Raw genomic sequence first — 72,089 nt, forward strand, 5'->3', positions numbered from 1 at the left:
TGATTGTTACAAAGCCCTCTCTGTCTGCTACAACCTTGTTACTTTGTTGTCTTTATGTTCACGAATAACTGTAACAGGTCGCATTCGCATGTATGAATGATCGACCATCTGGCCCTGGCGTGTGCCCTAATTAACCTTGTTCACCTCTACAATACCGAATAAACTATCGAACGACCGACCACCCTACTTGTGGAGTGTGCCCCTGATTAACCACCCAGGAGCTGCGGTTTTGTGGTTAACAGCAGCCTAAGTGACTGTCGTCAGGGTGGTCGTCGTTCGTATCAGAGTGTCGAACTAAAGACCGAATAAAACACTGAATAAACTACCGAACGAGCAACCACCCTACCTGATGAGAGTGCCCCTGATTAACCACCCAGGAGCTGCAGTTTTGTGGTTAACCGCAGCCTAATTGACTGTTGACAGGGTGGTCGTCATTCGTATGCACGAACACGTGGTGGCGGCCATCTTTTACTACCGAATGCTCAGCGGGACTTGGTCGTCAAACGCCTGGTACTCTTTTTGGATAATATTTCATATGAACCCCGCTGGGATTTATCATGCCCCGTCCGTTCGTGTATAAAACACCGAAGTTCGTATCGTTCGGCACTTTTATACTACATAGAGCACACCGACCCCTGGCAGAACACTATGGCCGAGGATCCCTGAGCTGGTAACTGCCAAACAGCCCTCAAGACCATCTTTATCCCCATGGTGTTCCCATACCGTTCGTGAGATCTTAGCGCTTTTCGTATATCTTGTGCGCTCAGATCCAAGCTGTCTGGGGATGGGTTGAATGTGACAATTAAAGACTATGGTGTATAAGTTATATATTTTTATTCAGTTTTCATGTATCCATAAAAGTTGTATTATTGCATGTGCCTGGAGATAATTAAGTTACTGTAACCATTGGAACTAATTATCTAAAGGCTAGAAGGGAGGGTTTGAAAAGATGCACTTTGTCCCCATTGGTTGTTGCTCTTTGTCATCCTGTGTACCATCAGGTCCAGAGGGGTGTTCCTCTGGCCTGAAAATATGTATTTAAGCAGTGCATTGCCAATCAATAAATCAGTCTTCTTACCCTCAACTCGCAGCCTCGACTCGTGTTGTAGGGAAATGCATTGTACTAGCTCTACCTATAGCTAGCTGGATGTCTACACTTACAGGATTATTGCTGGATGCTGTTTGGGATTTCGCTACCACTATCCAGCATCAGGAATCAGGACATCTAAGCGGTCCAACCCTCAGCCAGCCTGAGGTCAACCGTAACAAATGCTTTTTCTTAAAGGACCACTAATGTCACCCAGACCATTTAATCTCAATGAAGTAGTCTCAGTGCAGTGGTGCCGTAGTGTTAACCCTTCCACATAAAACATTGCTGATTTGTAGAAAATGCAATGTTTACATGGAAGACTTAAATGCACATTTAGTGATGTGTTTTATATTGTCTTGCCATTCTATTACAGCTTTACAACATGCATTTTGCACAGTAGCCATTTTCCGTATTGGTGTGAACAATTCCTTGTTCTTCCGACAGAAATCTCAAGTTTGCAGTAATGTTACTATTGCAAGGGATTCTGGGTGGGTATATGCACATGAGTTCAACAAAGAATCACCTTTTTTGCCTCATTGTTCTATTTTAAACATGAATTCCTTGGAGTCTGTGTTTGCTGTATACAACAGATTTGAAGCACAACTCAGGAAAAGGTGCAAAGCCAGCGAATCACTCATGGACAGATGTTTTGTTATTACTGCAACTCATCAGCATGAGGTTGGTTACTGGCTTGCTATTGATGTTTGGTGTTACTTGCAGAGCACAAACCAAGAGAGTTATGGTGGGGAAAAAAGTGATAGCAACCTCATGCTGATGAGTTGCATTAACAACTAAACAGCTGTCCATGAGTGGTTCACTGGCTTTGCACTTCTTCCTGAGTTGTGTTTTCAAACTGTTATAAACAGCAGACATAAATGTCAAGAAATTCATGTATAAAATTGAATAATAGATGATTCTTTGTTAAACTCATTTACATATGCCCATCCAAAATCCCTTGCAGTAGTAACATCACTGCAAATTTGAGACTTCTGTGTTAAAAGAAAGTTTATGGCTTGATTAGTGTGCAGATCGAAGTTTAACAATGTATTGACAATCCACTGACTTTCCTGGGACAGGGATGTGTGGGTGGGCGGGGACATATGGGGTGGGGGGTAGACATATAGGGGGGGCCCAGTGCAATTTTTGCACCGGGGCCCCGTGGTTTATAGTTACGCCTCTGGTGTCCATGCACCTGAACGGGATTAATGAGATAGCAAGTCCACTTGCTGAGCCAAGTATGGCGTACCAAAAGTATCTGTTAGTTATATCCATACAGTTCCTTGAAACAGAGAGGTTAGCTGTAGTAAAAATTAGAAGTCAGCAATCCAGGAGATCAGCCAATAGGAAGAGAAGGAAAGGTTAGCTACAAAGTGAAATATACACAATAGCAAACCAAGGTTAGTGACGTTCAATAATCAAACAACGAAGGACAGATCATTTGATGGCAAACAGGAAAGACAAATGAACTCAAACATGACCAACTAATTCACGAGAGAATACCTAACTTGAGAAAATAGAGAATATTATGGCAGATGGAAAAAAGCAGCTAGTTAAATTAATGAACTATGTCAGTGTTTTCCTACTAATTTGATGAGGGTGGCTGGACCATTTTTTGGGGGGGCAGAGTATAAAAAGACTAATGGTACCCCAACAGTTATGAGATCACTTATTAATGGAACTTCAGTCATTCTCTTCTCTGAAATTAGAGACATTATAGGAGATTGATGCAAAGAGAAAACCTCAAAGGTGAGTATCATTTTCTTATTTACTACTTTATAGATTATTAAGTCATGTTGTCTATTGTCGCTTCCCTAGCTACTCAACTATAGAGAAACTTTACAGTGAGTGACAATATGTCACACCATAAACAAACATACCACTACATACGGAATGTCATTTTTTAGCAATAAAAATAAACAAGCTTTTAGAAAAGAGCAGTTAATTTGTACCCAGCAATGTAAAATGTTTTTTTCAAATTAGAAGGATTTAACTGTAGATTCATAATTTTAAGCTAAGTGACGTGTATTTAAGTGCATTTTATGAATTTGATTACGGCTGAAATGTGTATTATGCAGAAAATGTATTATGTTAAAGCCCACAATGTCCCATTACGTCTTTTCAAATCAATGGAAGAAAAACTGTTTGCCCTTGCAAAGTCTTTATTGTATGAGTCAGTAATTGAAGATAATTGTTAACGTAATATAGGCTTATTCAAATGTGAAAATAACAATACGTTTTAAGATGAAAGCTAAGAACATATTGTAATAAACTGCACCCAAAATTAATAATTTGCAGAGTTTTGTTACAATGTGCATCAGTTATTTTTCTTTACTTCAGCTTTGTATGTAATGCATGTTTTATCATTTGATGATTTATATAGTTTTTGAATCTGTGCAAGTTCTACATAATAAGTTGTCTAACTAGTACTCAATAAGAAGTAATTTATAGCATAAAAAATGAACAAACAAACAAACAAACAAACAAACATGAAAGTAGAATGCAATATGATAGAATGTAATAGTTTCAAACCCAAATCAGGTATAATACTGAATTTCCAACTACTGTTAAAACAATTACTGCTAAATTCTGGGTTAGAAAATTATGCTTAGGAATAGGGTAGTGCTGTTCCTTTGTACAAAAAAAAAATATTATTCCTCCAAACATTACAGTCTTAACAATGCCCTGTGCTGTCCAGAAAATATAATATGCAAGATTAAAAGGGTTATTCACTAAAGTTGGATCTGGCAGGAATTTCAAGTGAATTCAAAGTGAATTTCAAATTTAAGGCCAAAATAGTGCTTCCTGGAATACTTGTATTCAAAAATGTCTAAAACATTGCCTAGCCATACCAGATTGCAAATTGTGAGCTGTCAATTTATAATTTTATATTATTCTACCTGTATTATATATCTTAGCAGAGGTAGACACACCATGAAACTCATCCAGGCAAGGCAAAACAAATACCATTAAAGGCATTTCTAAAACACCAGTGACACATTTTAGAATAGTTTTAGAAATGTAAAAAAAAAAAAAAAAAAAAAAATTAAGGTAATTTGTGTCTGCAATGGTAGCAGGCAGGTTGAAGTCACTAAGGAGAAAGGGATTTTTAAAAAGGGTTAGCAGTAGCAGCGGGTCTAATTTTATTGGATTTTTTTCTCTTATTCAGTGACAGGTTTCAGAAATCCTTTAGAAATGTAGGAAAAATAAATAAATTTGAAGGCAATTTGAATCTGTGGAGGTGCAATTGTGGCAATACTGCAAGACTCAGTCTGGTATGATGAAACCACTATAATGAAAGGCATTTGTAAGCATTACAACCGCCACCTCAGTTTAGAATAATTTTAGAAATGTAGAAAATATATTTGAATTTGGACCCAATTTACACATACATAGGTAGCAGGCGTGGTAACACACTTTTTTCTGTTACATGTGTTATCGGGACCAAAGTGTCCAGAATCCATATATATTTGTTTGGTGGGGATCATACCACCAGACGCCTGATATGTTGTTACGGGCCCTCTCATTATGAGTGTATTTTTGTATTTATTATATTTCCGTATAACTCATAGTATTAACCTATTGTCTGCTATTTTTCCTTTGTGGGCCTGTGCACTATCCACTATTGGCTTACCAGTTGTCAATTGCAAGAAAAACCTACCTAATACTGGATATATATATCACTGCATGCTATCAAAACTAGAGCTGATCATAAGCTCTAATAAATGTGAGCAAGCATTCACGAAGTGCACGTTATTTGTCATCCACTTATTAATAGCAATCTACACTATTGGTTTTTATCTTCTCTTTTTTTGCATGTACCTGTGGACTTTGCCCCATCCTGCTAGAAACAAGATTGTTTGTGTGTGTTTTCTTTGTTCAGTTTTGTCAATCCCTATTATTCACTTACTTAATGAAAAAAAAAAACTGTCAAATTATTCCTGTTGCTGCCACTTTTAAATTTTTTTGAATACAAATGCGTTTCACTTGAGTGGTTTTACACTGCCTAATGGTTGTTTTGAAAAATTGGTTGCTGGTTGGTGGATTTACAATACTGTAATATTATTGTGTTTGACTTCAAGATTAAACACTACACTACATGGAGCACACAGTGCCCTGCATAGTACTGCATGGAGCACAGAGTTAAAGAATAAATGGCTTTTATAACTGATTATTTGATGATGCTCTACCCTGCCTGCAACACCACTATTGCTGCTGTAGTGCACTGGAATAAACACTTCGAAAAAATTTTTTTCAGTAAACTGTCCCATTCTGTATTGCAATTAGCAAAGCACAAGAAGCGGCACTAAAGCACATTACAAATTAAATAATCTGTCTCTCAGAATAAATAAACAAAATAAATAAATCAGAAATCAGTAAAACAATTCTAAATCAGTAAAACAAAGTTGGTATGATTGACACTTGCAGTAGCTAGGCAAAGCAGTAACATAACCACCTCACCAGCCTTCACTAGGATCGATGACACCTAACAGACACAACAATGGTAAAACACATAATCATTGATTGTATTTTTCCCATAGTAAGAGAAGTCAAAGTGTCTGGAACAATCATTTTTAAAAATATATGCATTTTTACTTCATAATTTTTCCCATCTGTTGGTCACTTCTAACTTGACCTGTAAGTAAAATAAACATAAAATTATCGTTTTTTCACCTCTTGATTGGACAGGAGATAAAGCCTGCATCATTGGACAGATCTCTTGTTCATGTTGGTGTTCCAATATTGGATTCCAATATTGTTGAATGGGTTTGGCAGTGGATGAGTGACAAGCAACAGAGGGTTGTAGCCAATTTAGTATATTTGAAGCAAGGTCTTGTTGTCCAGTGGGGTACCTCAGGGATCTCTACTTGGACCCATTCTCTTCAATATTTTTATTAGTTATATTGCAGAAGGCCTTTATGGTAAGGTATGTCTTTTTGATGATGATACAAAACTTTGCAGCAGGGTTGATGTTCCAGGAGGGATAAACCAAATGGCAAATGGCAGAATAAAAAGACTTTTGGAGCACTTAAATATTCCAGGTGTGAAAAATAGGGTCAAAACATACTATTATGATTTGCTATGCAATATCTTTGGATCAATGCTGCAACACTTCAGTACTTTACCTCCAATTAAAACCAATCACCAGAGTAGAAAAAATAATAAAGAGAAGTGGATCAATATTTAGGTGACAATCTCTCACCAGACAAAAGTAAAACGTAAAAATACCTAAATAACCAGAAGATGGTGTGAGGCAGTCAACAGATCATATATGTATGTAAAGAAATTAATATATACAAATAATAGAGCAGATTGTTAAAACAAATCATATACAAATAATAATGCAAATGTCCTTAGCAATATTGCTGCAGTAGGATAAAAAAATCCTTATGAAAATGGTATATAAATAAGAGCTTGGGTAATAAAGTTAACTGTATTGTATACAATTAAAACAAATAATTCAGCTGCTGCTTACAAGATCAAGTGGTGAGTGAATGCGGACAGAACCACTAAGTGGGCGGAGCTTCTGGAAGCCAGGAATTACAATTGGCACTGAAGATAGGATTTGCATTGAGATAGTGGAGAGCCCTAAACTTTTGTACTTTGTGTCCTTCAAAGATGTAACACTGGGTGTGCACATTAGAAATTGATAGCACTGCCCTCATTTTTTTCTTTTTACTTTTGTTGGCACTGTAGAAACCTTGGTTTTACATCTAGGTCTAATATTATAGTTTTATTTTAGTTCTCTCCTAGTTCATCATGAGGCCATGAAATTACTTTCATTTATGCCAGGATGCCCATCTCAGTGTGATGTGATTTTCAGTAAACTTTATTGAAAATCTCATCAAGTACGAGACCAACTGTACATGTATGATTAGAGTATGACAGAGTGTTGGGGATGGTGGTCAGGGGTGTATATCTGGCACCCAGACTTTTATGCAGCCACTATGCTGACATGTGGGTAAGCACATGCAGCCCCAGGGAAAGTTGAAATGTAGGTTTTTTTCTATGTTGTTATTTGGGTCCCTGGGGTGGAGTATTAGGAAGAGCAGGGTGGGCTGATTCTCCACCTCTGTCAGCCCATGTATTCTGAGGAGTTCTGGCTCACGGCCTAACGAGGTCATTAGCCTCACCTGTAGGGGCTGTGAGCAGCTATACAGGGAGTGCAGAATTATTAGGCAAATGAGTATTTTGACCACATCATCCTCTTTATGCATGTTGTCTTACTCCAAGCTGTATTGGCTCGAAAGCCTACTACCAATTAAGCATATTAGGTGATGTGCATCTCTGTAATGAGAAGGGGTGTGGTCTAATGACATCAACACCCTATATCAGGTGTGCATAATTATTAGGCAACTTCCTTTCCTTTGGCAAAATGGATCAAAAGAAGGACTTGACAGGCTCAGAAAAGTCAAAAATAGTGAGATATCTTGCAGAGGGATGCAGCACTCTTAAAATTGCAAAGCTTCTGAAGCGTGATCATCGAACAATCAAGCGTTTCATTCAAAATAGTCAACAGGGTCGCAAGAAGCGTGTGGAAAAACCAAGGCGCAAAATAACTGCCCATGAACTGAGAAAAGTCAAGCGTGCAGCTGCCAAGATGCCACTTGCCACCAGTTTGGCCATATTTCAGAGCTGCAACATCACTGGAGTGCCCAAAAGCACAAGGTGTGCAATACTCAGAGACATGGCCAAGGTAAGAAAGGCTGAAAGACGACCACCACTGAACAAGACACACAAGCTGAAACGTCAAGACTGGGCCAAGAAATATCTCAAGACTGATTTTTCTAAGGTTTTATGGACTGATGAAATGAGAGTGAGTCTTGATGGGCCAGATGGATGGGCCCGTGGCTGGATTGGTAAAGGGCAGAGAGCTCCAGTCCGACTCAGACGCCAGCAAGGTGGAGGTGGAGTACTGGTTTGGGCTGGTATCATCAAAGATGAGCTTGTGGGGCCTTTTCGGGTTGAGGATGGAGTCAAGCTCAACTCCCAGTCCTACTGCCAGTTTCTGGAAGACACCTTCTTCAAGCAGTGGTACGGAAGAAGTCTGCATCCTTCAAGAAAAACATGATTTTCATGCAGGACAATGCCTCATCACACGCGTCCAAGTACTCCACAGCGTGGCTGGCAAGAAAGGGTATAAAAGAAGAAAATCTAATGACATGGCCTCCTTGTTCACCTGATCTGAACCCCATTGAGAACCTGTGGTCCATCATCAAATGTGAGATTTACAAGGAGGGAAAACAGTACACCTCTCTGAACAGTGTCTGGGAGGCTGTGGTTGCTTCTGCACGCAATGTTGATGGTGAACAGATCAAAACACTGACAGAATCCATGGATGGCAGGCTTTTGAGTGTCCTTGCAAAGAAAGGTGGCTATATTGGTCACTGATTTGTTTTTGTTTTGTTTTTGAATGTCAGAAATGTATATTTGTGAATGTTGAGATGTTATATTGGTTTCACTGGTAAAAATAAATAATTGAAATGGGTATATATTTGTTTTTTGTTAAGTTGCCTAATAATTATGCACAGTAATAGTCACCTGCACACACAGATATCCCCCTAAAATAGCTAAAACTAAAAACAAACTAAAAACTACTTCCAAAAATATTCAGCTTTGATATTAATGAGTTTTGGGGTTCATTGAGAACATGGTTGTTGTTCAATAATAAAATTAATCCTCAAAAATACAACTTGCCTAATAATTCTGCACTCCCTGTATAACTGCAGTCAAAGCAGGGTGGGGTGAGGGAAGTGTTTTGAGGAGAAAGAAGGTTTGCTGCCTGTCGTATCCTGTCGTATCCTGTCGTATCCTGCAACTTCTTATTTTTTTTTGCAAATCTTTTTTTTATTGAAGAAAAGGCAATAAAAAATAAGAAAATGAGACTCACAGGCCTCCATGGAAAACATTATGACAGGTTATAGCACAAGGCATTTGTCAAGCTATGTTAGTATACAGCTTATCAGACTTTGAAACAGTGCTTAGTTACAGTGGTATTATGCATGAATGGTGTAGTTGCAGTGTATACAGGTATGACATGAGAGCATTTGTACAGTAGTTATGTTCCATGCTTGGTGCGTGTCCTCCCGTGTGTGTATATACCGCTTCTTTTCACCAAGTATGGGGCTAATTTTCCCAAGTCATGGATGAATTTAACGGAGAGGGGTAAAAGTTGTTGTAAAAAGAAAGAAGGAGAAAGGGTTATTAGGTATAGGAGAGTCCTCCCCTGGTCTCCACGCCTTCAGGTCTGAGCGAAGTGAGCGATGTGCTGGTACGTAGTGTTTGGGTATTATTAGGTTCTGTTGAAGTGTCGTGTGGCGTGTGTTCTAGGGAGTGCAAGCTAGTCCGTGTTCGTGTAACCATCAGCCGCTGTGACAATGTTGGGGATCTGACATAGTATGCTGTATCGGGCCTTCCCCTCAATAGACTGGTCAGTAGTGGTGGCTGAGTAGTCCTCTGGTCACCCGCCTGCGCGGTGTATCCCGAAGTCTGTGTTGGGGGCTGTGGTGTTTGGTAACCGGTCATGCGGATAGTGTGTGGGGTTACGAGTCATCGTGCTGTCGGTCGTCAAGTGTTTGCGTGTGTGCGCGCGGCAGAATACATGGTCAGTCAAAAGGTTGTGCGTTTCTATGAGCGATTTCTCCTTCAGAGGAGAGGCGTCCTAAAGGTAGTTTATGTTCAGTATAGTGCAAGGATGGATCTGGAATCCGACGTCCAGCCCTCCGTTCCCAGGGCGAACTGTATGAGCCCCGTACGAGAACCAGGGCCTGCTACTTCTTAACAACAGGCCTTTGGAACTGGACTTTGTCTTGGCCTGGCTTCCTAGAGGGCTGTGCAGTTGCCAAAAGATCCTGGACAAACACACACAGGGAAGTAAGTTTGTCACAATATATATATATATATATATATATATATATATATATATACTGTCAGACCTTTTTGCCTGGGTGCTTAGCAGACATGTCTCTCATTGTACTGTACATACTTTATAAAATCCACATTATAGTGTGAAAGCAATTTATTATGCAAGTAATGGGACTTGACAGACAACAAGGGAGGTATAAATATTACTCCTGTAATGTTTACAAGTAGATTAAAAATCTGCTTTTCTGAAAATATTAATTTAATTTACTATGCACATAGGTAATTACATGTAATATGTGTTAGAACACTTCTGAAGAGAAGCAGAATACGGTAGATTAAACTAGTCATCTTATTTTGTTTGATCACACCTCTATAGGCTTTGTCAGCCAAAAGGAAAGGCAATACATTAAAGCGGCACTGTCATGCCGAAATTACCTTTCCTTCACCGATTCCTCTTCTCTCCCTCTATCAGGATGTGTTCTTCATTTTTTGCTGTCTGCTCTAGTTTTCTTTAAAACATAAGACAAAGTAGGGACTACTTTTGTCTTATGGAGGTTTCCTACGCCTGACCAGCGGAGGAGCAAAGTGTGCTTTGTTTCTGGTGATCAAAGCAATTTTCCCACAATTCTCACCTTTGATCCGTGATCTCACGATGCTTCCTGTCAGTATTCCCGAACGTCACTTAGACAGAATGCCGGCAAAACTACCGAATTTCATCCTAACAGAATGAGAACAGTTTCTCCATTTGTGTTAGGACGCAATTCGGGACTTTGTTCGGATCAGGATTTCATTAGAATGAATGAAACTCTGATCCGATTCATGCTGCGGCTGTATCTTGCGTGTACTTAGTAGATAGCTCCCTAATTTCCATGGTATCAGGGTGCTATCCACCAAAAGGCTGAAAGACCTAAATTGGTCTTTCAGACAAATTTACTAATACTAAGTGGTATTAGTAAATTCTGCCCCTACTCATTATACTGTGAGTAGGGGCATGTCTATTAAACAGTGAGCAGCTCACAGTGAGCAGTGAGCTGCTCACTGTTAACAAAACCCGCAAACTCTAGTGTTGCCCCTCCCGAGCCCCCACCAATGCCACATGAGTGGGGGCTATTAGAGGACCACTATAGGCACCCAGACCCCTACAGCTCAATGAAGTGGTCTGGGTGCCAGTTCCCCCAGGTTTTAACCCTGCAGCTGAAAACATAGCGTTTCAGAGAAACTGAGGGTTAATCCAGTCTCCCTGTCAGCCACTAGAAGCCGCTTCCGTGATTCTCACTGTGAAAATCACGCGTGAGTGGGGGCTCTACAGGGGGGACCCTTTTTTATTTTTTATTTTAACAGTGAGCAGCCAATTTACTAATACTAAGTAATTTTTACTTAGTATTAGTAAATTTGGCTGAAAGACCAATTTAGGTCGTTCAGCCTTTTGGTAGATAACTACCTAATACCGTGGGAACTAGGGAGTTATCTACCAAGCGGCTGCAAGAGAAGTTCCGAAATACGAAGTCCCGAAGTGCCGAAGTGGCCGAAGTTCCAAAAGTGTCGAAGTGCCGAATTGCCGAGGTCCCAAAGTTCAGAAATTACCGAATTTCTGAAGTGTCGAAGTTCCGAAGTGCCAAATTGCAGAAGTCCCGAATTTCGGAATGCCGAACCGAAATTTTTTCCCATGCACATGCCTAATGATCTATAGACAAAACTGCTTTATTAAGCTAAACTTGTTTTGGTGACTATAGTGTCCTATAAATACCTTAATGGCCAAGATGCAGGAGTGTAAGTGGTATGCATCTATAAGAGTGTTTGCACCCTTGCAAATGGATTTTATGCATCGCAAATATGTTTTTGTGCAAGCTCTTCCATCACGAGAAACAAGAATGCATCCTTTACAAGAAAGCAACTTCTAAGGTAACAGTATATGCATGTGAAAGTAAAACATTTGCTCAATTTTGAAATATATTTGAAAATGACAACCTCTTGAACATCATATGAATTCCTCATCTATTTGAGTTTCCTTGCTTTTGCACTTTATTAAAAAGTGTGTTAAAGTGTGCCCTCGGTAGTTCATGAATCTTCTAAGTTTCTTTCAACTGGAACATGTAACAGCAGCAGTTGGAATGTGTTTATGTCATGGCAACTGACTTTCCATTTTTATGTAGATTGAAAATTCCATTGAAAAATGTGGAGTATGACATTATCTGAGTGTGAAGAAGGTGCCACTGGTCATAATTATTTATATTTCGAATAAGCCAGCCACTTGAAATAACATTTCTTACAAGAGCTTTATTCTTCTGCATATCCTTTCTTTAAAACAGTTTATTGAAGTATTACATGTAAAGCCTGTTATCATCTCGCACAATGTATTTATATATTGTGGCACGAGCACATGCGTAGACACGTAATGGATCAAATTTCTTCTTTGAGGATGACTTTTATGTAGTCACATTTGAATCAAATGTTCACAGTAGTATTCGACAGGTTTAATGGGCTTACCAAGTTAAACATTGATGCGTGCATCTTATCTGAAGGCAAATTTTGTTTTGTGCAGTGGAATGGAATTGAAATGGAATGTGTCTGAAACATATATCAATCAATATATATAGTATTTTTGTAAGACCAGCACCAGACCTAAAGAACCTTTAATTAACCAGGAGTGCAAACCTTTTGGATTATTATATATATCTTGATCTTTAAAAAGACCCCGCAGGGTCGAAACGTCGATCGATTTCTATATGGATTACACGATTTAAATAAACACCATTTGCACGTTTTGGAAGTCCTGTGAGTGCATCCCGTTTTTTCATACTGTATATATATATATATATATATACATACATACATACACACACACGAGCGCGTGCACCTGGAAATATTTGGACACTGACACAATTTTTATAATTTTCTCTCTGTACGCCACCACAATGGATTTGAAATTAAACAACCAAGATGCAATAGAAGTGCAAACTTTTAGCTTTAATTCAATGGGTTGAACAAAAATATTGTATGAAACATTTACGAACTGCAACCATTTTTATACATAGCCTCCTTATTTTAGGGGCTCAAATGTAATTGGTCAAATTACCATAATCATAAATAAAATGTTAAGTTTTAATGCTTCGTCAAGAATCCTTTGCAAGCAACCACTGCTTGAAGTCTGGAACGCATGGGCATCCCCAAATGCTGGGTTTCTGTCACGGTAATATACCCCAACACGCAGGAATAGTTCAGATAGTCAAGAGACAAGAAACCAGGGTTCGTCTTACCGGACCTTAGAATGGCCGGACTTGGACGAGTATAAGAAAGACAGAGTCTAGAACAAGCCGAGGTCAAGGGAACTGAGAGACAGCGTAACGTAGAACAAGCCGAGGACTGGTACACAGAGGACAAAACAGCGGATAAGCAAGCAAGGATAAAGAGAGAGCGGAGTCAGGAACAAAGCCAAGGTCAAGCACCAAAAAACCAACTGAACGATACAAGCACTAAAGGGAACTGGACAGAAACCACGATAGGGCAAGGAGCAAAGGAAACAGGTGAGTATAAATACCCTAATGTTCACTTTGATTGGCCCCTGTCATATCCACGCCCCCAAAACGTGAGTGTATGGGGAACGTGGCATGACAGGGGCCAATGGGAGACTGATTCTAATTTAGTCTCCCACTGTCCCTTTAAGAGCGCGCCCGAGACGCGCGGCGCGCTCTTAGTGTCGGGCGGGACACGTGACCGCTTCTCGCGGTCACTGCCCGCCTGACTGATCTTATCGTTGGCTGAGCCGCGCCGGCCCCTGGAGAGGGTAAGTACCGCTACAGTACCCCCCCCTGAACCCTGAAGACACGCCCACCGGGCGGGGAGGAGCAGGCCTGGCAGGAAAACGAGCGTGGAAAGAACGCACAAGGCGAGGGGCGTGAACAGCGCCAGCGGAAATCCAACTGCGTTCCTCAGACCCATAGCCCTTCCAATGTACCAGATATTGGAGGCGACCCCGAAGAAAACGAGAGTCAATTATAGCCGCCACTTCAAATTCCTCATGGCCCTCCACAGAAACCGGAGGAGGAGGAGGGACATGCCGAGGATAACGGTTGCACAGGAGGGGTTTTAACAAGGAGGTATGAAACACGTTAGGAATGCGTAGATTCCTAGGAAGATCCAATGCATACGAGACAGGATTAACCACATGCAAGATACGAAAAGGACCAATAAAACGAGGGGCCAACTTCATAGAAGGCACACGAAGACGAATATTGCGAGTAGAAAGCCAAACCCAGTCCCCCACAGCATAGGATGGAGCCGCCCTGCGATGCTTGTCTGCCTGAACCTTCTGGCGAGCAGCGGAAGCCACCAAAGAACACTGAACCTGCTCCCAAGTATTACGTAGACTAGCCAAATGTTCATCCAGAGCTGGCATGCCCTGCAAGGAGAACGCAGCTGGAAGAACCACGGGATGCCGGCCATAAACAACGTAAAAAGGGCTGTTACTGGAGGATTCATGAGCAGCATTATTACGAGCAAATTCAGCCCAAGGAAGAAGGTCAGCCCAATTGTTCTGATGGTGGGACACGAAACAACGAAGATACTGCTCTAGAGATTGGTTGGCACGTTCAGCAGCTCCATTAGACTGGGGGTGGTAAGCGGAAGAAAACGAGAGGGAGATACCCATCTCTGTACAAAACGTTTTCCAGAATCTGGAGATAAACTGGCTACCCCTATCGGACACGATCGAAGTGGGAATACCGTGCAACCGAAACACCTCCCTGGCAAAGATAGAGGCAAGTTCCTTGGATGATGGCAATTTGACAAGAGACACAAAATGAGCCATCTTAGAAAAACGATCCACAATCATCAGGATGACAGTTTTACCATTAGAGGGAGGTAATTCAACAATAAAATCCATGGATATATTGGACCACGGCCTCTCGGGTATGGGCAACGGATGCAACAACCCACAAGGAACTCTGTGGGAGGACTTCATACTGGCACAAGTACTACAGGCATTAACGTAATCGGTGACGTCCTTGCGTAAGGAAGCCCACCAGAAATATCTAGAAACTGCTGAGAATGTCTTAGAAATACCAGGGTGTCCAGCAGTTCTAGTGTCATGATATAATGACAAGATGTCTAGTCTCTCCGGTATATCAACGAATAGCTTATCAGCAGGCCTCTCCCCAGGAGCCAAGTTTTGTTTAGCCTGAATAGCTTGTAAGAGGGAAGACGAAATAGAAAGAACAGTAGTAGCTATTATTCTGTCAGGCGGAATGACAGGGGTAACATCGAGCTCGAGTTTGTCAGTAGTCTCGAATTGTCTGGACAGAGCGTCAGCTTTAGTATTACGATCACCTGGTCTGTATGTGATTATGTAATTAAAACGAGACAAAAACAGAGACCACCTGGCCTGCCTAGAAGACAATCTTTTTGCTTCACTGAGATAGGAGAGGTTTTTGTGATCTGTTAAAATGAGGATGGGATCCCTAGTACCCTCTAGCAGATGTCTCCATTCCTTGAGCGCCAAAATGATAGCAAGGAGTTCACGATTGCCTACATCATAATTCTTCTCTGCTTTGGACATCTGTCTGGAAAAGAAGCCACAAGGGTGTAACGGCTTTTCAGGTGAATCTCTTTGAGACAAGATCGCACCTACCCCAATCTCAGAAGCATCAACTTCAAGAATAAAGGGCAGTGAAGGGACAGGATGCTGTAAAATAGGAGCAGAGGCAAATGAAGCCTTCAGGAATTCAAAGGCCTCGAGTGCTTCTGGTTTCCAGACATGAGTATTACCATCCTTCTTGGTCATTCTGGTTATAGGTGCTACAATGGCAGAAAACCCTTTGATAAAACGCCTATAATAATTTGAGAACCCCAGAAAACGCTGAATGGCTTTCAAACCCTGAGGTAGAGGCCATTCCATAATGGCAGAAAGTTTCTTGGGATCCATACGAAAACCCTTGGCAGAGATTATATAACCCAAGAATTGGACTTCAGATTGATCAAATGAACATTTTTCGAGTTTGCAATAGAGACCGTTAACCAGAAGAGTTCTCAACACTAATTTAACATGCATGTGATGAGTCTGTAAATCAGTAGAATAAATTAATATGTCGTCCAAGTATACTATAACGAATGTATGTATATATTGACGTAGGACATCATTAATAAATTCTTGAAAAACTGCTGGGGCGTTACAAAGGCCAAAGGGCATCACAGTATATTCGTAGTGGCCACTCCTGGTATTGAATGCGGTCTTCCATTCGTGATCCTTTTTGATACGTATGAGATTGTAAGCACCCCTAAGGTCCAATTTAGTAAAAACTGTGGCCTGTTTAAGTCTATCAAATAGTTCTGTGATCAAAGGTATGGGGTACGCATTTTTGACGGTGATTTTATTTAGGCCCCTATAGTCAATACAAGGCCTTAATTCGCCATCTTTCTTAGATTCAAAGAAGAAACCAGCCCCTGCCGGGGAAAAGGATCTTCTTATAAATCCCTTCTCTAAAGATTCCTTAATATATTCCTCCATAACCAGATTCTCCTGAGGAGATAAAGGATATATTCTCCCTTTGGGAGGCATCGTACCAGGTAGTAAATTAATAGCACAGTCATAAGGCCTGTGAGGTGGCAATTTTTCAGCCTCCCTTTTATCAAAAACAGATTTAAGAGACAGGTACTGAGGGGGTATGACCGTAGGCACGGGAGGAATATTAGTAGAATTCAAAGGGGTGATTTTAACAATACAAGACTCTTGGCAAGAATCACTCCAAGAAACTATTTGTCCTGACTCCCAATCAATGGTGGGATTATGAGTACGCAACCAAGGATACCCTAACACGAGGTGAGAGGAAGGAGAAGTAATGATCTGAAACCGAATGGTCTCAGAGTGTAACACCCCTGTAGACATATGTAGTGGAACAGTTTCATGTGTGATAACTGGAGAGCATAATGGTCTACCATCTATGGCCTCAACGGCCAAGGGTGTCTCCTTCTCTCTGGTGGGTATGTTATTCTCCTTGACAAAACTGGAATCAATAAAGTTTTCGGCCGCTCCGGAATCAACCAGGGCTAGTATATTCCCTACTATGCAGTTACTACCAAGGTGCAGGGAAACAGGGAGAAGTAATTTATTAAGAGGCAAATGTGAGGACTGTGATGTCACACCCAAGGCCAGTCCTCTATACGGTCTTAGGTGCGATAGTTTCCCGGACGCACGGGACATTCTTGTCTCATATGACCCCTCCTACCACAATAAAGACAAAGTCCCTCCTTTCTCCTATAAAGCTTTTCAGCGTCAGTAAGTTTGGCAACCCCTAACTGCATAGGTTCCTCCTCTGACCCTTTAGATCCCTCGGGAGTCTCAGCTCTAGGTGAGTTAACGGGAACAAAGCGTCTATTTCTGGACCTGGTATATAACCTGTCACGGATCCTGTTATCTATATCGATAAGATAGTCAATCAGGTCCTCCAGGGGTACAGGGAGGTCCTTAGCTGCTACCTCATCCAACATAGTTTCAGATAGGGCTCTATCGGTTCTTCTGGTTCTAGTAGGTCAGGTAAGGGTAGGTTCTCCTGATCTTCTAAGGAGGAGGCACAGATCGCCGTCACATCCTCTATCCTCTCATGGTAGGGTTTGAGCATGTTCACGTGGAGCATGTGTCTCTTCCCTACCCCTGAGCAGGGGCCAATCACATAGGTGGTGTCGCATCGCTGCTCCACTACCTGGTATGGGCCTTGCCAGATGGCCTGCAGCTTATCTGTGCGGACGGGTTTTAAAATCAAAACCTTCTGTCCCACCTGAAAGCTGCGGTCTCTGGCTCCTCTATCGTACCAGCGTCGCTGGCGTTGCTGAGCCGTCTGGAGGTTGGCGTGTACAGCCTGAGTTAGCGCCTCCAGACGGTCTCTGAACTCCAGTACGTATGATACGATAGGGGTTTCGTTAGTAGTACTCTCCCCCTCCCAGTGTTCCCTAATCAAGTTCAAGGGTCCCCGCACCCTCCTTCCAAATAGTAACTCAAACGGGGAGAATCCTGTCGACTCCTGGGGGACCTCTCTATACGCAAAGAGTAGGTGAGGTAGGAACCTCTCCCAGTCTTTGTGGGTCTCCCCGAACGTCCGAAGCATCTGCTTCAGCGTCCCGTTGAATCTCTCACATAGTCCATTGGACTGGGGGTGGTAGGCGGAATTGACTATTGGCTTAATGCCACATACCTTCCACATATGTTGGGTGACTTCGGCCGTAAATTGGGTGCCTCGGTCCGATATTATCTCTTGAGGAAACCCTACCCTAGAAAACACCTTCATTAAAGCTTCAGCTACGGTCTCAGCATGGATATTAGTGAGGGCCACAGCTTCGGGGTACCTGGTGGCGTAGTCCACTACAGTTAAAATGTACTTTTTGCCAGAGGGACTGGGTTTTGGCAGGGGCCCTACTATATCCACCGCTACCCGGCTGAAGGGTTCTGCGATAATGGGTAGGGGACATAGCTTGGCCTTGTGGCGATCTCCTCGTTTACCTACTCGCTGGCAGACGTCGCAGGAGGTGCAATACTGTCGCACATCCTGAGAGATTCCGGGCCAGAAAAAGGCATGCGTTAAGCGGTATCGGGTACGGGTCATCCCTAGGTGTCCTGACAGGGGGATATCATGAGCGATTCTAAGCAGCTCCTGCCTATACTTCTGCGGTACCACTAACTGTTTGTTAGTCAGGGTGACAGACCCCCCCACATCTTTTGCCGTGACACGGTATAATAACTCTTTCTCCCATGTGTACCGCTCCCCCTCTAGCCCTGCTTGGTCCGCTTGTGCCCGGTCCCTATATACTTGGAGGGTGGGGTCTGTCTGGACTTCGGTCGCAAATGTAGTCGGGGTATCCCAGGACATGGAAGTCGGTTGGGGGTCATGGTCTCTTACCTGAGCCTCAGAGTGTATCGGTGTAGCCGTGGTGCGAGCCTGCTGCCGGGTGGTTACGGGGTGGGCCTCCTGGTATGGAGCCTGGGGGATAAAAGCGGAAGTCATCTGGCCCAAGTCATTCCCCAGCACAACATCTGCGGGTAAATTTTGCATAAGCCCCACTTCCACAGTTCCCTCTCCCACACCCCAATCCAAATGTACCTTGGCAGTGGGTAGCCGGTATACTGCTCCCCCGGCCACCCGTACTGCCACTGAGCCGCCAGTGTGTGTTGTGCCTGGTACCAAATGTGGTGCAACCAAAGTTAAAGTGGCTCCCGAATCCCGGAGCCCTTGTACCTCCTTCCCCTCCAGGGTCACTAGCTGCCGGTGATGTTGTCGGTTGTCGGTGGCTCGGACCAACATTACTTCGTGGAGCACCCCTAGAGGCTCCTCAATTTGAGCGCTCAGTATTTCCTGGGTGGCTGGTGCTACCTGGTAGTGATGTGCAGCAGCCCTGGGTGTTAAATTTTGTCGCACCTGGTTCCAAGCTTGTCGGCTCCGGTTTTGGGTGCACTCCCGAGAAATGTGTCCCCACTGCTTGCAGATGTGACACTGAATGTTAGCCCGGCCGTTGTATCGGGAGGGGGGTGGTGGAGTATTCAGTGCTGGCCTGTGCAGGGGTACTGTGGGGCCGGTAGGAGTAAAAAAGGGTTGGGTGTCCCGGTAATCCTAGGGAGAGTCTTATTTTGTATTCCGTGATGCCTCCTGGCATCAAAATGCTGATCCGCCAATCTAGCGGCTTCGGGTAGGGTGAGTGGTTTACGGTCTCTCACCCATTCTTGTGCTTCTGGGGACAAACCATTAAAGAACTGTTCCAGCAGCATTAACTGTCGCAACTCTTCCATATTAGTAGCGTTGCTGGCCTGTATCCAGCCTAGTGATGCTTGATCCAGCTTGTGCGCCCACTCTGCATGAGAATCTTTCTCAGGTTTGCGCAAGCCCCTGAACTTGCGCCGGTATGCCTCTGGGGTAATGGCATACCTCTCCAAGATCGCCCTCTTTACTTTAGGGTAATCTTTGCTGTCCTCTCGGGGCACAGCGCGGTAGGTTCAGCTGCCCTACCCGATAATTTGCCTGCCAGCAGCGGCACCCATACTGCGGGTTCCAAGTCGTGCAAATCGCACAGCCGCTCAAAATCCTGTAAATACCCATCAATCTCGTCCTTTTCTTCACAAAACGCTTTAAATGCGTGATGTGGGACTTTGGGTTTTACCTGTCCGTATGTGGAGGCAGTAACAGACTCTGCCCTAGGCGGTGTCTCCGGTGTGCGGTTTGCCATCAGATAATCATGTACATCTGACATCAGCACGGTCATTACTTCCATAGGCACTGGCTGTGGCAGAAAAGCCATCCTGGTCCTTAGCTCTTTCTGGTATGGGGTCTCTTCCATGGCTGGTGGAGGTGTAGCGCTGCGGGCTCTGTCTCCCTCCATCAGTTCAGCGATCAGCACAGCCTTAGATTTATTGCTGGCTATCTTACCCCTGGCTTCCAGTAGCTCTTTTAAAGTCTGTCGTTTCAGTATGGTATAATCAATCTCCATACGAATTGCCCTTGCTTTCCTTGTTCGGTAGTTCCAGTTTACACAAACGCTGCTTTTCGGCTGTAAGGTTCGGATCCCGTCGCTTGCCACCAATTGTAACGGAATGCAGTATAATAATGCACGATATCCGTTGGTATCCTCAGGAAATCCACAGTCAGAGTAGAAAGCACGGCAATATCCCCAATCCTCCCAATTAACGGACGAAACACAGTTTGGGAGTCAACTAACTCAGTTTATTCGCAAGCTGGCATATTTAAGCAGTTCCCCATGCAAGGGGTTTCCTTACAGATAATCCAGGGGATTTCTCCCAACATGCATTGTTACTTTCCCAACAGGCATTGCTGCACGAGAGGGATACTCCCACCAAAATGGACGATTAAGTGGATTATCCCCTCGTGCAGCAAAACTGACAATTGACTTTAAAATACATATTTTACGCAATATTCGGTACTTTGAGATGAATGAACGTTCGGCAGATAGCTGGGGTCGAAGCGCACACTTCGTGAGAATACCGCTCTGATCCCAGCTGAATTGACCGAACGCCGCACAGAATACATTCAAACATTGAGGTCGGTTTAAAAGTACCGAACAATTATGGGGAACATAATGTACCGAACGCGGAACTCCCGAACGCACTGGAAGTCCAGCGGTGTTCGTATCATTGAGTAGCCGTTTTCAGTTCCAGGCTCTCGACGACCGAACACCGCTGCAGAGACAAAGGATCCAAGATGGCCGACCGCCGCATGGTCGGTAGCCGAACGGCGGCCACCTAGGAGAGCCCTTAATTACCGATTGCAACATTGTTGCAATCGGTTAATTGGTGCCACACGACTTGTGAATGTGTGGTCTACCTGGGGAGCCCACATTCGTATGGCGAACGGCCGGAATAGCCGTGTTTCGTCAAACGAATGCTTGGTATGCTGGCAGCGTACGGCTGCCAGCATGCGAACGGCCATAATACAGCACATATACAGTTAAAGATACACAGTATGCAATCAGCCTACGGACAACCCAAAATAAATATAGTTCAGAAGTGGCTAGGTTTGCCACAGGGCCTTAGAATGGCCGGACTAAATGCCAGACAGAGATAAAGCGTAGTCAGATACGAGCTGAGGACAGGGTAAAAGAATGACAGCGAAAATAAGAACTAACCAGAGTAAGGTACACGGTAATCAGTCAGACAGGCAAACAAGACAGGAAAGGGTTAAGGATAAATGCAGGGTCAGAAACAAAGTCAAGGCAATACTAGAATAAACACAATAGATCAAGGAATGCACTAAAGGGTACTGAAACAGAAACCACAATAGGGCAAAGTGGATAGGGCTATGGAAGTTTAAATAGCCTTACTTTACATTTGATTATTCCACGCCATGCCTACGCCCCCAACACGTGCATGAGTGGGGGCACTGGAATGAAGTAGGCCAATGGGAGCCTGAAGTGACTTGTGGCTCTCACTGCCCATTTACAAGCCGCGCTCCTAAAGTGAGGCAGGCTGGTGACCATTTACTACAGTCAGCACAGACGGTCTGCTCAGAAGAAGAGATCGAGCTGAGTGCGGCTCAGGTGGAGGCGGAGTGCTCAAGCCGGACCCTAGTCGGCCCCCGAATTGGGTGAGTACCGCCACAACCTTTATTGCAGCTATCTTCAGTTGTTGTTTGTTCATGTTCTTTCTGCCTTCATTTTTGTTTTCAGCAAGTGAAATGCATGCTCGATTGGGTTGAGATAAAGTGATTTACTTGGCCGTTGCAGAATATGCTACTTCTTTGATTTAAAAAAAAAAACTGGGTTTCTTTCTCAGTATGTTTTGGGTCATTGTCCATCTGTAGAGTAAAGCATCATCCACTCAGAATTTAGCTGAATCTGAACAGACAAAATATCCCTATACACTTCAGAATTCATCCGTCAGTTTCTATTTTCCATCAATAAATGCTAGTGATCCAGTGCTATTGGAAGCCATGCATGCCTATGCCATTACACTGCTTCCACCATGATTTACAGATGATGTGTAGTGATGTCACGAACATAAAATTTTCGGTTCGCGAACGGCGAACGCGAACTTCCGCAAATGTTCGCGAACGGGCGAACCGGGCGAACCGCCATAGACTTCAATGGGCAGGCGATTTTTAAAACCCACAGGGACTCTTTCTGGCCACAATAGTGATGGAAAAGTTGTTTCAAGGGGACTAACACCTGGACTGTGGTATGCCGGAGGGGGATCCATGGCAAAACTCCCATGGAAAATGACATAGTTGATGCAGAGCCTGGTTTTAATCCATAAAGGGCATAAATCACCTAACATTCCTAAATTGTTTGGAATAACATGCTTTAAAACATCAGGTATGATGTTGTATCGATCAGGTAGTGTAAGGGTTACGCCCGCTTCACAGTGACAGACCAAACTCCCCGTTTAACGCACCGCAAACAACCGCAAACAGTCCATTTGCACAACCGCAAACTCCCCATTTGCACATGTTTTAGTGCAAACTAGTCTAACTACTAATATAGTTGAAACATGCTACTTTTATTCATGCCAGACAACCATGCAGGCCAGACTAACAAACATGCCAGGGCCAATCATAGTTAACCACCTCAGATAGTGACATGGCTCTCTCTATATACAGAGTAAACATGGCTCCCTCTATATACAGAGTAACATGGCTCCCTCTATATACAGTGTAACATGGCTCCCCTCTATATACAGAATAACATGACTCCCTCTATATACAGTGTAACATGGCTCCCTCTATATACAGAGTAACATGGCTCCCTCTATATACAGTGTAAACATGGCTCCTCTCTATATACAGAGTAACATGGCTCCCTCTATATACAGTGTAAACATGGCTCCTCTCTATATACAGAGTAACATGGCTCCCCTCTATATACAGAGTAACATGCTCCCTCTATATACAGTGTAAACATGGCTCCTCTCTATATACAGAGTAACATGGCTCCCTCTATATACAGTGTAAACATGGCTCCTCTCTATATACAGAGTAACATGGCTCCCCTCTATATACAGAGTAACATGGCTCCCTCTATATACAGTGTAAACACGGCTCCCACTGTATACATAGTAACATGGCTCCTGAACTGCGGGTGGGGGCCCTATTAAAGAATAATGGAGGGGGACCTACTGTCCTCCCCCCGCCCCCACCCCTGAGCGGCGGGTGGGGGTCCTAAGTTACAATAAGAGGGGGGACCTACTGTCCTCCCCCCGGCCCCCACCCCTGAGCTGCGGGTGGGGGCCCTAAATGAAAATCCCCCCCCATCAAAGGTGACTAGGGGTCCCCAAGCCCCTAGTCACACACCCAAATAAAAAAGCCCCTACCTACCCCCCTCACCCTAAAAAATAGTGAGGGGGGAAATTACTACCCTGTAAAGTACTGTAAAGTAAAATTCCACTTACTATTCAAGTCTTCTTTTTTCTAAAATCTTAATTTTTCAGCCCCAAAAAAGGCCAAATAAAAAAGCCATCATACCCGTCGAACTTAAAAATAAAATAAAAAACCCGAGCGCAAAAAAAAATTAATCCATCTTCACCCATGGAGGGCTCCGCGCAGACTAGGGTATTAACATATACCCTATTGTTACAATTGTTACTTGAAAAGCATGAGGAATGCCGTTGGGGTACCACATGCTCATTTGTTATACCTCCATGCACTACAAAAAAAAAGAATTAAAAAAAAAAAAATGTATGCAGCTTCCAAATGAATCTAAAATGGATGCTGTCCAGGAGGTGGGAGGGTCTGCTAGGGAGGGTGTGCTGCTGATTGGCTGGAATGTGTCTGCTGACTGTGAGGTACAGGGTCAAAGTTTACTCAATGTTGACGAATAGGGGGCGGATCGAACCGCACATGTGTTCGCCCCCCGTGGCAACGCGAACACGCTATGTTTGCTGGGAACTTTTCGCCAGTGAACCGTTTGGTACATCACTAATGATGTGGTATGCTTCAGTTCATAAGCCATTCCAAGCCTTCCATATACTCCCCTCCCCCTATCATTCTGGCTGATATTTGTTCCATCGGTCCAAAGAATGCTGTTCCAGAACTGGATGTGGGTTCACAGCAACAGCTTCCAAATGTGAATGCCACACCTGGAATCAACCCCTGACCTTTTACTTGTTTAATTGATGAAGAAATAACATAGGAATAGTGCATACCTGTCCATGAAAGAGCTTTTGAGTCATTTGTCCAAGGGGGTTACATAGTAAAGAGCTGTGATTCCTAAATCCTTCATCCAAATTGGATGTGAGTACCCTCAAATTAAAGCTGAGAGACCGCACTTTAAGTCAATATTCATTATTTAACTGTAACTTGAGATTATTTAGAAAAACAACTAAAATAACAAAACTTGTGTCAGTGTCACTATATATATATATATATATATATATATATATGTTTGTGTGTGAGTGAGTGTGTGTGTGGGGGACTCAACTGCCCAAATACTAAATAAATAAGAAATACTGTTTTGTAGATATACCCCAAATTAAAAGATGCATGCATTTAATCATGCATTTTTTATTGGAGTTACGTCTAAAAATTGTTTGCACAAACTACAGATCTCCTGTCTTCTTTCTTTACAAGCCCTCCAATTTTCACCCAACCCTGAATTTATGTGACTGTTCAATCACAGACTTCCCAATGCAGCTCAATGAGAAGTCTTTGCAAGGCAGATGCTGTGTGCAATTGCAGCCTCTTGAGTTCAGTGTATGCAAACCAGGAAGTAACTGGACCTGTTGTCTTCTTGGAAAACCAAGGGGTTATAACCAGTATCATTTATAAAAGTGTTAATTGAAATCTGCACTTTTTCCAAAATTAAAAAAATAGGATGCACTCTTTACACATAAGGCTACTCAGGAAGCTACTTTAGGGTCCTGGAGGGTCCCTTTAAGGAAGCTAGATGTTAACTTAACAGAAAGCCCATTCCTTGGGAATGTAATAATAGTTATGGATAGGAGCTCTGAACACATCTGTTTGATACAGCTGGTAATTGTCAGGTGCTGCTGTGCTTTTAAATCAACTTGACAATAATTTCTAAACAGTTTGCAGGAATTTGTTTATTATGTTCTAAATCCAAGGAAGGAGCTTCTCAAACTACATGAGAATTATGACTCAATTGAACTGTAGCAGTGGTGCTTCCTTATGTCTGAGAAACTCTGAATGCCTTGAAGAATATTTATATAGAGCAATAGAAGCAAGGTTGCTGAATCATTACTGAAACAAAATTACTCTTCATAAATAGTTCGTGCTGGATCCATGTCTGTGATTCCAAATAATCAATCGTAGAAAACTTAGATTTTTTTTAACCTTTTAGTGGTGCTTTTCACACGTTACGTGCCATTCAGGGCCTGCGCTTTCATTAGGCCAATTAGGCAGTGGCCTAGGGCGCCAGTTCACTGGGGGCACCGCAGGAGAAGCTGCCAGAGCACTGGCTGCTGAATGAGCTGCCTCTCTCTTCCCTCAGAAGCCGCTGTCCGAAGCCCCTTAGCCACCCTTGCTGCGAGGGAGAACTGTACTCTCTGTACTTCCAGGACTAGTTCTCGCTCCTCCTACTGTATTAGTGTTTCCGCGGCAATGCTCTGATACACTTCCTGGCGTCGGCCAGAAAGAGCTGAGGGTGCAGACATGCTGCATTTCCCACCGGACCACCAGGGAAGCGGATTCTCCCCCTCCCTGGACCAAGGTAAGCCTCAGGAAGGGGGGAAGAAACATGTAGTTTAATAAAAAAAATAAAAAAAAAAATATATATATATATATATATATTTATCTCCCCCACTACACCCCCTAACTCCCCACTATATCCCTTCACCCATCATTACTGCCCCTAACTCCTCACCATATCCCTTAAACCCTACTACTGCCCCTAACCTCCCACCATTTCCACAAACCCTTCACTACAACCCTTAACCCCCTTCTGCCCATAGCTCGCCACCATATCCCTTAACCCCCACTACTGCCCCTAACTCCCCACCATATTCCTTAACCCCACACTACAGACCCTAACTCACCACCATATCCCTTAACCCTCCACTACAGCCGCTAACTCCCCGCCATATCCCCTAACCTCCCTCTACAGCCCTTAACCCCCACTACTGTCCCTAACTCCCCACCATATCCCCTAACCCCCCACTACAGCCTTTAACCCCCCACTACCACCCCTAACTCCCCACCATATCCCTTAACCTCCCACTACAGCCCCTAACTCTCCACCATATCCCTTAACCCCCTATTACTGCCCTGACCCCCCCATTACTGCCCCTAACTCCTCACCATATCCTTTAAACCCCCACTACTGCCCCTATCACCCCCACTACAGCCCCTAACTCCCCACCAAAACCATTAAGGAATTAACTCCCATCACTGCCCCTATCTCCCTGACTACTGCCCCTATTTCCCCTCTACAGTTGTTAAACCCCACTGCTGCTCTTATACCTCCCACTACAGGTCATAACCCTCCATTCTTGCTCCTATCCCCCCACTGCTTTCCTACCCCTCTCATTACAGGTCCTCACTACTACACCTACCTGCCACTCTAGGTCCTGACCCCCACTATAGGGAATAACCCCCCACTACTGCCCCTAACCTCCCTATACATGTCCTAACTCTCCACTACTGCCTCTATTCCCCCACTTTAGCCTCTAACCTCACACTACAGCTTGTAACCCCTCACTTAAGCCTCTAACCCCCACCACCTACCCCAACCCCTATTACAACACCGTATGCCCACACTACATCTTGTAGCCCCCACGTCTTCAGCTTCTAAACCCTCACAACAACACCTAACTCCCCACTATTGTCTGTTTACTCCACTATAGCCCCAATACCACACTTCAGCCTCTATCCGTCCACTATAGCCTCTATCGCCACTTTTGCTCCTGACATCCATTACTGCCCCTAGCAACCACTACCGCCCTTAAATCTGACAGCTGCCTTTAAACCCTCACTACAGCACCTAAACTTCCCCCCTCCCATCTTCCACTACATCCCACATGTATTTCCCACAAAGCACACATTGCCGCATACAACATTCACAGCGGCCCAAACTTATCAGTCACAGCTACTCACACTGCTACACATACCACTCACAGCTACCCACACGCAGCCTCTCACAGCTATACATCCATTACACACAGTCAGCCTTATACATCACGTACAGAAAGCCTCACACATAGCTACTACAGGTACAGCAACCCTACACAAAACATACACCCACACCACACATCCACTCAACATATTAATAAATATTTCACAAATAAATAATTCACATTACATAACATAGGGGAAGAATTTCCTGATGCACACCCTAATGAAATGGTCTGCGCACGCCTATGCGTAGCAAGTGGCAGCTTTACTGGAGTCTGGGCAAATGAGTTGCCCAGGTAGACTCAGCAAAGAGCCTTAACACTGGACAGATTGCTGTAGAACAAGCATGTCAAACTCAAAGTATAGCATGGGCCAAATAAACAAGGTTTAGTTTATGTGGGCTGCAAAAAAACAACACAATTTTTCATAGAAACGTAGGTTTATTTAGAAAAGTACAGTATAAAAAAAAAACAAGCAGCATCCCCTTCTACTAAACCACAGCACCCCCTCTACTAAATCCCAGTCCCCCCCTCTATTAAATCCTAGTCCCCTCCCTCTGTACTAATTCCCAGTCCCCCCATATACCAAACCCCAGTCCCCCCTCTACTAAATCCCAGCACCCCCTTCTAGCCAACAAACAGACTCCACTCAGATTGCCGCTGCCAGTATGCGACTCCGGAGTCCGGCCTCTGGTATACCCCAAATGGCGCCATCTGCACCCTGTGCCAAAGGGGATACTCTCGCTACTGAGAACATCGGTCACGTTGGAATGTGACGTGGCGATGCATGCCTCCATGCACCTCCAGGTCCTCCATGTCCAGCCGCGGCCATCGCAACACTGGCACACACAGACTCACTGACAGATATACAGACACACACAGACTCACTGACACACACAAACACACTGACAGACAGACATACACACACACACAGTCAGACAGACACAGACACTCACTTACACACACACAGACACACAGACACTCACTGACACACACACACAGACAGACACACACTCACTGACACACACACACTCACTGACAGACACACACACACACACACACACACACAATGAGAGACACACATTTACTGACAGACACACATACACACATTTACACATTCTTGCACACACACACACACATCATTGTATTAATTCCTAGGGTCCAGTGGGGATCTTCTATCTGGAAATCTCCTTCCTGCTGCTCACTGCTCCCTCGCACGCGCAGTTTAGTGATGACGTCATATTCCGGCACCCGGCATCACTACAGACGGGGCGTGAGGGAGCAGTGAGGAACAGTAAGACTGAGCTCCTAATGCAACCCAGGGCCGGCGCGCCCATAAGGCGGCACAGGCGGCCGCCTTAGGGCGCACCGGCTCTGGGGGCGCCAGATTTCAGTGACCGGCAGGAGGGAAGCTCTCCCTCCTGCCAGGTCACCTTCTGGACCCACGGCGGGCGGCAGCGTTCTAACGAGAGGCTGCGAGGGAGCTCTAACCTGTCTGCTCTGCTCCCTCGCGCGCCGTGTGCTGATGCTGCGGGAGCCGGAAGATGACGTCATATTCCGGCTCCCGGCATCAGTAGACAGCCCGCGAGGGAGCAGAGCAGACAGATTAGAGCTCCCTCGCAGCCTCTCGTTAGAACGCTGCCGCCCGCCGCACGGAAGCCCCACTGGACCCCAGGGACACATCCACACCAGCTCTCCAGGTAGGGAGGCTGGGTGGATATTAATATTTAATTGTGTGTGTCTGAAAGTGTATGTGTGTGTGTGTGTGTGTCTGAGTGTGTGTGTCTGAAAGTGTATGTGTGAGTGTGTGTGTGTGTGTGTGTCTGTGAGTGTGTGTGTCTGTGTCTGAAAGTGTATGTGTGAGTGTGTGTTTGTCTAAATGTGTGTGTGTCTGTATGTGTTTGTCTGTGAGTGTGTGTCTGAAAGTGTGTGTGTCTGAAAGTGTATGTGTGAGTTTGTGTGTGTGTCTGTGTGTGTCTGTGATTGTGTGTGTCTGTGTCTGAAAGTGTATGTGTGAGTTTGTCTAAATGTGTGTGTGTCTGTGTATGTGTTTGTCTGTGAGTGTGTGTCTGAAAGTGTATGTGTAAGTGTGTGTGTGTGTGTGTGTGTGTATGTGTCTGTCAGTGTGTGTGTGTATGTGTTTGTCTTTGTGTGTGTATGTTTTTCTGTGAGTGTGTGTATGTATGTGTTTGTCTGTGAGTGTGTGTCTGTGTATGTGTTTGTGAGTGTGTGTCTGTGTATGTGTTTGTCTGTGAGTGTGTGTCTGTGTATGTGTTTGTCTGTGAGTGTGTGTGTCTGTGTATGTGAGTGTGTGTATGTGTCTGTGTGTGTCTGTGAATGATTGTATGAATGTGTGTGTCTGTGTGTGTGTGTGTGTGTGTGTTTGTGAGTGTCTGTCAAATCAGTGAGAGTATGTTTGTGATTGAGTGTGTGTCTGTCAATGAATGAATGAGTGTGTGTCAGATCGGTGAGTCTGTGTCTGTCAGTGACGTCTGTGTGTTTGTCATTGAGTGTGTGTGGCTGTTAGTGTGTATACACCACTAAGTGTAGCGTGGCGGAGCGGAGCACAGTACATGAGCTTCTGTTTCCTGTACCCGGCCAGACTGAGAGGAGGTGCTCACTGAGAGAGCACTTCCTGTCAGTCCAGCCAGGTACAGAAAACTGAAGCTCCTGTAGAGGGTCTGCTCCGCAACGCTACAAGACAGGTAGGAGGCACACCAGGAAGGGGAGTGTGACCGCTAAGAGGGTGGGGGTGCACCAAGGGACAGGGAGGGGAGAGAAACACCAAGGGACAGGGAAAAGAGGGGGGAGGGGAGAGGAACACTAAGGGACGGGGAAGAGGGAGGAGCTGGTTAGGAGGCACATAGGTGAAGATGTTAATTTTAGAGGGGGAGGGGGGGGGGGGGCGGAAAAATTCATCTTCGCCTATGTACCCAAAAATCCTTGCACCGGCCCTGATGCAACCTCTCCTCCCGGCCGGGTAAATTTTAGCAGAGTAGGCACCTGCAATGTGGAGAAAGTAGGTGCCTACTCTGCTTTAACACCAAGCATGTACTCGTGACTCGCTGGGCAGCAAAGATGTCCATTTCCAGTTTGACACGCTTGCTGTAGAAGCAGGCAATTAGGTAGAACATTGTGATGTCACAATATGGGGGGTGGGGAGAGGGGGACGATCCTGGCATACTTACAAATAGTTTTTAAATGACAGATAATGCTTTCTAGATATTCTGTATGTATACATAACGCAGCACGGAGTATGAATAAAATATTTAAAAAAGGGAAAAAATAAAACATTTTTCAGTTTTACTTAGTAACTTTCTAAAGTGTACTGAAAAAACTAAAAAACTAAAAATAGTTTCACTTATTAGTCCCAAATGGTAAAATGCCTCTGTTAATTTTTGTAAGCCATTGGACACATATGGCAAGAAGTGAATTATGGTTTTGTAAGGAATTCCTCTGACAGTGTGTTCCTCTGCACTAAAGACTCCAGACTATTCTTCTACTGAATAATAGAGCAATAAACTCCATAAACTCATGCAAACCATTGATACATTTTAGTTTTCAAATGTCTCATTTTCACCAATTCATTTAATGGGTGCACTCCACTTCTGGGATAAAAAGCATTCCCAAAATGCACTTTATTTCCATGATGGCATACCATTCACAAAAGAAGACAACTTAGACAACTTAATATGGGACCTTCTAAGTCTTTTCACAAGGCTGTTTCATTATCTACTTATGCCAAATTTTGCATTACATTTTTTCCAACATCCATATTAAAGGTACACTATAGTCACCTGAACAACTTCAGCTTAATGAGATTGTTCAGGTGAGAAATATAGCTCCCTGCAGCCTTTCTCATGTAAACACTGTATTTTCTGAGAAAATACAGTGTTTACATTGAATGCTAAGAACACCTCCAGTTGCAGTCACTCAGAGTGAACCAGAGGGACTTCTAAATTGATGGAGGCATAATATGCCTTCATCCACTCAGATCTGCTGTGCACGAGCATCCTGTGATTCAGTATCTCCTCCCACTGCATGCAGACACTGAACTTTCCTCATATAGATTCATTGATTCAATTCATCTCTTTGAGGAGATGCTGATTGGCCAGGGTTGTGTTTCAATCATCCTGGCTCTGACCCTGATCTGCCTCCTTGTCAGTCTCAGCCAATCCTATGGGGAAGCACTGTGATTGGATCAGGCTATCACATGTCAGCAGACTGCTTGTTTTTCCTGATTCTAACAGCATGCAGATTTACAGCTTCTGGCTTGAATACAGTAAGATTTTTACTATATTTATGGAGGCATGAGGGGCCCAAGGGGGCTAGATGATTGTGTTAACACTATAGGGTCAGGAATACATGTTGTTCCTTTTAAATTTTATTTGTGAATTTCACATGTCTTGCATGTTCTAATAGTTTAGACTCCAGATTGTATTCCAGTTTGCTTCCCAACTACAGAAAACTCCATCATATATATCTTTGCCAGGGGGAACTTATAATTCCATTTCAGATTTAAAATTACTTGTTGCTTCCCAGATATGTTATTTAGCATAGCGCCACTACCTGTGACCCCACACTTACCTGCAGCTTCAAACCTTGATGTTATGTCTAACTCTAGCCAGTTCTAACACTAGCTAATTCTTGCAAAACCTAATCGTAACCCTATACAGTCATAACCCTGTATACTCCAACCCTATCTAAAACAACAACATAATATAAGCCCATAATAAAATACTCTCACTCAATTGTGAATAAATTAGCTGCCAAAGACAATTAAATCAATACTCTCGTAATACAAGGGTCTTTGCTTCCCTGAAATCTTCCCTTGATCTCTTTATATAAAACTCACAAACCAGTAATAAAAATAATAGGTAAACATATAGGCTAAAGACAAAACAGAGAACAGAAGGAATGACACTCTTAACCCCTTAAGGACCAAAAGGGTGTCATGTCATGTGTCCTTAAGGGGTTAAAAGACTCCTGTAGATTTATGTGCAAATACACTCACAGGAAGCTACAAATAATCTAGAATCTTAGAACGTATGTAACAGTGCAATACAGGAAATAATAATTGTTGGTGCTTTAAAACATTGTGACATGTATTGCTATACTCACTCCTGTTTCTATGTATCTCATGCATGGTTACTATTATTTACAAATCACGACATCTGACAAATGCAAATTTTTGTATTTTGTTTTAGATTGTGACCTATGTTTTAGTCTTGTTGCATTAAAGATTGAAGATGTGTTGTTTCCAAAATGTCTGAATTCATTTTTGAAATTCATTAAGGTTGTGGTGTAATTTGTATGAATGCACTATTAAAATTTGGTTAAACAAAGATTATCAGGTAGACTAAATTGTTTTAATTTGATGCAAATAATGACACTTCATTCATTTGATATGAAGGCCAGCATAATATGTTTGACATGTGAAAGTTGTCAATAATAACCATGTAAGTCTAGCTACTGTCAGTGAGTTAATAGTGAATATTAATACAAAAAGAGAAGTCCTGCGCTTAAGCAGCAAGGACTACAACACACATCAGCCCCAATATATAGTAAAAACCAAAGAAAAGAAAATGTTACTTGCGCTTTCTCCTTAATCCCTATGTATATTTAGACAAATGGAGGTCATTTAGTTGCTCCAATGGCCATTGGAGGGATGCCCGCCTGCCAACGTCAAGGCAGACCCCCCTAAGCGGGTCCTAACACTGACCCTTCAGCCTGCTTCCTTGAGCTTCTGGCAAAGATATCTCTAATGAGACAGAAAGGGATATTTTTTATATACACCCCTTTACTTATTAACCCTTAATAGGGAACACATGGGATGGGTAGCAGCATTGTAACCAGGCTGTGTGATACAAAGTAAATACAAATACAAAAAGAGAAGTCCTGCGCTTAAGCAGCAAGGACTACAACACACATCAGGGCTGATGTGTGTTGTAGTCCTTGCTGCTTAAGCGCAGGACTTACACTTGGTGAGAGGACTCCTTGAAGCAAAAATATCTTATGATAACCTAACTGGCCTGGAACTTGGAGACTCTGAACTCATTAGTTCAAAAGAGGTACGAAATCTCGGAGCGCTGATTGACTCTGGACTATCATTTAAACAGCAGATTTCCTCCGTAATAAAACCTGCCTTATTTCATCTAAGAAACATAGCCAAGATACAACACTTAATCTTACAGGATGATATGCCAACATTAATCCATGCATTTGTGTCCTCTCATCTAGATTACTGTAATGTACTTTACTTAAGCCTCCCAGAAAAAGAACTCCATTGCCTACCATGCGCTACAGACAGTACAACCAGACTACTGACCAAACAAACTAGATCATGTGACATAACACCTGTTCTCCTCTCCCTGCTTTGGCTTCCAATTAAATGGCAAACATATTTTACAATTGGTTTGCTGACCTTCAAAGCCCACAATACTTGAAAGAACTCCTGACACCGTATATTCCATTTCACTCACTTTGGGTCAGCCAACGAATCCCTTCTATCAGTGCCCAGAATAAAGACAAACTCAGGTTCCCAGGAATCCAGCCACGCTGCCCCCATATTCTGAAACTTTTTACATTGGCCAATCAGGGTCAACATCCTTACAGACTTTTACAAAATAGCTAAAGACCCACCTCTTTTCTCAGGTATTTAGCTCAGCTCATCTGACTATCAAAAACTCTTATGTCTGTTTTATATATTTGCTTTGAGTCTCAAAGGGAGAAAAGCTCTATAAAAATGGCAAATTATTATTATTACCAGGGCCGTCTTTACCGCGGGGCAAACGAGGCAGCTCTCCCGGGCCCAGTTACTTCTGGGGGGTCGGAAGCCTCTGCACAGTGGGCCCCACTGGCCTCAAGCATCCCCCGGTGCAGCCGCACATTAAGGAGGCCCACCGGCTTACCCATGCACCAAGGGCCACCCGGTTGGTTTCTGTAAGCAGGGGCCCGGCCTTGCGCTCTGGCGCTTTAAGAGGGCGACCGAGCCCTCTTGCTTTTCGGCAGCCGGCTGGGAGGAAGTGTCGGACGCAAGACACTTCCTCCCATAAAGAGAGGAGCCATGCGGGAGGAGGAAGAGGCAGAGCGGAGGGGGTCTGGGCGAGCTAGGCAGACCCCAACTCCCAACAGCTTCAGCCACCAGTGGGAAAGCCACCCTCCCTGTGTGTGTGTGTGTGTCTGTGAATGTCTGTGTGTGTGTGTCTGTGAATGTCTCAGTATATGTTTATATGTCAGTATGTCTGTCAGTGTGTGTCAGTATGTCTGCCTGTGTGTGTCAGTATGTCTGCCTGTGTGTGTCAGTATGTTTTCCTGTGTGTGTCAGTATGTCTGTCAGTGTATGTGTCAGTATGTCTGTCAGTGTGTGTGTGTGTGTCAGTATGCCTGTGAATGTATGTCAGTATGTCTTAGTATATGTGTGTGTCAATATGTCTGTCAGTGTATGTGTCAGCATACACTGACACATACACTGTCTGTGAATGTGTGTTAATATGTCTGTCAGTATATGTGTGTGTGTGTCCATATGTATGTCAGTGTGTGCATGTCTGTATCAGTATGGCTCTTTGTGTCAGTATGTCGGGGTTTGTGTGTTGGTGAATGTGTCAGCATGTTTGTCAGTGTGTTAATTAGTGTGTGTGTCTCTCAGTATATATCTGTCTGTCTATGGGTCAGTATGTCTGTCAGTTTATGTGTCTGTGTAAGTATGTCTATCAGTGTATGTTTGTGTGTCAGTTTGTCTGTCTCTATGTGTCTGTATATCATTGTGTGTATCTGTGTATGTGTGTCAGTGTGGATATATTTGTGTGTATCTGTATGGAGTCTGTGTGTGTATCTGCAAGTGTGTCAGGTGTGTATATGTGTGTCTGTGTAACTGCATGTGTGTCAGTGTTTGTATCTTTGTGTATGTCAGGATGTGTATCGGTGTGTCTGTATGTGTGGCAGTGTGTATCTGTATGTTTCGGTGTATCTGTATGTTGTCAGTATTTGTATCTGTATGTTATTAGTATGTCTGTCTGTGTATCTGAATGTGTATCAGGTTGTGTATCTATGTGTCAGGTTGTGCATTTGTGTGTCAGTGTGTGTATGTATCTGTGTGTGTGTAAATCTACAAGTGTGTTTGTGTGTGCATATGTGCATACATCTCAACATTCACATGCTAACACTACACACAAATATACCCCTGCATTCAAGTTTCAGCACTACATAAAAATACATGTCTGTGTTAAACACCAACATTATATGTATACACACCCCTTCATTCAAAAACCAACAGTACACATAAATACATGCTTACATTCAAACGCCAACACCACATACAAACATATTCCATACAAAAACCTGATTACATTGAAACACACAAAAACTGCTTAGTGCTAAATACAAACCTGCAAACATGGGTAAATGGTAGAGCCCCAGCTGCCAAGGCATTGCTGGAGTTGCACAACAGATGGGGATGTACCTTTTAAACATCCTTGCAATAGGGAGGCCCAAAAAATATTCTTGCACCTCTCTACTTTAGGTTGCCATTGCGTTAAGGGTGATAACGCGATTAAATGCCTGGGGTGGGTGTACAGGGTCCAGGGGGCCCAAGCAAATGCTTTGCCCAGGGTCCAATCAATATTAAAGACGGCCCTGATTATTACATAAAATTACTCGCTCCCCTACCATTTTTGTTGTAAGATGTTTAAGAATATTGGCACCATTGATTTTATTGAAGACATGGAGGCTCATATTATGACATGGAGGCTTATATTATGCTTAATCTCTTTCTTTATTTCCTCAGCAGCAAAGAAAGGATAGTGTAAATATCAATAAAAAATACAAACAAATAGCTTTAGAAATGATTAACCATCATATTATACAGCTCCCACAGCTCATAAATCCCAATGTGAAATTAAGCCACTCCTCTTTCTTTGCCTCTACCTCCTCAGATAGTATCTTTAAAAAATGTTGCTCTGTTACTTTATTCTGTGTTGTGTATTTGGCATACTTTATTGGTCTTTCTTCATTTCATTACTGGTTTGTCTTGTGTTATTTTTCTTGCTTTAGGCTGGTTTTTCTGCCTTCTTCCCATTTTATTTGTCTTACCTACTTAGATTTGTCACACACTGCTGACCTTATCTTCTGTCCATCACCGGGTAAGTTGTAACCCATCCTCTCCCCCTCCTTGTTGTTCTGAAACTCTCCACTTGTGGTGGGGCCGTCATCGCAGCCACCATCTTGCAGTTGGCAAGTTTCCAATGAGTGGGCATCGCAGCAGCCTTGTTGTGATTGGCAAGTTTGCTGTGCTTTTTTTCCATGCTTGCGATGCTCGTTTCAGAGCGTGAGCTAGCTGATTGGGTGCCACATTTGCTGACCTGATGGAACACTCGGTAAGCTTGCCAATGCTCTGTACTTATGTGCCTTTGTACTCCTGTAATCTGAATTGGGAGTATTTACTGGTGTGGAATTTATCCCTGCTGGTATCTCTACTGGTGCAGCTAAACACCTTTACCCCATGTATGTCACAATACCTTACCTTAATCCTGCGGACCCTCAAGGAGCTGCTCCGGTTGCCGACTCCTCTCAGGGACGGCAGGGCATGTCGGTCGCTGGCCGCTCCACGCACGCCCCTTCTATGACTCGGCGCATGCTCGACGCACGCTCCCTGATGTTTTGGGGGCATGGATTTAAAGCAAAAGACGCTCCACTATAAAAGACCACCTTTTGCTTTTTGTTCAGTGCTCTATTGGGGTTCGCTAGTTGTTCCCTCTAGTGCTATAATGATTCTTCTCTGTGTTATTTGCTTTTAAACTTGGCTTGTTTAATATTGACTTTTCTGCTTTCTGGTATCCTGACTCTGGTATCCACCCACTGATGCTACTGCTGCACACAGAGGGGAAGCAGGAATGAGTCACTCCTTCCCCAACAACTGCTATACACCAGGGACTTCACTTCAGTGACTCCACTCCTCCTCCAGTAAGTGAGAGAGAGTGTGTGCTGTGTGTGTGTGTGTGTGTGTGTGTGTAACTGTGGTTGTGTCTGTCTGCATGTGAATGTCTGTGACTGTGTTTCTGTGTGTGTGACTGTGTGTGTGTGTGACTGTCTGCATGTTACCGTATGTGTGACTGTCTGCCTGTGACTGTCTGTGACTGTGTGTGTGACTGTCTGCCTTTGACTGTCTGCCTGTAACTGTGTGTACGACTGTCTGTCTGTGACTGTGTGTGTGACTGTCTGTCTGTGACTGTGTGTGTGACTGTCTGCCTATGACTGTGTGTATGACTGCCTGCATGTGCATGCGTGTGTGACTGTTTGTCTGTGCCAGTGTGTCTGCCTGTGACTGTGTGTGTGACTGTCTGCCTGGGACTGTGCGTCACTGTCTACCTGTGACTGTGTGTGTGAGTGTCTGCCTGTGACTGTCTGTGACTGTGTGTGTTACTGTCTGCCTGTGAGTGTCGGCCTGTAACTGTCTGTAATGGTGTGTGTGACTGTCTGCCTTTGACTGTCTGCCTGTTACTGTGTGTGCGACTGTCTGTCTGTGACTGTGTGTGTGTGACTGTCTGCCTATGACTGTGTGTATGACTGCCTGCATGTGCATGCGTGTGTGACTGTTTGTCTGTGCCAGTGTGTCTGCCTGTGACTGTGTGTGTGACTGTCTGCCTGGGACTGTGCGTGACTGTCTACCTGTGACTGTGTGTGTGAGTGTCTGCCTGTGACTGTCTGTGACTGTGTGCCTATAACTGTGCGTGCTACTACCGGTAACTGTGTGTGTGGCTATTTGTGACTGTTTGCCTGTAACTGTGTGTTTGACTGTGTGCGAATGACTATGTGCCTAGGACTATTTGCACGTGGCTGTATTTGACAGTATATGTGTATAACTGTGTGCATCTGACTGTGTCTGACTGTTTTCGCCCTGCAGTGAGCAGGCAGCTGGGATATGACGTCATCCCAGCATTGGCGTCATTACAGTTCACGCGAGGGACCTGTGCAGGAAGAGCACAAAGATCCCAGCAGCAACCAATGACTACCAGCCCTCCACTCCAGCCCTAACAGTGCAAGGTAGCAAGGTTGGGTGGACCTCCTATTACATGTGTGCCTGTATGTGATGATTGTGTGTGCATCTCTGTGGTAAGTGTGTGTGTTGTGATTATGTGTGTTTATGTATGTGATTGTGTGTGTAGGTCTGTGATTGTGTGTGTATCTGTGGTTATATGGGTGTATGTCTCTGATTATGTGTGTGTGTGTATATATATATATATATATATATATATATATATATATATATATATATATATATATATATATATATACATGCACATATATACACAATGTACACACACAGACATACATCTATTGTGCTATTGTCTCTGTATATAAATGTGTATGTGTTTAGTAGATGGCTTCCTTATTTGGTGTCTTTAAATATTGCAATCTCACATAAGGATAACAAATAAGTGAGTTATCTACTAAACAATTGAAAGATTAAAATTAAGAACAGGGCTTTTTTAATTTTGATCTTTTAGCTGTTTAATAGATAATTTCCTAAATTGGTGCCCTTATGTGACATTTCCATATTTATAGATACTAAATTAGGGTGCTGTTTAGCAGAAAGTTCCCCTTTTTGGTGTCCTTAAATATGGCAATCCCACATAAGTATAGCAAGTAGAGGAGTTATCTGATAAACAAAGAGCGAAGTTAAGAGGTGTCAGCCAGCCCACAACAAGAAATCTGGGTGGCTAATGTGAATTCTAATGCTTGCTGGCATCAGACAGCTAATGGCAGCATATTACCCCATCCCCTCGTGAAAAGTTTTAGTGCCCCCTCCCTCAGTTTTGACTGTGGCATCTTATGTGCCCCCCCTCCCCCCTCATATATTGTTCCTAAAGTCACCACTGTGTCTGCATGTGTGTCAGTGTGTGTCTGTGTATCTGTGTGTCTATGAATCTGCATGTGTGTCAGTGTGTATATGTGCATACATCTCAGAATCACACCAACACTACACACAAATACACCCCTGCATGTCAACGTCAGCACTACATACAAACCCCACTATTACAGGGAGTGCAGAATTATTAGGCAAATGAGTATTTTGACCACATCATCCTCTTTATGCATGTTGTCTTACTCCAAGCTATATAGGCTCGAAAGCCTACTACCAATTAAGCATATTAGGTGATGTGCATCTCTGTAATGAGAAGGGGTGTGGTCTAATGACATCAACACCCTATATCAGGTGTGCATAATTATTAGGCAACTTCCTTTCCTTTGGCAAAATGGGTCAAAAGAAGGACTTGACAGGCTCAGAAAAGTAGTGAGATATCTTGCAGAGGGATGCAGCACTCTTAAAATTGCAAAGCTTCTGAAGCGTGATCATTGAACAATCAAGCGTTTCATTCAAAATAGTCAACAGGGTCGCAAGAAGCGTGTGGAAACACCAAGGTGCAAAATAACTGCCCATGAACTGAGAAAAGTCAAGCGTGCAGCTGCCAAGATGCCACTTGCCACCAGTTTGGCCATATTTCAGAGCTGCGACATCACTGGAGTGCCCAAAAGCACAAGGTGTGCAATACTCAGAGACATGGCCAAGGTAAGAAAGGCTGAAAGACGACCACCACTGAACAAGACACACAAGCTGAAACGTCAAGACTGGGCCAAGAAATATCTCAAGACTGATTTTTCTAAGGTTTTATGGACTGATGAAATGAGAGTGAGTCTTGATGGGCCAGATGGATGGGCCCGTGGCTGGATTGGTAAAGGGCAGAGAGCTCCAGTCCGACTCAGACGCCAGCAAGGTGGAGGTGGAGTACTGGTTTGGGCTGGTATCATCAAAGATGAGCTTGTGGGGCCTTTTCGGGTTGAGGGTGGAGTCAAGCTCAACTCCCAGTCCTACTGCCAGTTTCTGGAAGACACCTTCTTCAAGCAGTGGTACAGGAAGAAGTCTGCATCCTTCAAGAAAAACATGATTTTCATGCAGGACAATGCTCCATCACACGCGTCCAAGTACTCCACAGCGTGGCTGGCAAGAAAGGGTATAAAAGAAGAAAATCTAATGACATGGCCTCCTTGTTCACCTGATCTGAACCCCATTGAGAACCTGTGGTCCATCATCAAATGTGAGATTTACAAGGAGGGAAAACAGTACACCTCTCTGAACAGTGTCTGGGAGGCTGTGGTTGCTTCTGCACGCAATGTTGATGGTGAACAGATCAAAACACTGACAGAATCCATGGATGGCAGGCTTTTGAGTGTCCTTGCAAAGAAAGGTGGCTATATTGGTCACTGATTTGTTTTTGTTTTGTTTTTGAATGTCAGAAATTTATATTTGTGAATGTTGAGATGTTATATTGGTTTCACTGGTAAAAATAAATAATTGAAATGGGTATATATTTGTTTTTTGTTAAGTTGCCTAATAATTATGCACAGTAATAGTCACCTGCACACACAGATATCCCCCTAAAATAGCTAAAACTAAAAACAAACTAAAAACTACTTCCAAAAATATTCAGCTGTGATATTAATGAGTTTTTTGGGTTCATTGAGAACATGGTTGTTGTTCAATAATAAAATGAATCCTCAAAAATACAACTTGCCTAATAATTCTGCACTCCCTGTATATATAACCACACCACTGCATTCAAAAACCACACTACACACAAATGCATGCTTGCATTCAAATGTGAACACTACATACAAACACACCACTACATTCACTCAAACATACTCCACACAAAAACATGCTAACATTCAAACACACAAACACTGCTCAGTGCTAAATACATTTTTAAAAATTGCGATTTTTTTAATTTTAAAGTGGGGGTGGCGGGTGCCAAAAAGAGGACCCGCACCGGGTGCCAAATGCTCGTACGACCTCTAGGCAATACATTTTCTAATTTGGGTTATATTATGCATGTTGGGGTCACTTGTCATGACAATGTACACATTGACGATGCATCACAGGAGCAGATGAACTCGACGTGACTATGGCCAAATTGGACACTCAGGCAATTTTCACTGCCATGGGAGTAATGTCGGCCAACGTGTCCCATTCCATTACTCATGCTCTCATGCATTCCCAATGTCCTACATGCGTTCCCCCCTCCCCTTCCCTCCCCCCAACCCTGAGATCAAGCCTCTGGTGCCCGGTGGTCTCAAGTCCACTAAGAAAACCTATCATATAGGTAAACACACCTCCCAAACCATACATTCGGACACGGTGCATCCTGTTATCATTGATCCATTCATGACATGGTCACACAACAGAAAAAAATCAGTGCAGACTTGGAAGAGGACAAAAGCCATACTTGATTCTTCTGATTCTGAGCCAGAAGAATCAATGTCAACTGAGACAGATCACATTGATTCTCTCTATTGGGAGAAATAATCTTCTGACTACCATGCCCAAGGTTGCCACTAAAGAGACTATGGGTGATTCCATCCTCCTTGATCCACAAAAAGAACCGCTATTCGATCTGGATACCCTTCAGCATTTGAGGTCCGCGGAATTGTACCCCCCAAACATGTGGCCAGGTGCGTTGCGGCACAGATCCACAAGCCATTAGACAAAACTGCACGAAAAAAATATCAGGCCAAATTACCACCTTCTACCATCCCAGACATGGCTTGCATTACTCTTTATGTCAACCCTAAGATCACCCAATTCCTGTGAAATCAGGGTGGAAGGCCAAGAAAGGCTTAGATTTTTCACTCTGCTACTGCAAGGACAAAAGCACGGATGTTCTGGGACCAAACATGAAGAATTTCAACATGGTCAAAACTGCTTTGGCTGAAGGAACCTCTGTGGATCTGCATGCCACCAGAGGATAGATCCAATGCTCAAATATAGCATTGGCTACTGAGAGGCAAAAGGCGATCTTGATTAAGAATGAACCAAAGATAGTTAACCTAGTTATCTCTGAGCCTGGGCTACAGGCAAAAGTCCTTCTCTTCTGAAACAATGTTGTTAAAGATCTGGGAACCTATGTCAGCACCTTCACAGCATTGGACAAGGCCCAGTCAAATATGAAAAAAGTGTTTTCTCCGAAGGTTTTTGGTGGGGCCGACAGACAATGGGGGCGTCTGCCTGGCTGTTCCTCCTGGGGATCATACTGTAATTATCGAGGCTCCATTCCAGTTAGACACGCTGCTGAGATAAAATCGTCTTCACCCATCTTCCCAGCGCAGGGCAGATGTTGACTATCTCGAGGTGAAAGAGAATCTTCCTATGGCTGATGCTTTTTGGTGAGTACTGGTGAGCTTTTTGGTAAGTACTTTACAGTCCAATCTTGGTGAGTACTTTACAGTGCAATGCATGGCACATGTTAACCTCAGATGCAAACTGTTCTAGGTTATCAGATTGACTGTTTGCAACACCCTGTTCACACCTCCTTGCTCACAGGATCCTCTTCTCTGCGCAAGGCAGGTTTCTGGCATCAGCACAGATCAAGATATTGCCATAGAAAGACGCAATTTCAAAAGTTCCACTGTCAGCTCCAGGATTTTTTTTTTTAGCAATCTTCACCCTCTGAATGCATTTGTGACTTTAACCATTTCAAAATTAAGGGAATGAACTGTCTACGGGATTTAGTCCTGTTGGGAGATTGGATGGTCAACTTGCCAGGGTGATCGGTCACCTCAATATAAGTAATTTTCCAAGGACCTCTTCATTACAGGGCCCAATGCTTAAAGGCCAAACACCCACACTTCGGTCACTCTTATTCCGATTCTGTTTTGCTTGAATGTGCAAGCCAGGAATAACTATCTTGGTGGCTCCAACACATGGAAGCATGGAGTGGCAGGGTGATATTTGGTGCTGCACTGGATTTTCATCTTTTAATTTGATACAAGAACGCAGAAAGAAAAGTAAACAAAGGATGCCCGACATGAAATGTGCAGTTAGATGCCAAAACACACTTCAGATATCCTTACTTTTCTTTTCTTTTTAATCACTTTAGCACAGTGTGATGGGGATATAGGTATAGACATGCAGAAAGATTTGGTGATGTGGTCTCAACTCTTAGGGGATGGATTTGGCTAAACTGTAATTTTTGGGGGACTGGACTTGGAATTTGTGGCAATTTTTATCAAGTGGGGATTTATTGATTACTCCTTTTTCATGCTTCTTGCACTGGATGGATTCCTCTTTCAGATGTTGAGTTGCAATATTCCATATAATTTTCTATCTATTCCATCTATGAACACTCACATTTCTTATCTATTTAATATGTATGCGGCTAATTGTGCTGGCTGGTATGATATTATAGTTGCAGTGTCTGGTGTGCACTTCATCCGAGACCTCATGAAATTCTCAGATGAAGTGCACACAGCAAGAAATGCTTTAGACAGTGTTCCTGGTATAAGTGTTCCTTCATGATCTTAGATGCTGCTGTCTTGATATGAAGAAATAAAGGTATTTGACTTTTTTCAATTTCATTTTTTGATGCTGCTTTTACTTAGCCATACCCCATTCAGGAGTCTTACCATATTTAGTAAATAAATGAGAAGAGGTGCAGTATCAATAGATGATTTTAGAAAGTCTGTGATATAAGTGTGATATTCATAGATTAGAATTTGAAATATTGTATTATAAACAGATTATAAAAGATGATGACACAAATAAGGCAAGACTTCAAGAGTGTGGAATAATTGTGCTGCAAATTTTTTAGATTTCCAAAGTATAGGCAGGATAGTTAAAATACCTACACTGGGTATTGTGTTTGGATAATTACGTCAAAAAAGCCATTAGGATTTTTTAATGATTTTATGTTGGATATTATGCTTAGTTTTCTGTACATCGATATAATTTCTATATCATTTATTGTTTCTCATCTCTCCTTCCTTTTTTTAATTAGATTCTTAATTTGATTCTGAAATTGACCTGAAAGAGATATCTCTGGTGAAACCCATGGAGTTTATTAATGGATAATACTGTATGAAGAAAATATATTCTTGCAACTATAATTAAAGATAAAGAAATTGAAGATATACCCTTCCTTTGTTATTGCTGGCTGTGGCCTGTATTAAGATATGCTTTTGCAAATTATGAGTTCTTGACATTGCACATAAGGGTAGTAAAAAGGAAATATACATAATTGCAGTTTTTCTTTCATATTGCTATATGCAAAATGGTATGAGAAATATGTTTATATACTAAAACTGATTACAGTAGTACCCAGAATTAAATTTGACAAAAACTGGTTTTCAGTGTATATATAATAACAACACATAGGTATGCATTTTTGGTTCTAAAATAAAAGCACGATTTTTGCAAATTGTAATCATTATTTTGGTGTAAAATGTTTTTAGAAAATATTAACACATTTAAATCATCTCTGTAACCTATTTAACTTCATAAAAATACAATTCTCATAAATACTCCCTACAATTGAAGTATCAATGCAATCAATAGGTATCATAAGACAAAGCAGGGACCACTCTGTATTATTGTAAAGTCCTACGTTGAGAATGCTTGATAAAAGGTGGAGCTTCTGCTGTCACGTTTTGTGAATTCTATCAGCTATGGCAGGGGTTCCCAACCCAGTCCAGGATTTACAGATACCCTGTTGTGTCTGAAGTGTTGTTTTTATTTCTAAAAACCTTGGATACAACTGGGTAATCTCTAAATCCTGGACTGTTAGGGGGTACTTGAGGACTGGGTTGGAAACCACTGAGCTATGGGTACAGCAATAGAGAGTGGCAAGATAAGATATATTGAAAAACCCTTTGTCTTGTGGTATCATCCATATACCTCTGTGTTGTACTTTCAGACATGCTTGAGACTATGGCAGTGACATGGTTTTTGGTGAACGAAGTACTTGGAGCTGATGATGGATGCCAGGAGAAAATATATACAGTTAGGTCTAGAAATATTTGAACCCTGGCACACGTTTTGTTATTTACCAAAATAATTCAAGTTACAGTTAAATAATGACCATGGGCATAAAATGCAGTCTCTCAGCTTTAGTTTTTAGGGTGTTCACATCCAAATTGGAGGAACGGTTTAGGAATTACAGCTCTTTAATATGTTACCCCCTCTTTTCCAGGGATCAAAAGTAATTAGACAGCAAGACACAGGAATCAGCCTACAAGTTGCCGACCATTGATGAAGCATGCTGGAGATAAAGACGGTAGGTGGGCACTACTTTACTTTACACCTATGGTGGAGCTGCAACCAGATCTAGTTCCAACAAAGGGAGGAAATTGATGGAGGATCTCATCTTCCAGTCAGGGGCAAGTCTCTGGTATATTTCAATATTTGGATCATCAGACGTCTTGCCACTCATACATTAGAGCATAGATCTAGCTACACATACTGACACGAGAAGTAGCCCCATTATGACACACAGAGGCCAGATGAGTGATCATTGATGAAGCAGGGCCATGGTGGCGGGAATGGGGAAAGGTGGGGAGGTAGATTCCACTTCCATACCTTCCTCCTCCTCCTCCCACTCTACCCCCACACTCCCTTTTTTTTTCTTTCCCTCTTCTCTTCCCCCTAAATTTATCTTTTTCTTACGTGATGTGAGGCACCCGGACCAGACCATCATTGCCGCTGACTGCAGTGATTTTGCGTGCCAGTATGACCAGACTGACGACCACGATGATGATGCTCAGAATTTTTCATTCCTTTTAAAGCCTTCTTTCCTTAGCCTACAGATGGAAAAACCATGTCAATTATGTTCCTTTTAAATTGCATGTTGTTTGCAAGGAGAAACCAACAGTCTGAGTCACATGCAGGCCCGGACTGGCCATCGGGCACATTGGGCAAATGCCCGGTGGGCCGAGATGGCCGTGGAGCCAAGGCCGGCAGGGGAGATCACAGGATGTCCCCTGCAGGGCCAGCGCTACCAGAGTGCAGGCCCTGCTGTGTGCCTCCATGGGCCGGTGCCGGTGGGGAGATCAAAGATCTCCCTCACTGGCCCAGAGACACTGAGATGCAGCCGCCGGCAGGAGAGGGAGGGAGGCAGGAGAGAGGACCGGCAGAGCTCTAGCCAGCAGCTCCGCCCTCACTCTGTCACTAGTCACCCCCTCTAGTCACCCCCTTCACTCTGTCATTAGTCACCCCCTCACTCACTCTGTCACTGTCACTAGTCACCCCTTCCCTTCCTTACTCTGTCACTAGTCACCCCCTCCCTCACTCTGTCAGTAGTCACCCCCTCACTCTAGTGACAGAGTGAGTGAGGGGATGACTGGTGACAGAGTGAGGGAGGGAGGTGGTGACTAGTGACAGAGTAAGGGGGACAGTCACCCCCTCCCTCACTCTGTCACTAGTCACCCCATCCCTCCCTGACTCTGCCTCCAGGTACCCCCTCACTCTGCCACCTGTCACCCTCTCCCTCACACACTCTGTCACCTGTCACATATGCATTCACACTGACACTACATCCAGACATGCACAAGTGCATTCACACAGACTCAAATACAAACATGCATTAATACACAGGTCTTCACAATATACACATCCAAAGGAATGCTGTATTATATGAGAGTTGTATTTAAAGGGACACTATAGTCACCCAGACCACTTCAGCTCAATGAAGTGGTCTGGGTGCCAGGTCCCTCAGGTTTTAACCCTTCAGATGTAAACATAGCAGTTTCAGAGAAACTGCTATGTTTACTTAGCAGGGTTAATCAAACCTCTAGTGGGTGTCATCCTGACGTGCAGAACGTCTATAGGAAAGCATTGAGAAATGCTTTCCTATGGACTGTTTGAAAGCGCACTTGCCGCGCATGCGCATTTCGCTCCACTCATGAGCTGACGTCGGCGGGGGAGGAGAGGTCACCAGCGCCGAGGGGGCCCGGTGCTGGATAAAGGTAAGCTGCTGAAGGGGTTTTAACCCCTTCAGCGCAACGGGAGGGGGACCCTGAGGGTGGGAGCACCCTTAGGGCACTATAGTGTCAGGAAAACAAAGCGGTTTTCCTGACACTATAGTGATCCTTTAACATTTATTTAATGCACATATATTTGTGCATTCAAAGGGCCTGGGATCTAATTTTGCCCGGGGGCCCCAAAGGCTCTCAGTCCGCCCCTGCCCCCAGACACACACAGCACCCGCAGACACACACAGCACCCGCAGACACACACAGCACCCCCAGACACACACAGCACCCAGACACACACAACCCCCAGACACACACAGCACCCAGACACACACACAGCACCCAGACACACACACAGCACCCCCAGACGCACGCACCCCCAGACGCACGCACCCCCAGACGCACGCCCCGCCCCCTCCATAGGGGGCCGCTCTGATTGAAAAATGCCCGGGCCTAATTTTTTTCCCAGTCCGGCCCTGGTCACATGTAACGTTTCATGATTGTACACCTGAAAATATTTGTACTCATTCTGTTTGTGAATGCGCTATTTTCTTCCCAAGTGAGACCTTTGAATCTTTATGTATTAAATGTCATTGAATGTGATACTTATTCCTAATAAAAAGATATTTACAAAAGTAATTAGACAATTGAGTCAAAAGCTGTTTCATGGATAGGTGTGGGCTATTCCTTCATTATTTCTTAATCACTATAGGGTCATTAGGTCCCCCCCACCCTCGTGGCCCCCCTCCCGCTGGGCTAAAGGGGTTAAAACCCCTTCAGCCACTTACCTTTCTCCAGCACCAGGTTCCCTCGGCGCTGGGGAACTCTCCTCCCTCTGCCGACGTCAGCTCCGAATGCGCATGCTCGGCAAGAGCCACGCGCGCATTCAAACCACCTATAGACGTTCCTATGGACGTCCAGCATCTTCTCACTGTTATTTTCACAGTGAGAATCGCGGAAGCGCCTCTAGCAGCTGTCAGTGAGACAGCCACTAGAGGCTGAATTAACCCTCAGTGAAACATAGCAGCTTCTCTAAAACTGCTATGTTTTCAGCTGCGGGGTTAAAACTAGAGGGACCTGGCACCCAGACCACTTCATTGAGCTAAAGTGGTCTGAGTGCCTATAGTGGTCCTTTAAGAAGCTAAAAGAGTTGATTCGAGGTATGGCATTTGTATTTGGAAGTTGTTGCTGTAAACCCACATAATGCAGTCAACAGACCTCTCAATGCAAATGAGCAGGCCATCCTTAAACTGCAAAAAAAAACAAAAAACAATAGCAAAGAGATAGCAGGAACATTAGGAGTGGCCCAATAAATTTTGTACAGTCTGAGAAAAGAAAGGGTGCACTGGTTATTTTCAAATTTTATTTGGGCAAATAAACGCCCAATAATATCCCAGAAAATCCTACAAAACAAATATGACAAAGGTGGCATATCATTTCCGGATATCGCAGTTGCCTCAAACATGTTTAGTTGCGAATGTAATGGTATGGACTAAACTAAATATCCAAAATAACGCCTGGTTTCAGATTGAACAAGAGAACTGCCCACACAGTAATTTAAATACTGTATTGCAAAGTAATGCTCCAAATCAATTGATAGCCGATATGTTGGTTTTTCTAAAATCGCAGAAAATTAAACTTAACCTCTCAGACTCCATCCTTATACAAACTCCTATAGAAACTCTTCAATATATCATGATAGATGTGGACATGTATAATTGTAGGCTAATGGGTAAAATAAAATTGCAGATCTTTTTGAAAATAAAATATTGCGTAGATTTTCGTGTTTACAAAATAAATACAATATACCCTTTAGAGATACGTTTCGCTATTTAAGGAATTAAACATTATCTCAATTAAATTTTTGTTATTTTTGAACACTCTGTTTTTGGTTATTTAGACAGATTAGGAACCAAGGGTCTAATTACCAGATCTTCTAAGCTTCTGGAAGGTGAGGCTGACCGAAAAATCTCACCAATAGTGAAATGGGAAAAGGATCTTAACATAACTTATACCCCCTATGAATAGTACCAAACTACTATTCATTTAAAAAAAAAAACACCATTGTATATCTTTGTTAGAGGTATATTAAAAGATTCTGTATAGATGGTACCAGGTTCCTTTCAAACTACATAAGATTTACTTAGCTTAGAACTGTAACAATTAACCCAACACTCAGAGTGAAAACCTCCAGCAGATTTAAAGACAAAATAAAAAGACCCTAAGCCGGTCTTTAGAATGGACAGATAAAAGAGATAACTACAAGAAACGTAGAAACAAGGTCAAGGGAAGCAATAACCCACAATAACGAGTAACAAAGCCTAGTCAGGGAAACCAGAAGTGAGAATAGTCAAGAGCAAGCCGGGTCAAAACCCAAAAACTATCACAAAAGGGTACAGAAACGCAAAAGAGACACTAGTGACACAAGGCCCACTAGGAACCACAACAGGGCACTGTTTTGAGGGGAGACTGGGCTTTTATATGATTGGGGCCGTGATTATCATAACCACGCCCCCAAAAGGTACATGTACATTGGGCTCTATTGTATAGAGCTCTCCTGAGTTCATGACACCGGCACGAATGTGGCGGGGGGCGGCCGGCCAGCATCCCTGTGGCTGAGTGGAGCTTCTCACAGCGTGGCAGCGGCGGTCCAACTGATCCCGGCTTTGGCAGATCGGTGGATCGCTAAGGTAAGTGGGAGGGAGCTGACATTACCCCCCTTAGAAATGCCCACTGGGCAGGAACCAGCAGGATTATCAGGGAAACGAGAATGGAAAGCCCGGAGTAGGTGAGGGGCATGGACAAGATCAACTCCCTCCTGGGATCTCTCCTCAGGGCAATAACCCTTCCAGTGAATGAGGTATTGATGAGCTGTCCTGGAGAGACAGGAATCCACAATAGACTGGACCTCGTACTTGTCTTGCCTTCCACCACAACAGGAGCAGGTGCAGTAAAGGGTCTCGTGAACTTATTACAAGCAAGGGGTTTAACAAAGAAATGTGAACGGTATTAGCGATACACAAAGCAGAGGGTAACTGCAACCTGTATTAAACCGGGTTCACACGTCTCAGTATCCGATTGGGGCCTATGAAACGAGGAGCCAACTTTTTAGAAGGTACTTTCAGGTTGACATTCTTGGTACTGAGCCAAACCCTATCACCCATTTGATAAGTCGGAGCTGCTCACCGGTGTCTGTCGGCGTATTTTTTCTGCAAGGCGACTTTACGAGTCAGGTTGTGCTGAACTTGCTCCCATGTAGCCCTCAGGTTACCCAAATATTCCTCTACAGCCGGCATCTCCAATGAAGGATAGACAGCTGGAAGGATAAAAGGATGGAAGCCATAATTGAGGTAAAAAGGACCGTGGCTCGTGGACTCTCGTTGAGTACAATTGTGAGCAAACTCAGCCCAGGGAAGCAGTTTCACCCAGTTATCCTGGTTGCCTGAGATAAAACACTGAAGGTACTGTTCCAAAGATTGGTTAGTCCTCTCAGCAGCACTGTTGGATTGTGGATGATATGCTGATGAATGACATAACTTGATACCTAATTGTTTAGTAAATGCCTTCCAGAATTGGGAGACAAATTGAGGACCCCTATCGGACACTACCTCCTCAGGTATGCCATGTAAGCGGAATACTCTTGCATATATATCCGCTTATTTGATAGATGAAGGAAGTTTGGGTAAGGACACAAAATGGACCATCTTAGAGAATCTATCCATAATGGTTAAGATAACGGTATGGCCCTCTGATTTCAGTAAATAAACTATAAAATCAATAAATATGTTGGACCAGTTTTTTTAGGTATGTTCAAAGGTTGCAACAGACCACAAGGTAAAACATGAGGAGTTTTAGATCGAGCATATACATGAAATGTTTGTACGTACTCCTTCACATCCTGCCTAAAAGAAGGCCACTAAAACTGAGCAGCAAGGAGATCACTAGTCTTCTTAGTTCCAGGATGGCCAGCAGTCTTGTTATCGTGGCATAAGGCTAAGATCTCTCTACGGAATCCAAAAGAGACGAACAACCTTTCTTGTGGAGTCTGACTAGGTGCTTCGATTTGTACGTCTTTTAAAGACCTAATAAGGTCTGAACCAATGTTAAGTTGGGTAACTGCAATTAACTTGTTTTTAGGGATAATAGACATTACTTCTTCAACTGTGGGAAAGCATGGTTCGAATTGACGGGATAATGCGTCTGCTTTAGTATTGTTGGTACCGGGTCTATAAGCACATTATTAAAACATGAGAAAAACAAAGATCACCTTGCTTGTCTAGCTGTTAGTCTCTTGGCTTCACTCATGTACTAAAGGCTTTTATGATCCATCAGGATAGTAACAGGGATGGACGAGCCCTCTAGCAAGCGATGCCATTCCTTAAGGGCCAGTACAATTGCTAAGTTTCCCTATCTCCTATCTCCTAATTCTTCTCTGTTTTAGAAAGTTTCTTAGAAAAGAATCCACACAGATGTAGGGGTTGATCAGGAGACAAATGTTGGGAGAGAATAGCCCCTACGCCTGTATCGGATGCATCTACCTCCAAAAGAAAAGAGAGTGATGGATCCGGATGTACTAAAATAGGTGCTGAAGCAAATGCAGCCTTCAGGGTGTCAAAGGCAGTAAGTGCTTCCGGAGTCCATACCTGATTGGATTTGCCTTTTTTTGTCATGTTAGAGAAAGGCAACATTATGGAGGAAAACCCTTTTATGAACCTTCTATAGTAGTTGGAAAATCCTATGAAATGTTTGATGTCTTTCAACCCTGTGCATAAGGGCCATTTGTGGATGGCATCTAGTTTTTTAGGGTCCATTTCGAAACCGGACTCAAAAATTATATACCCCAGAAAATGCACCTAAAGCCGGTCCTTAGAATGCCCGGATAAAAGAGATAACTACAAGAAACGTAGAAACAAGCCAAGGTCAAGGAAAGCCGGAAATAGCGAGTAACGAAGCCAAGCCAGGGAAACCAGAAGTCAGAATAGTCAAGAGCAAGCCGGGTCAAAACCAGAACTACCACAAAAGGCTACAGAAACACACTAAAGGGACACTAGTGACACAAGGCACACTAGGAACCACAACAGGGCACTGTTTTGATTGGAGACTGGGCTTTTATATGATTGGGGGCGTGATTATCATAACCACACCCCCAAAAGGTATGTGTATGTTGGGCTCTATTGTACAGAGCTCCCCTGAGTTCATAACGCCGGCACGCATGCGCCTCATCATTAAAAGGGGCGAGCGCATAGTGGCCGGCATCCTTGTGACTGAGTGAAGCTTCTCCCGGCGAGCAGTGGCCTGACTGATAATGGCGTTGGCAGATCGGCAGACCGATAAGGTAAGTGGGAGGGAGCTGACACCTATATGCTATAGATGTCATAAAGAGATTGGCATAATACTACATATATGGTATACCTGTAAGATATTAAATGATATCAAGGAACATATATCCTCCCTGATATCAGACTTAATTCAGGATACTATAATGCTCACACCTTCTCCTTTCCTATTTAATTTAGACTTCCCGATAACGGAGAAAAAACATGGATATCTAATTACACATATTCTTTACGCTTTAAGATCTCTATAGCTTGTAACTGGAAATCTACCGACCCTCCATTATGGCAAGACATTTTAAATCAAATAGACTATCAATATACAATGGAATGCAATTTTATTCTGGAAAATGTATTTAATATTGTCAATCATGGAACCCTTGGTTGGTGTATAGAAATAAAACCTAAAGTAATTTAGCTTAAGGATAGGTTATAGGGTTAGGATAATCAGGATTGATACAGTGATTTTACAGGACAACAGGGGATCCCTTGGACATATAAACCCACATACCTACTATCGAGCCCCAATTGTTGCAGTCCTTATTTGTGTTTGTTTTTTCTCTATATTGTGTACTACATTACTATGTATGGTATGTATATATTGCCTTAAAATCTGTCATGTTTCTGTACTTGGCATATATTCATTTATTTCCATATTTCAATGAAATATTGGATGTAATTGTATTTGATATATTTTTCCTTTTTTGGCAATGTTGTTAAAAATTAAAACAAAATTAAAAAGAATAAAAATAAAATAAGAAAAGAAAAAATGGTGCACTGGTGAGCAACACAAAAAGGTCTGGACATCTACAGAAGTCAATAGTGGTAGATAATCATAGGATCCTTTTCATGGTAAAGAAAAACCCATTCACAACATCCTGCCAAGTGAAGGACACTCTCCAGAAGGTAGGCATATCAAAATCCAAGTCTTCCATAAAGAGAAGACTTCATGAGAGCAAACACAGAAGGTTGACTACAAAGTGCAAAGTACAGTTGCAAGAAAAAGTATGTAAACCCTTTGGAATGATATGGATTTCTGCACAAATTGGTCCTAAAATGTGATCTGATCATCATCTAAGTCACAACAATAGAATATCACAGTCTGCTTAAACTAATAACACACAAATAATGAAATGTTGCCATGTTTTTATTGAACACACCATGTAAACATCCACAGTGCAGGTGGAAAAAGTATGTGAACCCTTGGATTTAATAACTGGTTGAACCTCCTTTGGCAGCAATAACTTCAACCAAACGTTTCCTGTAGTTGCAGATCAGACGTGCACAACGGTCAAGAGTAATTCTTGACCATTCCTCTTTACAGAACTGTTTCAGTTCAGCAATATTCTTGGGATGTCTGGAGTGAATCGTTTTCTTGAGGTCATGCCACAGCATCTCAATCGGGTTGAAGTCAGGACTCTGACTGGGCCACTTCAGAAGTAGTATTTTCTTCTGTTTAAGCCATTCTGTTGTTGATTTACTTCTATGCTTTGGGTCATTGTCCTGTTGCCACACCCATCTTCTGTTGAGCTTCAGCTGGTAGACAGATGGCCTTAAGTTCTCCTGCAAAATGTCTTGATAAACTTGGGAATTCATTTTTCCTTCGATGATAGCAATCCGTCCAGGCCCTGACGCAGCAAAGCAGCCCCAAACCATGATGCCCCCACCACCATACTTCACAGTTGGGATGAGGTTTTGATGTTGGTGTGCTGTGCCTCTTTTTCGCCACACATAGTGTTGTGTGTTTCTTCCAAACAACTCAACTTTAGTTTCATCTATCCACAGAATATTTTGCCAGTACTGCTGTGGAACATCCAGGTGCTCTTGTGCAAACTGTAAACGTGCAGCAATGTTTTGTTTGGACAGCAGCGGCTTCCTCTGTGGTATCCTCCCATGAAATCCATTCTTGTTTAGTGTTTTACGTATTGTAGATGCGCTAACAGGGATGTTGGCATTTGCCAGTGACTTTTGTAAGTCTTTAGCTGACACTCTAGGATTCTTCTTCACCTCATTGAGCAGTCTGCGCTGTGCTCTTGCAGTCATCTTTACAGGACGGCCACTCCTAGGGAGAGTAGCAGCAGTGCTGAACTTTCTCCATTTATGTGCAATGCTGTCAGGGTTGGCCATCATTGAATACAATGATACACTATGGAGTAGTTAGAAGGTGCATGCCGCGATGCATTCTCTAATGCTCCTCTATGGGGAGCAGTGGATCAACCCATCAGGAAGCACGCCTACAGGATGATGCAACCTGAGGAGGAGGTTGTGGCAGCACCAAGTGAGACATGTGGCTGGAGAAAAGGTGAGTGTTTACTTTTATTTTTTACTTTTCAATTTTTTTTACATTTTACAACTGTTAGGGGCAAATATGTACAGTGGGACCTCGGTTTACAAACGCCTCGGTTAACATAATTTTTGGTTTACAATGGTAACCAAAAATTATGTTAATGGTTTAATGGTTTCAATTGTTTCCATTGAAAATAATGCCTCGGTTTACAATTGTATTTCGCAATACAAAGCAAGTTTCCCCAGGATGCATGGCACCTTGGACGTATATAGCACCGCCCCATGCATGCTGGAGCCTGTGGGTTGCACGTGGCGCAGAGTTTGGAGGTGTTGGGGGTGTTGGAGCGGCTTTTGCATCGAGTTTTGGAGAGATTCTAGAAATTGTTTGCAGTTGTTTTGCATTTCTCAATCTGTGGAAAGGTAGGGAGCTGAGCTTCGTCGCTTGCATGCCTTTTATTGTGTGTTTTGCATTGTGGGTTGGTTTCCATGCCAGCTCATTTTAACTTTTTTCTGACCTCCAGAACGGATTAATTGGTTTTCAATGCATTCCTATGGGAAACCGCGTTTCGGTTTACAAATTTTTCGCAATAAGAAATGTCCGGGAGAATGCATTAAATTCGTAAACCGAGGTCCCACTATATTCCTAATATTTCAATGTTCCTATACAGTGTTGCAAATAACCCCTCCAACTCCTCATGCAATAAGTATCCCTAAATTTAACCCCTCCTAAAACCTGATGAAACCCATTCCTTCCAAATGTAAGTACTCAAAGTCTGAACCTGAAATTAAACCCTTTACCTTAATCCTATGATTAACGAGTCCTAAAAACTGAAATATCCAGTTAATAAATTCATTATACATACTTTATCTGATTTTTGTGAGTTAGGTAGCAGGATGTGCCTCAGACTTTTGTGCCTTTTTAGGGGCATCTAGCATGTAATCCAGCCCTGAGAGTGAGCTATTAAATTAAACAAAATTCAAATTAAGAATGTAATGGTATTTGCATTAACTAGTAAATCAACTAAAAGGACTTTCAAGCTATTGTCACATTGTCAATGAATGAGTTTACTTTCTTAGTGAATCTATTTTGCTCTAAAATTACTGAAATCCATTTAGTTCTGAAATAACATGCACGTTCATTGTAACAGAAGAAACATGACTGGGTGTAATTTGTTGATAAAGAAATCCCTCCTTGTACCAATATTCTTTTGAAGTCCTTATACAGTAAATTACACCATTCAATAAATTATATTTTTGTGGAGTATTTAAATATATGTTTGCACTGCTTTGTACCATTCAATTGATGCATCATATCCCTGACACGTGCCTCCCTTTCCATCATAAACAAATTGCTACCTTTTCTTGAGATTGCTCTATAATCTCTGCTTGGTGATGAAAGTCCTGAATAGCCTGTCCACTGTCAATTTATTTTTAAAATTACATTGTATTTGAAATATTATTATTTTCAATAACGCTTATAAACAGACATCTATCAATAGTGAAGAGAAATGCAAAATACTTTGAACTGCTTGCGAAATGAGAAAAGCTTGCGTTTATTTTTTTAGAAATATAAATTTTCAGATTTTTGGTAAATCTTAAAAAGTTATTTTTAAGATGTAAGTATAACTTTATTAAAATTAATTTGAATATTCTTGTTTGGTTTGAATAGTGAAAATGACTGATTTAATTACTTTTCAAAAAGACACTCCCCTATCAAAATATATAAGAAATAAAAAACAATGTTTAGTATTGTCACAGGTTCTGTTAGGCTATTGTCACCATTCCTTCGCTCCTCCGCTGGTCCTGGATGTAGTTGCAACCTTCAGTGATTTAAGCCCCTTTGTAACTTGTAGCATTCCCCAACGTAGTGGACGAGACCAGTTGTGTTAGGTAAAACAGGTGAACTGTTTATTCAGACAAGGCACACATAATTTATGTACACACCCCCAGCAGGAGGTCCCCTTTCATCCACACAGTAGCCCCGCCCCCCGGTGTCTCTGTGTCTGGGAAATAAATGAGTCTGCCTTTGCTTAAACTAATTATTTCCCAGACACACGAGGTACAATATAAAAACACCCCAAAACACATATAAAACATATAGGAACTCCCACATGTATTACATCCCCGGATAGCCCAAATCTGAGCTCCCAAGTTGCCCGAGTAGTGTTCAGATCCTTACAGTGTAGCCGAAACGCCACCCGGGAGAAGTTCTGACCGACTGCACACATTGGGAAGCCCAAAATTGTTCAACAGGAATTGTCCTTGCGGTTGGTTAATTGTTGGGAGCTCCTTTGCTCAAACAAATGAAGGCTCCAGTTGGTACTCTGGGAGCGAATATTCATCAGAGTCTACGGTACCTTTCTTCTTATTACCGTTCTCCTTGCTTTCTGAGAAAGGGGCGCAATTAGTTCCATGGAGTTTGTGGCCAGGTACCGTCATTTACCAGGTCGCGTGCGTTTGGTAAAAGGAAAGTACCAAACCAGGGGGAACACAGTTAATTCGTGCAAAGTCTAGGATTAATCTAGTAGATTAGCTAGCAGGCTTCTCCATGAGCTTCTGGCTTAGGCTGTTTTGCTCCGAGTATATACCTAACGTATTTACTCTAATCTAATGCGCACCTCAATTTTTGAAACCTGGAATCTGAACATTATTTTTTGCTGGCGAATGTAATTTGCATTTATAAGATACTACTATACAACACTGTGCTACAATGAAAATGTTTATTGCCATATACCTTGGTAACATTGATGACAAAATTTGCCTGTGTTAAGTTGCTGGAATGAAATTCACCTGTTTGAATTCACCAGTTTTAATTCGCCTGTGTGAATTCACCTGTTTGAATTTGCCTGTTAGAATTTGTGTGCTTGAATTCATGAGTTTGAAATCGTGAGTTTGAGTTCACTAGTTTGAATTCACCAGTTTTGATTTGCCAGAATGCAATTTACAGGAAAATTTAGAATTTTGCCCCGAATGTAATGCGACATTATATCTAATGCGCATTCAGATTTTGGAAACTTTTTTTCCAATAAAGGTGTGCATTAGACTCGAATAAATACGATATATCCCACATTAAAAATTGCATGCATTAAATTATGTATTTTCTCATTGGAGATATATCTAAAAACAGTTTGTAAAACCTGCAGTTCTCTTGTCTGAAACCTTTGATAGCCCTCCCATTCTAACCCTGCCCAGATGTTCTGTGGCTGTCCAATCACAGACTATCCAGTGCAGCTCATTGAGAAGTCTCAGGTGCTCTGGGCAATTGCTCTTGTGTTAACCAAACCAGGAAGTAACATAACCTGTTGTCTGCTTGAAAGCCAGAGGGTGTAATCAGGCTACTTTATAAAAGTGTAAATTTTTATTGAAATCTGCATTTTTTGCAAGATGAAAAAAATAGGACACACTCTTCACCCATAAAGCACCTCAGCAAGCTATAGTGCTCTAGGGGTCGGGAGTATCCCTTTAACCCCTTAAGGACCAAACTTCTGGAATAAAAGGGAATCATGACATGTCACACATGTCATGTGTCCTTAAGGGGTTAAGAAAATAGTCACTAAACTGTTATTTTTACTGAATGTAAAACCAAATTGCAAAATTCAAGCAAAAACACTAACTCATTAAAAGCACAAACAGAATAAAGTGAGTTAAAGAAACTTTCCAGGGAAAAAAATACATATTGTCCACCCACCCGACATTAAACCTAATGTCACTAAATGCTTTCCCCCCTAAATATTGTTAAAATTAGCTTTAGAACTACCTGTTTTAATCCTTACTATGATCAGATTCTCTGCTCCTCTTCTGATTTCCTGTACTTTAGCCACATTGTCCACCAATGCCCATGCTCCAATGATTCTCTAAGAGAATCAGTAATGACACAACTTACTGGGCGTACCTGAGCTTCACTGCTCAACACATGCCCGCAATGCCTGGCCAAGCCTCCTCGGCATTCATACACTCGAAATTATATACCACAACACACACACTCACAAACATTTCTTCACCACATTAGGTATCACATGGTGTCATATATATATATTAGAAATATATATATATATTAGAAATATATATATATATATATATATATATATATAGTTATCTCTGTCTCTCTATCTTTTTAGCTATCTATTTATATCTGCCAATCTCTCTCTCTATATATAGAGGTTGATTAGCAGGGCCTTGAAGGGAAAGGGATAACACTGGGTAGTGAGGTTGGCTAGGGGGTGGCCTGCATTCGGTAGACGAAACTACCGAATAAAGGGAAATATAACTTGGTCTTAAGAGAATCATAGGGCTTCACAGGGCCGGTGCAAGGATTTTTGCCGCCCTAGGCAAAAAATTTTTTGCCGCCCCCCCATATGTCCAGACCACCATGTGACATCACAATGCCCCGCCCATATGCTCTGCCATATGGGCCAAAGCCAGTCTTCACAAAGTGTCTTATCTGAAAAGACAGTGTGTTTACATTAAAAAGCCTACAGGCACAGGCTATAGACACCAGAACCACTACATTATGCTGTAGTGCTTCTGGTGACTATAGTATCCATTTAATGTGAGGTAAATTAGAGATTAGTGCCACTAATAATATATTGGATTGCCTACTTACCACCAGATGAGGACAAGAGGCTGATGATGGGCTCAGTCTGGCTCCACAGGTCTGGTGTAGAAGAGGCTCTCTGGAGACTGTTTTTAACAGTGCTCACAACAATTAACGAACAGGAAGCAGCTCCATTTTTTAGGGCCCCTTACACAGCTCAAGGTCTGGGCCCCCAAGGGGCATACACCTACAATGCCCACCCATAAATCCACCTACATGGCCCATCCATGAGTTGGGGATGTTTTATGTGTGCAATTTGTGTAAGGGATGTAGTGTGTTTATAGGGGATGTAGTGTGTGTTTGCGTGTAAGGAATGCATTGTATGTTTCTGGGCGTGTGTGTGTGTGTGTGTGTGTGTAAGGGGTGCAAGGTTTGTTTCTGTGTATGTAACTGAATGCAGTGTGTGTCTGTAAGGGGTGCATTAATTATGTAAGAGAACGTAAGGGATGAATTGTGTGTTTCGGGTGTGTCTGTGTGTGAGTAGGAATGCATTGTATGTTTCTGTGTGTGTGGGGGGGGGGTGCATTGTGTATGTGTGTAGTGTAAAAGAGAGGGTTTGTGGGGTAGGATAGGGACTGAGATGGGAACAGCTTTCTTTTTTAAAAAAAATTCATAGTGCTCTCCCCTCAATTATTGATTTCCCCTTCCCTTCTGTCCTCCGTGTTCTCCCCTTCTGTCACTTAGTGCTCTCCCTTGGCCCCCTGTCCCTCTGCAGTCCCCCTTGGTGGTCTTCTCACTCCCCCCTTAGTGGTCCTCCCTCTCCCAAACCCCTTAGTGGTCCTCCCTCTCCCAAACCCCTTAGTAGACATTCCCCTACTCCCCCCACCCCCTTAGTGGTAATCACCCTCCTCCCCTCTCCTTAGTAGTCCTCCCTTCTTACCCCCCTTTGGTGGTCCTTCCCCCCCTTAGTGGTCCTTATCCCCCCTCCCTTAGTGGTCCTTATCCCCCCTCCCCTAGTGGTCCTTATCCCCCCCAACTTCCCATAGTGGTCCTTATGCCCCCTCCCTCCCCTAGTGGTCCTTATCCCCCTCCCCTAGTGGTCCTTATCCCCCCTCCCCTAGTGGTCCTTATCCCCCCTCCCCTAGTGGTCCTTATCCCCCCCTCCCATAGTGGTCCTTACCCCCCCCCTCCCTCCCATAGTGGTCCTTACCCCCCCCCTCCCTCCCATAGTGGTCCTTATCCCCCCCCTCCCATAGTGGTCCTTATCCCCCTCCCTCCCATAGCGCTCCTTATCCCCCCCTCCCTCCCATAGTGGTCCTTATCCCCCCCCCTCCCTCCCATAGTGGTCCTTATCCCCCCCTCCCATAGTGGTCCTTATCCCCTCCTCCCATAGTGGTCCTTATACCCCCCTCCCATAGTGGTCCTTATACCCCCCCTCCCATAGTGGTCCTTATACCCCCCCTCCCTTAGTGGTCCTTATACCCCCCCCCCTTAGTGGTCCTTATACCCCCCTTAGTGGTCCTTATACCCCCCCTCCCTTAGTGGTCCTTATACCCCCCTCCCTTAGTGGTCCTTATACCCCCCCCTCCCTTAGTGGTCCTTATACCCCCCCTCCCTTAGTGGTCCTTATACCCCCCCTCCCTTAGTGGTCCTTATACCCCCCCCTCCCTTAGTGGTCCTTATACCCCCCCCTCCCTTAGTGGTCCTTATACCCCCCCTCCCTTAGTGGTCCTTATACCCCCCCCCCCTTAGTGGTCCTTATACCCCCCTCCCTTAGTGGTCCTTATACCCCCCTCCCTTAGTGGTCCTTATACCCCCCCCTCCCTTAGTGGTCCTTATACCCCCTCCCTCCCTTAGTGGTCCTTATACCCCCTCCCTCCCTTAGTGGTCCTTATACCCCCTCCCTCCCTTAGTGGTCCTTATACCACCCCCCCCTCCCTTAGTGGTCCTTATACCCCCCCTCCCTTAGTGGTCCTTATACCCCCCCTCCCTTAGTGGTCCTTATACCCCCCCTCCCTTAGTGGTCCTTATACCCCCCTCCCTTAGTGGTCCTTATACCCCCCCTCCCTTAGTGGTCCTTATACCCCCCCTCCCTTAGTGGTCCTTATACCCCCCCTCCCTTAGTGGTCCTTAAACTCCCCCCCCTCCCTTAGTGGTCCTTAAACCCCCCCCCTTCCCCCCCTTAGTGGTCCTTAAACCCCCCTCCCCCCCCCTTAGTGGTCCTTACCCTCCCCTCCTGCCCATGTAGCGTGGCCGGGCGGTGCGGAACGCGGGACAGGAACCTTTGTTTCCTGTACCCGGCCGCCGGCGGAATGACAGGAAGTGCTCACTCAGTGAGCCGGCGGCCGGGTTTAGGAAACAAAGGTTCCTGTCCCGTGTTCCGCGCCGCCCGGCCATGCTACATGGAGAGACCGGCAGGAGGGAGCGCTCTGCGCTTCCCTCCTGCCGGTCATAAACCCGGCCGCCCTCCAGGCAGCAGTGCTGCGCCGCCTGGGGCTTGCTAAAGCGCTCAGGCGGCGCAGCATGAGGAGGCGCAGCGGGGACAGGGATCCGGCGCCCCCTGGTAAGTTGCGCCCTAGGCGGCTGCCTAGGTCGCCTTACAGGTGGCGCCGGCCCTGGGGCTTCATAGTAGTTTGTTACAGAGGGGTTAACAGTGGGTAGGGAGATTGTCTGACAGAGACTGTCAGGGGAAGGGTTAACAGTGAGTAGATAGGTTGGCTGACAGGGACTGACAAGGGAGGGGCTAACAGTAGGTAGTAAGGTTGACTGAAAGGGACTGTCAGCGGAGGGGTCAACAGTGGGTAGTGAGGTTAGCTGAGAAGTACTGTAAGGGGAGGGGTTAACCCTGGGTAGGAAGGTGGGCTGACAGGGAAGGGGTTAACATTGGATAGAGAGGCTGGCTGACAGGGAAGCGGTTAACTGTTGGTAGGAAGGATGGCTGACAGGGTTGGGGTTAATAGTGGGTAGGGAGCTTGGCTGACTGGGACTGGAGGAGAATCTACGACTTGCATTAAAGGGAGGGAAGGAGAGGAGCACATATGGGCTCTAGCCATGTCTCTGTGGTGCAGTCTAGACATGCCTCTATTTTCATTGGTTAAGAACGGTATGATTCTTTCAGAGACTGGGAATCAGGAACAAGCTGAAATGTGAGAGGGGAAGTGGCTAAGGAGGCTGGGTTACACTGTTAAAACAGCAACATATTTTACAGCACTGTAGAAAAACTACACAGAATTAAAGGAAAGAAAATAATCTACTCACAGGTATTTCAAGCTTATTAACTTTAATGTAAGCTTAACTTGTTTAGCGGCCTGGATTGTCCCTTTAAGTAACTGCAGTACTATAAGAAAAATAATTAACTTTTCCACTGCAGTATACATAATGGTCCAACAGCATCCCCAAAAGGTTTGGGTCATTTATGCTCAACCTGTCAGGGTACCTGAAGTCTCTACCTCCGAGAGAGGTAGAGACTTAGACGTCCATCCGTCCGGACGGGCTGTTTCCTCTGTTCCTCGCGGTCCATCCGGTCACGTAAACGCCGGCCGCGAGGGACTCACTTCCTTTTCTAGCATGACGTCCGGAAACCGACGTCATGACGCCAACCCGGAACGACCTGTCACTCAATCCTTCAGAGACTAATCAGGACTCGTCGGAGGCGTGTCTACCCTTCCGAGCCAGGGTATTTAAACTTGCTTCTCCCATTTGCTCATTGCCCTGTCGTGGTTCTAGTCTGCCTAGTCACACAGTGCTCTTGTATTTCTGTTATCCCTTTGGTTCTGACCCGGCTTGTTTGACTTACTCTGTTTATCTCTGTTACCCTTGACCCGGCTTGTTCCTCGCTTACCTGTCTTCTCGTTCCCTCGACCTCGGCTTGTCTTTGACTATTCTCTATATTCTCCGTACGTTAGTCCGGCCATTCTAAGGTCCGGTATACGTATCCTGTACCTGTTTGTACTCTGCGTGTTGGATCCCTGTCCCGATCCTGACATTACGACAGGGCCAATGGATCCTGCAAGTACAAACAGTCAGCTTGGTCCTTCTGATCCTAGGTTCGAAGCCATGGAGCACAGAATGGATCAGATGGCGCTAGCACTACAGGCGTTATTGTCTCGTGCTAATAACCCGCCAGAGGAGACGCGTACTACTTCTATTTCTCCTGTGAGCTCAGGCCTAGAGGTAGCCACTGTAGGTGCCTCTTCCAGTATTACACCACCAGTACGTTATGGTGGCTCACCTGAGAAGTGTCGTGGTTTCCTTAACCAGATCAGTATCCACTTTGAATTACAACCTCGCTCCTATCCTACAGATAGGGCGAAGGTTGGATTTATTATCACCTTACTCATTGAGAAAGCTCTGAGATGGGCCAACCCATTATGGGAGAATGATAACCCTTTGGTATATAATTATAATGCCTTTGTAGCTGCCTTTAGAAGAACTTTTGACCCTCCTGGTAGAAAGGTCAATGCAGCTAGATTACTGTTGCGCCTGAGACAAGAGAACCAAACTCTTGTGGATTATGCACTAGAGTTCAGGTCTTTGGCGGCAGAAGTTATGTGGAACGAGCAGGCATATATAGATGTATTTTTGAATGGGCTATCAGATGTAATCCTCGACGAGGTTGCTACTAGAGAGCTTCCTGAAAATTTGCAGGATTTAATTTCATTCATTTCTCGTATTGATGAGCGTTTAAGAGAGAGACAGAACACTCGAGAGAGGAACCTTAGACCTTCATTTAAATTAGCTCCCGCATTTCAAAGTCCTGATTCCACTACCTCACTATGTCCTGAACCTATGCAGATAGGCAATACTCGCCTCTCAGAGGAGGAGAGGCAGTACAGGAGAAGGGAGGGATTATGCATGTATTGTGGAGTCAGAGGTCACCTACGCCTGAATTGTCCTAATCGTTCGGGAAACGCTCGCACCTAAGTTTCTCTAGAGGACAGGCCTTGGGTGTTTCTATTTTGTCCTCTACGCATAATTATAAAGATCACAGGCTTCTGCTACCAGTTTCTTTAACTTGGGAAAGGGGAGTACTAAGGACCATGGCTTTGATAGATTCCGGTGCTGCTGAGAATTTTATCGATCAAGCCTTTGCTACTAAACACACTATCCCATCCCAGTTAAGGGAGACACCCTTGGCCGTTGAGGCCATAGATGGTAGACCTTTACTTGAGCCTGTTATCTCTCGTGAGACCATCCCAGTTAGCTTAACTGTTGGTATCTTACACGAGGAAAACTTATCGCTTATGCTTATTTCATCCCCTTCTGTTCCCATAGTCCTGGGTTACCCATGGTTAAAAAGACATAACCCTATTATTGATTGGGAGTTAGGGGAGATACTCTCATGGGGCCAGGGTTGCCAGGAGAATTGTTTACGGAGGGTTTCCCCATTGGGTGTAATTAACACACCAGGTAGTTCTACCCAGTCTACAGAGATACAGATACCGCCCCTGTACCTAGACTTAAAAGCAGTATTCGACAAAAAGAATGCTGATACTCTACCTCCACACAGGACCTTTGATTGTAAAATTAACTTACTACCTGGTACCATGCCTCCGAGGGGCAATGTATACCCCCTATCCACTAAGGAGAATTCAGTTCTAGAGGAGTATATTCGGGAGAATCTAGACAAGGGATTCATTAGGAGATCTTCTTCTCCTGCCGGGGCTGGTTTTTTTTTGTTAAAAAGAAGGATGGTTCACTAAGACCTTGCATTGATTACCGAGGTTTGAATAAGATAACCATCAGAAATGCCTATCCGATTCCCTTGATTACCGAGCTGTTTGATCGTCTGAAAGGCTCTAAAATTTTCACCAAGTTGGACCTCAGAGGGGCATAATACTTGGTGAGAATCCAGCAAGGACACGAGTGGATGACAGCATTCAATACCCGTTATGGGCATTATGAATACACGGTCATGCCTTTTGGTCTTTGTAACGCACCTGCAGTATTTCAGGATTTGATTAATGAGGTTCTTAGGGAATTTCAACATGATTGTGTTATTGTATACCTGGATGACATACTGATACACTCTAGAGAGGTTGAGACCCACCACAGACAGGTCAGAAAGGTATTACACAAACTCCTGCAACATGGCTTATACTGTAAATTGGAGAAATGTAGCTTTGACCAGTCTCAGATAGACTTTCTTGGATACGTGATTTCTGGGGAAGGCTTTAAGATGGACCCTGACAAACTCCAGTCCATTTTAGAGTGGCCTTTGCCTAAGGGACTCAAGGCTATTCAGAGGTTTATTGGTTTCTCCAATTATTATAGGCGCTTCATTAAAGGATACTCTTCTATTATTGCACCTATTACCAATATGACCAGACAGGGGGTTGACACTAAGACTTGGTCTAATGAAGCTCTCGCTGCTTTCAAGACTCTCAAGGATCTTTTTGCTTCTGCTCCAATTCTAGTCCATCCTGATACGACTCTGCCGTTCCTACTCGAGGTCGATGCCTCTGAGACAGGCGTAGGGGCTGTTCTGTCGCAAAGGTTAGGGGTGGATAAACCACTACACCCATGTGGTTTTTTTTTCTAAGAAACTGTCTGGTCCTGAAAGTAGATATGACATTGGCGACAGGGAACTCTTAGCGGTCATTATGGCCTTAAAGGAGTGGAGACATTTATTGGAGGGGACCTTACATCCTGTTACTATTTTAACGGATCACAAGAACTTGTCTTATATTGGGGAAGCTAAGCGACTGTCCGCCAGACAAGCTCGTTGGTCCTTATTCCTGACCCACTTCAATTATGTGCTTACTTATAGACCTGGTTCTAAGAACTCCAAAGCCGATGCTTTGTCTCGCCAATATGAACCTTCTACTATATCTGAACCGGTTCTTTCCTCTATAGTTCCGAAATGCAATATTATCGCCAACACGAATCTCAGGATTCACTCTCCGTTACTTGCCGAGATCATTAAACTGCAACGTCTAGCTCCTAAACAGACTCCTGAAGGTCGACGTTTCGTTCCTCCTGTTCTACAACTGGAACTGTTGCAATGTTTCCACAACAGCAAGGTGGCTGGACATCCTGGTATTCGCAAGACATGTGCTTTGATCTCTAAGGACTTCTGGTGGCCTGATTTACGGAAGGATATTAAAGATTTCATCTGTGCATGTGAGGTTTGTACTAAGACCAAGCAACCTCATACCCTTCCCTTGGATTTCTGCACCCCTTAGAGGTTCCAGAGAAGCCATGGTCCTGTTTGGCTATGGACTTTATTGTCGATTTACCTATCTCTAAAAAACAGACTGTTATCCTCACCGTGGTTGACAGATTCACCAAGATGGCTCACTTCGTTCCTCTGCCTAAACTCCCGTCTTCTCCCGAATTGGCGGAGATATTCGCAAGGGAGATTTTTCGATTACATGGGATACCCTCCCAAATTGTATCTGACAGAGGTTCCCAATTTGTCTCCTGTTTTTGGAGGTCCTTCTGCTCTCAACTGGGTATCAAATTGAATTTCTCTTCTGCCTATCATCCTCAGTCTAACGGAGCTGCTGAACGCACCAACCAAAAGATTGAACAATATTTACGTTGTTTTGTTTCCGAACACCAGGACGATTGGGTTGGTTTGATTCCTTGGGCGGAGTTTGCACACAACAATCTCGTTTGTGATTCTACTCGTTCAAGCCCCTTCTTCATGAATTATGGCTTTCATCCATCTATTCTCCCTTCGGCTTCTTCTTCCCAGGGGGTGACGTCGGTTGATGTTCATGTTGCCAATTTGAGGAAGTTGTGGGATCAGACTCGACAGATTCTTCTGCACAATTCTATGCTGGTTAAGAAACACGCTGATAAACGTAGAAGGGCGGCTCCGGTGTTTGTTCCAGGTGATAGAGTATGGTTGAGTACAAGAAACATCCGTTTAAAAGTGCCTTCCATGAAGTTCGCTCCTCGTTATATTGGACCTTACAGGGTGCTAACTCGCATTAACCCAGTTGCGTATCGTCTAGCTCTTCCAACTGCCTTACGCATCCCTAACTCATTTCATGTTTCATTGTTGAAACCACTAGTCTGTAACAGATTTTCCTCCACATCATCCTCTCCTCGCTCTGTTCAGGTGGAGGGTCAGGAGGAGTATGAGGTTAACTCTATTATCGATTCTCGAATCTCCCGGGGGAGAGTACAATATCTGGTCGATTGGAAGGGATATGGTCCTGAGGAGAGGAGTTGGGTACCTCAGGAGGATGTTCATGCTCCTCGTCTCCGCAGGGCGTTTCACTCCCGCTTCCCATCTCGTCCCGGTTCCTTCCGCCCGGTGGGCGTATCTGAGAGGGGGGGTACTGTCAGGGTACCTGAAGTCTCTACTTCCGAGAGAGGTAGAGACTTAGACGTCCATCCGTCCGGACGGGCTGTTTCCTCTGTTCCTCGCGGTCCATCCGGTCACGTAAACGCCGGCCGCGAGGGACTCACTTCCTTTTCTAGCATGACGTCCGGAAACCGACGTCATGACGCCAACCCGGAACGACCTGTCACTCAATCCTTCAGAGACTAATCAGGACTCGTCGGAGGCGTGTCTACCCTTCCGAGCCAGGGTATTTAAACTTGCTTCTCCCATTTGCTCATTGCCCTGTCGTGGTTCTAGTCTGCCTAGTCACACAGTGCTCTTGTATTTCTGTTATCCCTTTGGTTCTGACCCGGCTTGTTTGACTTACTCTGTTTATCTCTGTTACCCTTGACCCGGCTTGTTCCTCGCTTACCTGTCTTCTCGTTCCCTCGACCTCGGCTTGTCTTTGACTATTCTCTATATTCTCCGTACGTTAGTCCGGCCATTCTAAGGTCCGGTATACGTATCCTGTACCTGTTTGTACTCTGCGTGTTGGATCCCTGTCCCGATCCTGACACAACCAAAGTTTGAGGTTATTCTAGAAGGCCTTTAATAAAAATAGAAAGTTTCCCTTCATCTTCAACCAACAATAATTGGATCGAAAACTAGGGAAGTTGGTCAGGATGGTGGGACCAGCTCCACCAAATAAGGGCTTGGACCCTGAAATTGTATATAGAAAACACAAAAAAAAAAAACTGTTATGGGAGAACTACCCTCTAGGGGGAGCTCCCAATAGCTGGCATAGGTATAACAAAAATGCTGTTCTTACAAAAAATACCTAGTGAGCTTACTTGGAGAAAGAAGTAAAAAATACAGAAAGAGCACACTAGCTTATTTGGTAATGTGAAACTATGTATCATTGGAACAACAATAATACAATAAAACTTTATTTTACTTCTATCACAAGAAGGATACAATAGTGTCAGTATACCCAAATGATGGTGCTGATTGATGCTATATTCCCCTGTGGTGCTGCATCAGTACAGCTAATGGCAGTTCATAGCAATATGGATACTTAGGAAATGCAATGAGAGCCCTTTAGGGATGATCAACAGGGGGATAATAAACTCAAATATTATTCCTTGAATCCATCTAAGGTGGATTGACAAAAAGATTAAGATGCCCTATTGTTGGTGAATAGGGATCATCAGATAAATAAAGAATACAAAATGTATACTGGGACACCAGGAAGGGAGCCTTAATTAGAGGAGCATAGCTGAAATATCTATTGAGTGATAGCTATGAACTGATTCCTTAAAAGTAAAAGATAAGCACTAGGAGATGTGGCATACAGACAGTTGGTGCTATAATCCTTAGAAAATGCTACTAAAAACACCACTATGCTAGTTCCCTACAATCTCCTGTTAACACCTTCATGGGTGTTGTGTGCTAAGGCTAACACTAAACACGATGTCCCTATGTCAATCACACCTGCGGATTAGACTCCAAATGAAAAGTTACATGATTAAACTAAAGCAAAAAAGTAAAAAGAAGGGTGAGGGAAAGTTCCCTTCAAGTGCATAATAGCGTGCTCAAGTGAGGTGAAAGAATGCCGAAGGCCTTTTTGTTTATCTGTGCTAAGTGCTGCATTAAATTCTGGCTATATTGCTCTTTATGCTTTAGAATTGAAACTCAGCTAAAGTAAAAAATAAATTTAAAAAAGGCGATAATGGGCGGAGCTTAGCGGGCAAAGCGGACGGTCGCATGGTAGCGGGGCTCCCGATAATTGAGCCGACAAACCCCCTATACAAACGAGCAAAAGGATCAAATCACCTCTCCAGACAGCCATCGAGACCCACACATCCTCAATGGGTCGAAAAACGAAAAAGGCGAAAGCCGAAAAACCCCGACAGAGCATGGATATCGGGGCTCTGTGGCGGCAGGCACAGGCCGCAACCGGAGCGCACATGGCGGCTATGCATGGCGGATGCTCCGATTTTTCAGATGGGACCTCTGAAGGAGAGGATGGGGACCCCTCACAGCCCGAGACCATACAGGTACAAACGCTGGTACAGGCACAGCCACCCATGAAAGCACCCACCCCAGTTACTATGGAGGCTTTGGGGGAACTCATGGCAGACCACCATAGAAAGATAGCTGCAGATGTGGCCCTACTCAGGGAAGATTTTAAACTTGTCACAGTCAGGCTGGGAGCTGTGGAAGGCACCGCCAATAATCACACAACGCAGATTGCAGAATTACAAGCGGCAGTACATGGCCTAAAGCAGCAGACCCTGCTCCACGAGCAGCTACTTGCCTCCCAAGAGGATAAACTTCGCCGGAACAACATAAAACTTAGGGGAGTCCTGGACTCCGTCCCAGAGGCGGAACTACCACATCTGGCCAGAAGGCTTCTCACCACGCTAGTGACCCCGAGAACAGCCAAGGCGATCACCCTCGATGGCATATTCCGCCTACCAAAGTCCGCGAGAGCCCCACAAACCGCCACAGGGGACCTCATAGTCCGGTTTCAATCCATCAGTGACAAGCAAGCAATCATGGCAGCAGTTAGAGGCCAACCGACACTTACCTTCGAGGGGATGGCACTTTCCTTTTTCTCTGATCTCTCAGGGGGGACATTGGCGTGGAGGAGATCCCTGGGCCCATTCACATCCCTCCTACGACAACACCAAATCCGGTACCGCTGGGGACCAGGGCGCACCCTTCTGGTTGACCGAGGAGGCAGCTCTCACATGGTCCATAACATGCAGGAGGCCACGGAGGCACTGGGACTATTGAACCTCCCCACGACTGCGCTCACTACAGCGACAGACACAGCTGGACCCACGCGCACACTAGGGAGGAACGCAGCCGCCGCACCGGAATTTGTCCCTCGACGACCACCTGCAAACCCATATGCGGCAGCCACTACATGAACTGGAGCCCGGTACTGTGGGACTCACTTTAGGGCATGCCCCCCACCGTCGACCATTTGCATAAGACTCTACACATGTTACAGTTGAGAACATTTTAAGTGTTAATTTTGCAACCACGGAAATAGTTTATTTTTATTTTTCTTCTTCTTCACTAACCTCACTAGAATGCGCCTAATAACTTCCTGCTCACGCATATGTTGACATACGTTGTGCACACAATCTCTTACAGCTTAAAGGCTTCTTATGCAATACCACATATACACTAGACCCGCTACTCACTGTACTCCTAAACAAGTTAAAACGTATTGAATCTTGGACATATTTCAGGAGCACCCACACTATTACAGGCATCCAAAGGCACTTTCACGCCATTTATCTATGGCCCCACCTGAGCTTCCCCTCGGGGTTACAGGCGCTACCTGACCGGCACAAGGGGACGCTAAACTACTCGCTATAGACAGAAACAGGGTAGATAGAACGCAAGGGCCACCAGCTCATCTCAGGGTTATACAGCAGGGCCCACACTACGCAGTACAGCTCCCTTCAGCATAGAACAAATAACATGCACGCCCATGCATGGCGCATCATTATGTTCCAGGACCGAGCTTTAGGTCACCTACGATATGCGGACAACTACTGCCCCCCACAGCCACATCAGCTTCACCCCTCATATGCCGCAGCTAAGCGCCCTGCGAATATTATTCTCACATTGTTTCAATGTCATATGTCCAACGATGGACAACTTAATTAATGCCAAAGTTATGTTTAGCTTATTCATCGTTTTAATGTTTTCAGTTTTGCGAGAGATAACCTAGAGAAAACACTCTCACTTGATAGTTAGCTGGTTTCTGCTTATTTTCAGTAGACATACTCGATGACCATGCATTCACTTATACCCACAAAAATGTGCAAGGAATCTGTATACCACGGCACTGTTACCTCATGTAAGTTTAAATTGGGCTTGTACCGCTGTCGTGGCGCAACAAGCCTGCTATGTTCATGATTTGCACAATAAAATAAAGATTGACAAAAAAAAAAAAAAAAAAAAAGGCGATAATGGACAATAAAAGAAAATACAAAATATGTTTTGCTGGCATGTTAGCCCAGCCAGACGTGACTGTTTAGCAATGAATACATCTTGATGATAACGTACTTTTCAAAATTCTTATAAAAGCATTGGGGACATGGGGTGCATGCTCAACAATTGCCATGCTCTGCCATTCTTATATAGGAGCATTAAGATCAATGCTTAACTATAAAAGGCATTAGTGGGGCAAATTTTTAAGAAATTTGAAAAGTAAAGGTCTGTCAGGCACTAAACGTCTGTCAGGCAAGATATATTTTGCACAAATGTAAACATTGCCTTTTCTCAGAAATATTTTACATGGTCCAAGTAGTCTAAGTGACCAAAACTACTACATCAAGGAT

Source organism: Pelobates fuscus, chromosome 1 (genome assembly GCF_036172605.1).
Source record: "Pelobates fuscus isolate aPelFus1 chromosome 1, aPelFus1.pri, whole genome shotgun sequence".
Lineage (NCBI taxonomy): Eukaryota > Metazoa > Chordata > Amphibia > Anura > Pelobatidae > Pelobates > Pelobates fuscus.